Source organism: Crinia signifera, chromosome 2 (genome assembly GCF_055691185.1).
Source record: "Crinia signifera chromosome 2, ASM5569118v1, whole genome shotgun sequence".
In the NCBI taxonomy this organism is placed as follows: domain Eukaryota; kingdom Metazoa; phylum Chordata; class Amphibia; order Anura; family Myobatrachidae; genus Crinia; species Crinia signifera.
This window is the reverse complement of record NC_139218.1, coordinates 397,943,703-398,015,791: the sequence shown is the minus strand read 5'-3', so window position 1 is coordinate 398,015,791 and position 72,089 is coordinate 397,943,703. Positions and strand designations below refer to the sequence as shown.

General features: G+C 47.9%; 1 protein-coding gene and 3 pseudogenes across 1 annotated transcript; 3 read left to right on the top strand and 1 right to left on the bottom strand.

The window, feature by feature from the left end:
• Positions 1-19,237: 19,237 nt before the first annotated feature.
• Positions 19,238-19,355, bottom strand: LOC146060888 (5S ribosomal RNA; annotated as a pseudogene).
• Positions 19,356-24,572: 5,217 nt separating this feature from the next.
• LOC146060877 (5S ribosomal RNA) lies at positions 24,573-24,690 on the top strand (annotated as a pseudogene).
• A 6,474-nt stretch (positions 24,691-31,164) lies between these two features.
• Positions 31,165-31,282, top strand: LOC146061884 (5S ribosomal RNA; annotated as a pseudogene).
• Positions 31,283-67,985: 36,703 nt separating this feature from the next.
• LOC146058615 (olfactory receptor-like protein DTMT) lies at positions 67,986-68,930 on the top strand. The gene has a single exon (XM_083170889.1). It carries the CDS (start codon positions 67,986-67,988, stop codon positions 68,928-68,930), a length of 945 nt encoding a protein of 314 aa, XP_083027015.1.
• Positions 68,931-72,089: the final 3,159 nt, after the last annotated feature.

The window sequence follows — 72,089 nt, the reverse complement described above, 5'->3', positions numbered from 1 at the left end:
TTTGAAACCCATGAGAGGAAATAATGTAGCCTAAAAAAGAAACCTGTGTGACCTCGAACTCACACTTCTCTAATTTGGCAAATAATTGATTTTCTCTCAATCTTTGCAAGACCTGTCGAACCTGAGTTCTATGTATATTCACGTCTTGTGAAAAAATCAAAATGTCTTCCAGGTAAACGACTACAAAATGACCTAAAAAAACACGAAGGACATCATTGATAAAGTCCTGGAACACGGCAGGGGCATTAGAGAGCACAAAGGGCATGACCAAGTACTCATAATGCCCCGTATGAGTACTAAAAGCCGTCTTCCACTCATCGACCTTCCTTGATCCTGATGAGATTATAAGCGCCTCTCAAATCAATTTTGGTAAATATTGTTGCAGACCGCAACTGATCAAAAAGCACCGTGATCAAAGAAAGGGGATAGGTATTTTTTACCGTGATTTTATTTAAGGCCCGGAAATCAATACAAGGCCTTAAGGAACCATCCTTCTTGGCCACAAAAAAAAACCCCGCACTGAGAGGGGACTTTGACGGGCGGATGAACCCTTTCTTGAGACTCTCCTGTACATATTCATCCATTGCCTTAGTCTCTGGGATGGATAAGGCATACAATCTGCCCTTGGGCAAGGGAGCACTGGGGATAATCTGAATGGCACAATAGTATGGGCGATGGGGCGGAAGGCTGTCTGCTTTCCCCTTAGAAAACACATCCGCAAAGTCTTTGTAAGGGGGGGGGGGGTATCCCACAGAGGGAGACAGACGCCACTAAGACCGAGGTATTGAGACAATGCTGTGTACAGTAAGAGCCCCAATGGGCAATTTGCGCCGCGCTCCAGTCGATACTGGGATTCATTATACAAAAAAAAACCACGGCAACTCTAAGCAAAAGGTTGGTTATATAAAGACCTCTTTATATGACCCGTTAGGGCCAGTTATAATGTTATGGCTGCCGTTGAGCCCGGAGTGCAGATACAGGGAAACGGGGAATGGAGGTTCAGGCGTGAGCCCACAGCCGGGACCGCCGGTCAGGACGGCCACGGCGAAACCTACGCTGACTCTGTTGAGAACCCCGGGCAGATGACAAATCCCTGCGGGAACTAGGCTTCACCTGTGGCCGCCGCGTCCGAAGGAGCGAGTTATGCCCGCTCCAACCCCGATGCAGCTAGGTCTATGTGAGGACAAGGGATAGGGGATTGCCAGGGATAACTCAAAAGGATATTCTGACTACAGGGCCTAACTGAGAATAACCCCTATCTGCCGGCACCTGGCCAAAACCGGGAGGGCGACCCAGTCGCAAACACCTGGAACCAAGAAATGGGGAATCACCAAAATACTGAGAGACACCAAGGTACGAATCCCCAAAACAAACACACTGAGGAGAAAATGCAATGATCCCTGCCTATGAAGAAGACTAAAAGGAGGGAGGTGAATGAGAGAGAAAAAGGAGAGCAGGGTACAGGCAATGGGAATGACTGAAGCCCTCGGCGGGGCAAGTCCAGCGTTCCTAAGGGAACTGCACAGGTGTCAATGAGAGATGGTACAAAAGCAGGAACTCGGCAGTCCCAAAAGATAGACACCAGGCTCCACTGGAGCACTTACTTGGACCTGCGAGCACCAACACCAGGCAGACAGATATCCCACAAAGCAGGCTGGAGAAGGGAAACCACGAGCAGGGCTGACAAAGAAATCCAGGAACAGGTCCTTGGAGCAAGGGCAGCTGGCCAGCTCCAGGCCAGGAACACGCTGAGAGAAACGCTATAACCGGCGTCTGTGCCCAGCAGACGCCGGCTATTTATTCAAATAGCGCGCCGCCTGGATGAAGTGCGCGCGTATTGCGGCCAGGCAGAAGTCGGGGACGTTGCCTAGCAACGCCCCGACTCTCTGCCTCAGAAGGAGGCTTGTAATGCGGCTGACGTGTGTCAGCTGCTCTGCCGTCATTCGCCGCGTTGCGGCCGGGCGGAAGTCGGGGACGTTGCCTAGCAACGCCCCGACGCCTGGCCTCGGAAGGAGGCTTGGGACGTGGCTGACTCGCGTCAGCCGCGTTGTTGCTGCCCTCACTACTCGCCGTCCGTCCGGGCACTGGGAGCACCGGACGGTGGCGCGCAACAGAAAGATTGTGAACTTGAAAAATCAGCACTCAAGGTGACAATATGTAAATAATGAACAATACTTATGCTCAAAAGGGTACTGGTTAACTGATTTCACAGAGTGTAGTACCAAATTGCAGAGTTCTTTGGTTCTCCCCTAATGATGAAACAGGGGAGACACAATACAACAAAGCATAGTGCAGATCAATTGGATAAAAAGAATTTAATACAATAGTTGCACTTACAATAAAGTGACTTTGGTAAAAGCACAAGACAAGTGATCCTTTGGGGCAAAACAGCAGGCAGATGTTGTTCAGAGTCCTTTGGTCCTGGGTTCCCCGTTTCCGGAAACAGACAGCCACAGTCCTTAGGATCCACGCCGCAGAGCCCTTCAAGATACACCGGTCCAACAATTAAAAGCTGGGTAGCACGCTAGACGCGTTTCAGAACTACTGTAAGTCCTTCTTCAGAAGCAGGACTTCAGAAGAAGGACTTTGATAAAGCTGTACCTCGAGACAGCGAAACGCGTCAGGAGCAGGCATCTTGGCACCCCTCAAAGCTATCTTCGCTACTATTTGGCCCAGAACAGCCGCCACCAGAACCGATCGATGGTTGTATCAATCTCCGCATCAATATTCGGGAATTCCATCTAACCACCTGAAGACCTCAGCAATTTTGCTTTCCTCATCAAGGATTAATTATCTTCCATGTGGACATTTCCCTGCGGTAACTATATCCACTTTTGAATACCTTTTCAGCTCTGGACACTTTTACTGGAACAAATTACTTGGCGGTGTACTAGGAATGGACCATTATTAGCGCACTAGGTGCCCAGCCATTTGCATATGCATACTATTATTCATTTCTTGTGCTATTTTTAATTGTGTTCAATAAACCCTGCTAATTTTATATCTGATATTGTCTAGCGCTACTACCTTTCTTTTTGTATTTTTGTATTCCTTAAGGGGCTCTCACCCCCTTTCATAGTAGCAGCTCCACAAACCATCCCACCACAGGCGCCTAATAGGTTGCTACCACAACCACTTTTTTCCTGTCATTAATATGTGTCCTGGATGAAAGGGATGGTTTGCCCACCCTATCTAACCCCTAAGTGTGTCTGTTGCTACCCAGTTTTTTTTATCACTTTATAGTATTGAAAAACACAATTGAATCACCAGTGCTACATAGCAAATAGTAGATGACAAAAGGATAAATTAATCCTTATGTATACATACCAATTTTGGCCGCCTGGACGACCTCACAGGCCTCAACCTCCTCCTCTTCCTCTTCCTCAGGGGCCTCCACTGGTGGCACCTCCTCCTCTGGTGGGACCTCCTCCTCTGGTGGCAGCGCCTCCACAGCCCACCCCTCCTCCTCCTCCACTTCCTCTGCCACCTCCTCCGCCATCCCTTCCTCAGGAAGCACCTCCTCGGCCCTTGGTTGGGCAAGCTCCTCCTGGCCCACCTCTGCCTCCTCCTGGGCCTGTCTTGCTCGATCCCGTGCTGTGTTTGGGGAAAAACAAAAAAGTGCCAATTAGTGGTCATTTGTATTAAGCCTTATCAAGCTATAAATGCAAAGGTTATAAGTACAGATAATTGTACAGGCAAACAGCTCCTTAGTGGCCTTTACAAAACACAGCCTGTAACATGGCAGGTATGCTGTGACATTTGGGCCATTGTAAGCATCACAAGCATTAATCCTCACCAATAACATATTTTATGACCATTACAGGGTGTCAAACAGGAAGTAGCACACATATAGTGTATGCCATGTTTAACTCATGATCAGGCTGGTTACCTTATTGGCTTAAATAATATCATGTAAGCAATCATGTAAAAATGGCCATTTAATGTATAAACACTCACATCTCGCAATGCTGGCCCTGATTTGCTGGAGCAAATCCGGCTGGAGACGTCTCAAGTCTGACCACCGCCGCTCCAGCTGTGCGATGGTCCGCCGCACCTGCGTGCGGGCGTATATGCGCCGGCGGGCCACCGCATAGGCATTCCGCTTCTGGCGATTCGTTATGAAGGGCCCTGCACGGCCCAGCCTGGTCTCCATAACGGCGACCAGTGTCCTTAGCTCTGCAGGGGAAAAAGGGGCTGCTCTGCCATAGGCCGCCATCTTAGCAATGGCACAAATCAAGCGATCATGTCCTGTCATTGGTTGATCAGAGTGATATTTGGTATTAACTTTATTGTTCATTTTTACACTAACAGCGTGTATGCGCCCGAACAGACGGCTAACCCATTGCATCGCAAACCCACACTTGCTGTACCTTTGCATAGTTTAGCAGACCATGCCATTACTTACTATCTCCTAAACAGACAGTGTAAAATAAGATGGGAACCCATTATATATAATCTATAACATTCACCAAACATGGGTATAAGCAACAGGTGAAATAGTCTGCATCACTAGCCACTTACCCCTTACTCAACACGGTACTAAACAGCTATTTTATATTGAAAGCTATGCAGCAGAAACATAGCAAATAGTGCCAGACCTTTTCCCAATATTAGGCCATGCTGCCATGTGTACACTTACCTTCTACTGGCCCATACTAGAGAGGTGTAATAAAAAGAAGCTAGCATCAAGGCTGAATTTGGAGAGCTTTCACATGTGATTTGGATGCTAGCACTGATTACTTGTGCCTAAGTGGTGGACTGGATTTACATATGGAATGGGTATTGTCATTTGTACTACATACCAAACAAGTGCACAGTACAGATGTACATTCACATATACATTTCATGTCTGACCTCAGTTTTATTTGGTGATTGGTGTACAAATCTGCATTTACCTACTAAATCAGACTTACTCAGTTTGCCTGGTTTTTTTTAAATATTTTTCCGCAGCAAGGGGCGTGGCCTATGCGCCGCACGGTTGACGCTGCCGTACGGAACGCGGCCGTACGGAACGCAGGGTGTCGCTGATGTACGCCAATTACAGAAATAGTATATAAAGGTGTGTTTGCCAAATGCAATGTTGTTGCACACATGTCTGCATCTCTATCTGAGGAAGAGCAGGAGTTGCAGGACCTATTTGCTCAGATGGACTCCAGCACCACCTATGTCCCCATCAACCCAGAACAGCCATTGGGGGAAGAGCAGCCAGATGGGCCATCGACATCAGGCCAATCGGCAGCTGGCCCATCTTCAGCATCAGCAGAATCATTGGGAACACAGCAGGTGGCTTCCCAACAGAGTAGCCTGGCCAGCACTTCAAGTACAGCGACCGGTGGCCGTGGCCGTGCCAGTGGCCGTGGCGGTGCCAGTGGCCGTGGCGGTGCCAGTGGTCGTGGCCGAAATCAGGCAACAGAGGAACCAACCACCAGAAACATGGCATACGAACCGCAGGAGCTTGCCATCCTGGTGCCCCGGGCACGGGATTGGATCGAGTGCCCACAGGACAAGTTGACACACACAAGGAGATGGAAGATCTGGGAGGACATAACGGCGGAGATTAATACGGTGGCTCCACAAGTTCGTGAGACGGAGCACGTTAAGAAGAGGCAAGTTCATGTTTGTTACATTTGAGCAGTACAAGTCCAGTAATGTTTACATTAGATATTAGATGGAGTTGGTCAATGGGCGGTGACGTTGCTTGAAGCCACAGACATGTTTGCCATGTCATTGAATTGATAGTTATTGTAGGGTGAGTGTGATTGTATCTTTTAAGGGTTGTTTTTCAAAATTAATATAATATAAGTTTGGTGTCAGGAGGCACATGTTCTATTATGTTTCAGATTGCAATGGGTGCTACAGCAAACATGAGGAGTGACATGTATTAATATGTACACTTTGTTTGCAGGTGGCACGACTTCAAAACGAACCTCAAAAAGAAATTGACCCAGCTGTGGGAACACAGCCACACCTCTGGGGCTGGCCCCATGCCTTTAAAGCTGCAGCTCACCCCCTGGAAGAGATGGCCGAGTGCTGCATTGCAGTCTAGGAGGTCCGGGGGGTGAGCACCATGGACAGCGAGTCCCCAGCGGAACTCATGGCTTCTTTGCTTGAAGGTAATTATTTGCCATGCCATAAGTAGATGTTTCGAATTTTGCATGGAATGTGTGGTAATTGGAATTTTCTCTTTCACCAGCATCCCCACCGCTTGGTCAACAATCTCTTGAGGAGGTTGAGGAGTCTGTGCCACCTGGCCCCAGTAGCAGGCCCGTGCAGCAGCAGCAGCCAATGTCCGCGGCTGAATTGGCCACGTGGGGGCATGTGCTTGTCAATATTCAGCAGCAGGGAGAGTCGGCATCAGAGCGGGTGCGTAGGACCGTGGAGGTGTTGCAGGGTTTGATCAGCAGCCAGCAGAGTATCGCTGAGAGCCTGCAGGCTATGACTGCCAGCCAGCAATCTATTGCTGCTAGCCTGCAGGTGCTGGCTGATCAAGCCCTGCGGCAAAATGAACTCCTCCTCTGCCATAATGATCTTATGGTGGAGCTAGTTGCCAGCAATAGGGTCCTAATGTCACCCGTTTCTGGTGCATTCCCACCATCAGCACTCCCTGCTGCCAGAGGGGGAAGACCATCCACCCCCTCCCCAGCATGTGCTCCACCTGACCCACCATCTGACCGTGGCCGTGGCCGAAGAGCTGCTGCACGTGGCAAGGAGCCTGCCAGGGGCAAACGTGCCTGCAAATGAACTTGTGTCCGCATTAATCTCCACCCTTATGTCTTCCCAAATCTTTCATTGAGCTGTGTGTGTCAGCATCCTGTGTCCAATTCCGTGCCGAGGGTACCCACATTTGCCCTCGGTTCAAATGTCATGTTTGGTTCCCCTGTTGCCCTGTTTTGGCTACCATTACTGTCTGCTGTACTTGGAGTGTTGGTGCTATACTTTTGTTGTGAAGCCACCTGATGTGTTCCTAATGATTCTGCTGTGGCTATTTATGTCTATAATACATGTATTTATTATATATTATTTACTTTTATTGCTGGTATGCTACCTTTTATTTTGTGACGGTTTCTAATTTATTTTATACGGTCATTTAATAAATGTTTTTTTGTTTCCCCCAAATGTGTGGTTTAATTGATACATGTAGAAGTGACATGTGTATTTATATTATTAATATGAAGTTGTGTTCATTAGTTGCAGTGTAAAAGTGTGTGAAAAATGCAGCATATATGTGTGTGTTTAGTAATGGTCCATTTAAGCTGCAATGGTTCCAATTGAAGCAGTGACAAGCGTGTAATTAACAAGTAATGAGTAAAGTAGGTGATTGTATTGTGTTCAGCTGACATTGGTTGAGGTGCGTCCGTCCTGATTAGGCGTTCCGATTGCCTAGCGCATGACCGAGTGGTGTCCGCAAAGCAATACTTGCTTATGGACACTGCATATTTCTTCCCTTTTTGTTTGCGTGCATTCGGTGTGCTGTCCGAATGCACGCCCACCAAAATAAGTGCACTCCCCCATGTCCGCCCATGTTTCCGCCCAGTTTAGCCCACTTTGAAAGTACGCCCCTGTGTAGTTCCGAATGACACCCATAATACGCCCATATTTCCCGAGTGATTGCGGTGCACATTTCTGTACGGTATTAGTGAGAACAAGTACGGAGACCATGCGTGGCACATGTGCATGGCGTTCCCCACGCATGCGCAGACGGCTAAAAAACGCCATCCGAAAGTATACGGGAAAGTACGCACCAACCAGAATAAGGCCCACTGTAACGGAATCTGCTGCGCTATATAAGACGCTGTAACGGGATCTGCTGCGCTATATAGGATGCTGTAACGGAATCTGCTGCGCTATATAAGACACTGTAACGGAGTATGCTGCGCTATATAAGATACTGCAATGGAATCTGCTGCGCTATATAAGACGCTGTAACGGAATCTGCTGCGCTATATCAGACACTGTAACGGAATCTGCTGCGCTATATAAGACGCTGTAACGGGATCTGCTGCGCTATATGAGAACCTGTAACAGAATCTGCTGCGCTATATAAGATGCTGTAACGGAATCTGCTGCGCTATATCAGACACTGTAACGGAATCTGCTGCGCTATATAAGACGCTGTAACGGGATCTGCTGCGCTATATAAGATGCTGTAACGGAATCTGCTGCGCTATATAAGACACTGTAACGGAGTATGCTGCGCTATGTAGGAGCCGGACTGGAGGCAAAGCCTGGGGGTAGGCTCCCCTGACAGGGTTTGTAGGGAGCTGACTAGCAGTTTGTCATAGGAGGAGTGCTTAAGGAGAGGGTCATAGGGGGAGGGGCTTAACGGGGTGTTGGAGGGGTATATAAGCAGGGTTCAGGCAGGAAATAGTGGTCACTGGGAGATTTTGTCAACAGCTAAGCAGCACTGCATCTCCCATGGCTTCCCCAAACGCTGATGCTGAGGTATCTGCGGAGCTGGCTGCCCTCAGGGAGGCAGCAGGCACCAGAGGGGCTGAGTGGCTGCAGCAGCAGATGTCAGGTCTGCTGGGGGGACTGGGAGCAGCAACGCAGGAGGCTGCTCCAGCGGGCGCACGGCCTCGGAGGTCCAGGCCTCCGGAGCGCTTCAGCCCATCTGTGTCCCCCAGGGTTCAGCGCCGTTCAAGGAGCCCCGTCAGGGACCCTCCAGGCCAGGCTGCGGGCCGGGCACCTTCCGCCCGCAGGACCAGGTCTGGGAGGAATCCAACCAGCAGGCGGAACCCTCCGCGCGGGGGGGACCCCCCCCACGTGCAAGAAGATCCGGCGGTGCGTGGTACTGGACCTGGAGCGGCGGGGCATGCGGGGCATGCTGCTGCCCAGCGCGGGGTGAGTCGTGCCAGGGGGGCAGAAGTACAGGCTGAGGACCGCAGGCCTGGTACACGGAGCGAGAGACGCACAGCTGGCTCCGCCTCCAACGAGGTCACGCCGGCTGGTGCTATACCTGAGGGTCGGGAGGACAGGAGAAGAGAGATGACAGCGTCAGCAGATGATGGAGAAATACCTGGTCCCTCTTCATTGGCTGGGTCTCGTCAGGACACTGGACCTGCGGCTGCTGGGTTCACAGCCCCCAGGCAGCCTGGTGAGTCTGTCTCTATGTCTGTTAATGCTTTAGCACAGAGTCAGGGGGGGGGAGGGTTAGCCCTCCAAGGGGAAATGAGTAGGGGCTTTACTGAATTATTGAGTGGTTTTGCAGATTGGTTGGTGGGTTTGCGGCAGGGGGCGGGGCCGTCCCCGGCGGCAGCATGGGCGCCGCAGAATTCAGGCACACCAGCTACCATTAGTGTGCCAGTCAGTAATAGTGTGCCGGTTAGCAGTGGGGTGCCGGTTAGCAGTGGGGTGCCGGTGAGCAGCGGGGTGCCGGTATCCGGCGGTGAGCAAAGTAGCAGTAGTGCAGGGGCAGAAGGGGGCAGTGTTGGGACGCAGGAGGAGAGTGGTAGGCTCAGTGACACTGCAAAAGGGGAGGTGTATGTATGCTTTGAGGGGCCATTGGGGGCCCACCTGAAGCAGGAGGTGAGGGAGAAGATTTGGAAAGGGGAATACGTTGATATATTTTCATTGCTCCCTTTAGAGCGTTTTAATCTGGATAGGCCCCGTAAGGAGGAGAAGAAGGAGGAGGAGGAACGGCGGCGGTATCGGCTGATACCGCGGTCATTCACGAACTGGCTCCAAGCATTTGCTATTTTAGCCAGTGTGATTGGGGAGAAGGCACCTGACAATTGTTCAGGCTTGTTTTGTTACATAGATGCGATAGGAGAGGCATACCGTGTGTATGGGGGCTTGGCTTGGCTCAGGTACGATGAGCAGTTTAGGCAGAGGAAGGCTGTTCGCCCTAACATACGTTGGGACCATAAGGATATTGCTTTATGGTTAAAGGTGACGGCTCCCACAAAAAGTGGGCAGCCCTTTCGTGGGGACGGGGGGGGGGGGGCGAGGGAGGCCACAAATGGGACGGCTATGCAGAAGGGACTCTGCTTTGCCTTTAACGACGGGTCATGTCGTTTTGGGGCAAAATGCAAATTTAAACATGAATGTTCCTCGTGTGGAGGGACCCATGGTGCAAATAAATGCTTCAGAGGGAAGTCACGGGACGGTAATTCAAAAGGGGGAGACACCGGTTCGGCTGGAAAGGATGCTGGGCTATCTGCGTAGGTATCCTGACCAGCAGACAGCCGTGTTGTTGGAGGAGGGGTTTAGGGAAGGTTTTAAGATACCTTCCGACGTGCAGGTTTCAGGGGGCTTGAGGAGGAATTTGAAGTCTGCAAGGGAGCATCCAGAGGTGGTGCAGGATAAACTGCGTAAGGAGGTGCAGCTGGGTCGTATGGCTGGACCTTTTGGGTCGGCACCATGGCCAGATTTGATAGTCTCTCCATTGGGGGTGGTGCCAAAAAAGGAGGCGAACAAGTTTCGTCTTATACACCATTTATCTTTTCCAAAAGGGGCGTCAGTCAATGATGGCATTGACCCTGACATATGCTCGGTGGTTTATACATCGTTTGACGCGGCTGTTCAGTGGGTGAAGCGGTTTGGGAAAGGGGCCAGATTGGCAAAGACGGATATTGAATCGGCATTCCGTTTGCTGCCGGTTCACCCAACCAGTTTGCGTTTGTTGGGTTGTTGTTGGGACGGGGAATTTTTTGTTGATCGTTGTTTACCGATGGGTTGTTCTTTGTCATGTGCTTATTTTGAGGCCTTTAGTTCTTTTTTGGAGTGGGTGGTTAAGGATGTCTCTGGGTGTAGTTCAGTTATTCATTACCTAGATGACTTCTTATGTATCGGTCCTGGGGGGACCGGAGTATGTGACTTATTGTTGAGGACTGTTGAAAGGGTGTCGGCAGACTTTGGGGTCCCGCTTGCTCCAGGTAAGACGGAGGGCCCTGCGACTGTGATCAGTTTTTTGGGTATTGGCATTGATACCGAGAATATGGAGTGCCGCTTGCCCGAGGAGAAATTGCTGGGTTTGAAGGCCGAGGTAGGGAGGGCATTGCTGTTGAAGAAGATTAGATTGCGGGAATTGCAATCCTTGCTGGGCAAATTGAATTTTGCGTGTCGCATTATGCCTATGGGCCGCATTTTCAGCAGGAGGCTGGCAGCAGCGACAGCAGTGGTGGTTCTTCCTCATCATTTTGTAAGATTAGGGAGTGAGTTGAAAGGGGACTTGCGGGTGTGGGCAACCTTTTTGGAAGCTTTTAACGGCAGAGCTTTGTGGATGTCTGACACATGCGTCGCTACTGAGCTAGACCTTTTCACAGACGCGGCCGGGAGTGGTGGGTTCGGGGCATATTGCCAGGGACATTGGTGTGTAGGCCGGTGGCCGGAGTCTTGGGTGCAGAGAGGCATGGTTAAAAACTTGGCGTTGTTGGAGTTGTTTCCTATCTTGGTAGCAGTAGTGGTTTGGGGGGAGCTATTCCGCAATAGGAAGATTTGTTTTCACTGCGATAATTTGGGGGTTGTCATGGCTATTAACCAATTGTCGGCATCTTCACCGTCAGTGGTCACTATTTTGCAGCAGTTGGTATTGGAATGTCTGGCTTTGAATTTGTGGGTTGTGGCTAGGCACGTTCCCGGTGTCTCTAACGGCATTGCTGATGCTTTATCTCGTTCACAGTGGGAGCGTTTTCGGGAGTTGGCACCAGAGGCGGACGGGGAGGGGACCGGGTTCCCGAGTCGGCTCTGGGCTCTGCTGGACGGGTAGTCGATCAGCTCATCAGGGAATCCTTGGCCCCGAATACATGGTCGGCATACATCAGGAATGGCGGAGCTGGTTAGAATGGCGTGAGGTAGTAGGTCTGAAGGAGGATGATGACGAGTTGGCTGTCTTGCTATATATAGGCCATTGTAAGGAGATTGGTTGGTCAGTGGCAAAAATCACGCGCTGCATGGCGGGCTTGGCTTTTGGGTTTCGTGCAGGCGGCAGGCCTGACGTCACTAAGAATTTCCTGATCGCGCAGGCTTTAAAAGGTTGGAGGAGAGGTCATGTCGTACAGGATCAGAGAAGGCCGGTGTCTTTCCAGTTGTTACAGAATATGGGCATGAAGTTAGGGGAGGTCTGTAGTTCCAATTTCGAGGAAAGGTTGTTTGGGGTAGCTTTTTCGCTTGCCTTCTTCGGGGCACTGCGGATTGGGGAGCTCGTTAGTCCAAGCGTGTCCAGGCCGGGAGGTTTGTTAGGAGAGGATGTGGATTTATACTCGGATAGGGTGGAGCTAGTGGTGAGGAGGTCTAAGACGGATCAGTTAGGGAGGGGGAAGAAGGTAGTTCTCTTCTCTGTACCAGGCTCAGCTATGTGCCCGGTGGCACGGCTGAGGATATTTAAGGAGGTCAGAGTGGGCAGGGAAAGGGATCCTTTGCTGATGCATGCGAATGGATCCTTTTTATCACGGTTTCAGTTCACAAGTGTGTTTAGAGCAGTCCTGCGGACGTTGGGCCTCAAGGGGGAGGAATACGCGGGTCACTCTTTCCGCATTGGGGCCGCAACTGAGGCTGCTAGAATGGGATTTGGGGATGAGTTGATTAAGCGTATTGGGCGGTGGGAATCGTCTCGCTTTCGGTCTTATGTTCGTTAGGGGATTGTTGAGGTTGACCGTGTTTTTTCTGTTTTAGGGCAGCCTCCGTGCCTGATTTGGATTTTAGGACATTCATATGTCTTTTGGGGAGCTTTACGGGCTGATGTCAGACCGAACGGCCGCCAGCTGGGTTTGGATAGAGAGGAGGCAGTGGTTCGCTGGCTGGGAAAATGCGGTATGGTATGGAGTGGAGTGCTGCAGGAATTTCACCGTTTTGTTCGGCTCGATAGGGTTCCCGACATATTAGTTCTGCATGTGGGCGGGAATGACCTTGGGAGCAGACCATTTAGGGAGTTGATACGGGATATCAAGTTTGATCTCCTACGGTTATGGGCAATGTTTCCGGAATTAATCACGGTTTGGTCAGACATCGTGCCACGCCATTATTGGAGGGATGCGAGGTCAGCTGACAAGCTCAACAAGGCACGGATTAAAGTTAACAGGGCGATTGGGCGTTTTATGGCCAGGAACGGGGCTGTTGTGGTGAGGCACAGGGAACTTGAGTCTGGTGCCGGGGCATTTTGGAGAGGTGACGGTGTGCACCTGAATGCTGTGGGGATAGATGTTTGGTCTTGGGGACTACAAGAGGGAATAGAAACAGCGTTCCGGATGTGGGGGGGCGCACGGGGTTAAGGGTTTAACCTCGTGCTTTGTGGCGGAGGGGGGTCCTCGAGGTTGGTGGCATTGAGGCTTAATTATGCGGCGGGGAGGGCCCCATGAGGGGGCTGGACTCCCCTGGGTGAGGTTAATTAATGAGCACTGGGTGTGTACAATTGGTGCCCTCGAGCCAAACGCTATCGGCTGGGGGTAAGAGCTCCTGGAAGTGCTTAGAGGTGTGGATATATATTTATTGAGGGCCTCGGGGACCACCTTCCGTGGGAATGTTTTTGGATTATTGTTTAAAATTGTATTGTTTCAATAAAGATGGCTGCTGTGGCCAATTTTATCCAACAAGAGAGTTACGTCATTTGTGGGGGGATAGTTGGGCACAGCGATTAGACAATACCCTGTCATGTAGGAGCCGGACTGGAGGCAAAGCCTGGGGGTAGGCTCCCCTGACAGGGTTTGTAGGGAGCTGACTAGCAGTTTGTCATAGGAGGAGTGCTTAAGGAGAGGGTCATAGGGGGAGGGGCTTAACGGGGTGTTGGAGGGGTATATAAGCAGGGTTCAGGCAGGAAATAGGGGTCACTGGGAGATTTTCTCAACAGCTCCCACCCACCCTCCCTGTTTTTTATAGTTTAGGTGGAATATTTGATAGGATGTCTTTTTGTCACAGTGGCCTGTGCGGAGGGGGGTCCTCGAGGTTGGTGGCATTGAGGCTTAATTATGCGGCGGGGAGGGCCCCATGAGGGGGCTGGACTCCCCTGGGTGAGGTTAATTAATGAGCACTGGGTGTGTACAATTGGTGCCCTCGAGCCAATCGCTATCGGCTGGGGGTAAGAGCTCCTGGAAGTGCTTAGAGGTGTGGATATATATTTATTGAGGGCCTCGGGGACCACCTTCCGTGGGAATGTTTTTGGATTATTGTTTAAAATTGTATTGTTTCAATAAAGATGGCTGCTGTGGCCAATTTTATCCAACAAGAGAGTTACGTCATTTGTGGGGGGATAGTTGGGCACAGCGATTAGACAATACCCTGTCATGGCAAAACGAGGGCAGTCTAGGCCAGAGTGCAGTTAAGAGCCCGGGGATTTGGGGGTTAACTTCAAAGCAATGCAGCACAGAGCAGTGTGATGATTCATAGGCAGGTTATCATGTGGGGTAGCTGGGCCAATCAGTACCAAAAGGGGAGGCAGCTTAAGCAGGGTATTTAGGGTCAAGCTCTGGGGCAGGAACTTCCTCTTGGAATCCGAATCCACACAGTGAAGCAGCACGCGAAGCTAAGTACCTTTTGGTTTACTAGGCCTGTACCCCACGCGCAGCTTCACCATGTCTGGCCGCCCCAAGAGATCCGCACCACCTCCACGGTGGTTGGCAGACGCCTCCCGCCCGCTGGTCACAGTGCCAGCGGGCGGCGGCGGGAGGGGAGGTAGCGGGACGGCCGCGACCGCGTCATCGCGGGTGCGCGTGCCGTCTCTTGCAGTGTCAGTCACAGGGGGACAAGGTTCCCCCGTGCCCAGAGGCAGCTCCCCGGCTCAGCAGGGCTCTGCTGTGAGCGGGGAGCACGCAGCTTCCTCCGCACACACAGTGAGCAGCGCGGCTGGGGACGGCACTTTGGCACCATCTGCCGGCGTACTCCGGCAGTGCAGGCTGAGGATGCTGTGAACGTCACCCCGCGCGCATCAGGCATCGGGGTGAGTGCTAGGGCGTTCTTGCGCAGTGGGGGGGATGGGGGGGTGCCCCCCAGAACCAGTACCCCGCTGGCACAGGGGCAGGGTAGCCCGCTGCAGGTCATCACCGGGGGCCCCACATGGAGCCCTCTGCCGGTGAACTCAGCGGGTCAGCGCGGCGCAGGTCAGGGTGCTCTGGCATCCCTGGCAAACATCATGGCCCCGGTAAGGGGGTCGCTCCTCCCCTTGGGTTGGGACGGTGGCCGTGCGGGCGCTTTCGTTGGCGGCCGGGTAGATGGTGGTGCCGCCCCTTTTCAGGATTGGCAGGCCCCGCAGCAGCAATGGTATCAGGGCCAGCAGCCCTTCCATACGGCCCCTCAGGGTTTCGCCGGGGCTCCGGCGGGTCAGGGGGGACCCCAAGGGTTTGGCCATGCCGGGTTCGGGGCGGGCCCGCAAGCATATATGCACGCCCCCTTACAGCAGCAGCAGCAGCATTGGGCATTTTCCGCCCCAAATACAGGGGGGTACTCGGGGTATCCCATGCCTAACCCACAGTATGGGCCCTACGCAGGGAGCCAGCCGGCCCTTTCCCTTACTTCCCCCAAACAGCAGGGCCTGCTGGGGGGTTTCCCGGGGGGTATTTCGGGGGGGCATGGCAGGGTGCCGCTGCACCCAATCATCAGGTCCCGGTAGGGCAACAGCAGTCGTTCCAGGGGGGGCCTATATACACCCCAGCATGTACCCTCAGGCTCAACAGGTCAACCAGGTTTACGCGACTGGGGGCCCGGGGAGCCCTGGTACAGCAGCAGGGGGATCGGGCAGGATGACGGGTTCAGGATTTGGTCCTAACGTTGCCCATTTATCTCCCGAGGTATCCACAGTCGGTGGGGCGAGTGTTCGGAGGGTCGTCTCAAGAGGACGACGCAGACCGGTCCAGGAGGGCTCCTGAATCTCGGCCAGCAACCCCAGTGGCGGCTCCAACCCCAGCCAGGGGGTCAGCACCCGCTGCCCTGCGGATCGAGACCCCGGCTTCTACGTCCGGGCCAGAAGCATCTACTTCCGCAAGGCCGGTGGCCACACCGCGGGTAGACCCCGTGGTTCAAGGCGAGGCTTCTGGAGACGGTGAGCATGATGATACTTCTGAGTGTGCATCCTCCTCCTCCCACTCGTCGGCTAGCAGTGACGAGTCTGGGTCCCCTAAGCGCCCGCGCAAATTTGCAAAAATGGTTGCGCGCGCGGTGGCTAAGAAAGTGGGTGGCACTAAGCGGGCTAGGAAGGAGGCGGGGCAAGAAATAGTTCCCCCGGCAGGCGATATGGTCCATTGCACTAATACCGCTGTGTCCCGGGGCCTGCGTAAGGGGGTGAAAGACAAAATCAAGAGGGGAAAGTTTGTCGACTTTTTCACGCTTACAGTCGACATGAAAAAGGATTTTGAGGCAGCCAAGAAGGCGGGGAGCGGTAGTGAGGCGGCCTTCAAAGGCTTCCACAATTGGCTTAAGGGTTTCCTTATCTTCTCCTCCTGTTACTTAAGCACACAGCCAGGTGAGCACGTGAAAGTCTTGCGTTACCTGTTTCTGGTGAACGAGACGTTCATGGACTATAAGGGTCAAGCATGGCGGAATTACGATGAGAAATTCCGCCTCGCCCATGCTGGGTCCAGGGTCATGCCCATGGGCTGTAAGCACGTGGAGATCTGGCTCGAGGTCATCGGGAAGGGGCAGCATAGCTCAGATAGCTCAGGCAGGAAGCCATTTCCAGCGGCAAAACCCGGTTCCAAGGCCAGCGGCAAAGGGAAGTGCTTTGCATTTAATGAGGGCAAATGTGACAGGGGCGCCAAGTGCCGCTTCCGTCACGAATGCAGTAACTGCGGGGGGGGGGCACCCTTCCAAATCTTGCAGGTCAACAGGCAAGGGCGGTGACCAGGGTGACGCCGGCACTGGCGGAAAGTAAGGCCCCGTACCCAATTGTGGTAGAAGCCCTGGCCCGCAGGTTAATGGGTTACCCCAACAGGGCAGACGCACAGTTTTTATTAGACGGTTTCAGTTTCGGTTTCCCCCTCCCTATACCCGAAGGTGTCAGAGTTTCCTCCATCAGGAATCTCAAGTCCGCCAGGGATTTCCCCGACGTGGTCCGCCAGAAGGTTCAGGCTGCAGTGGCCCTGGGCAGGATGGCGGGCCCCTTCCAGGGGGACCCCCTTCCGGACATGTGTTTTTCCCCCCTCGGGGTGGTCCCTAAGAAGGCCCTGGGAAAATACAGGTTGATACAGCACCTGTCACACCCCCACGGCGCGTCAATAAATGACGCCATCCCAGACGAGTTTTGTAGTGTACAATACCAACTATTTGATGAGGTGCTAGGCATAGTCCGGGGTTTCGGCCAGGGAGCCCTTATGGCCAAACTGGACATCGAGTCCGTGTTTAGGCTCCTACCCTTGCACCCCAGTTCCTTCAGGTTCATGGGTTTCAGGTTGGATGGGGGCTCTTACATTGACAAGTGCCTACTGATGGGCTGTTCTGTCTCCTGCTCCTACTTCGAGAAATTCAGTACGTTTCTGCACTGGTGCATCCAGAGTAATACTGGATGTATGGGCGTAGCCCACTACTTGGACGATTTTCTCTTTGTGGGGCCAGGAGACGATGGCACATGCGCAAATATATTGGCCCGGGCGGTTTCCCTGCTGGGGGAGTTGGGGGTCCCCATAGCAGCGGACAAGACGGAGGGCCCCACCAGGGTACTATCTTACTTAGGTATAGAAATAGACTCAGCCGCGGGGTGCTGCCGCCTCCCTGTGGATAAGGTGACAAAGCTCCAGGGGTTAATTGCTGAGTGCTTGCAAAGGAAGAGGATACAGCTGAGACTATTGCAGTCCATGCTAGGATCCTTCAATTTTGCCTGCCGCATAATTCCCAGGGGTAGGGTCTTCTGCCGCAAGCTTGAGAGGGCCAGGGCGGGGGTGCGGGACCCTCACCACACGGTCAGGCTGTCGCGGGAAATGTGGGACGACCTGAAAGTGTGGTCTACATTTCTGGGGCAATTCAATAGAGAGCTGATATGGCCCACAGAACCAGAATCCAGCAAAGAGCTACAGCTCTTCACAGATGCCGCTGGCTTCACGGGATTCGGGGCTTATTTCCAAGGGGAGTGGTGCGTTTCGCGGTGGCTGCAGTCATGGATTGACAGGGGTTTCACAGTCAATCTTTTACTGTTAGAGCTGTTTCCCATTATAGTATCGGTAGAGCTATGGGCCACACGCCTGGCGAATCGGAACATCGTGTTCTGGTGCGACAACCTGGGGGTGGTTCACGCCATTAACAATCAGAGGGCGTCTTCCCCGGAGGCACTTAGCCTTCTGCGTTACCTCGTGCTCCATTGCCTGAGGAACAACATTCATTTCCAAGCTAGACATGTCCCCGGCGTAGAAAACACCATAGCGGACGCCCTGTCTAGGTTTCAGTTCACAAAGTTTCGGGAGCTTGCTCCTGAAGCGTCACCCCTGGGGCTTAGGTGTCCAAATCTTGTATAGCAGATCATAGAATCGGCATGACGGGTTTGGCACTGCTGTCACTGGCGCCCTCCACCCGTAGGGCTTATACGGCGGCCTGGAGGGACTGGGAGGAGTTTCAGTCGGCACCGGACGTGTGCGGTAAGTCGGTCGAGGACCGGTTGCTCGCATTTGTCTGGGGCCATTACATAAGGATTTCTTTTGAGGTTGAGTTGGATTGGCACAGGTAAAGTTTTAATGTTAATTTGAAATGTAAACCAACATGTGTGCCGTTGCTCGGTAGTAGAATTCAATGGCAAGGGCTGACGGTTGGTGGTGCTCCCAAATGGAGTTCAAAAGTTGAACTGAAAAGGAAAGTCAGAGGTGACTTGAAGGGAACCCGACAAGGTTTTTTGGGGCACGCTTGTAAGTAATGGTATAAGTTTGATATGGTGTCTATTAGTTAAAACATAACTTTTAATTATCGAAACACTTAAAAATCAGGGTTAGCATAAGAGGGGTTGCACATTTGCTGAAGAAATTCAGTTTGTTGAATTAATTCGTCCTCATAGCAATAAGTCAAAGTAGTGCTGACAAGGTCAGGTATTTAATTAAAGGTAAGCTTAGCGAAAATTAGTCACACATATAGCTATTTCGTATTCTAGCAGTCATAACAGAAAATTAGTCTGTTTATCATCTAAGATTGAAATAGCAATTCAGATGGCGCAGGACACACCACCCCTCAGTAATCAATTGAAATTGTCAAATGTGAAATAAGACAAAAAAGTATAATAATATAAGACAAAAAATTGGGGTTTAGAGTCTCAGATTGACAGAAGAAAATCAGGATAGCAGTAAAGAGGTGTGAATGAAGCGTCACTCTCACAGCTTTTGGCTTCTGCTGTTATGGTGAATTACGGCACCGACTATTCCCTGTTAGTTCCCCAGACAGGTACTTGGCCGGCCCTTCACTGCTTAGCTTCTGGGTTCGGATGGTACCAGGCGATTCAGTGAGGTATGGCCGTATGTTTGAAGTGTGAGGGCCCTGCTGGTGGAAAATGAGCTCAAGCGTGCTTCTGCTGTTGGTCCTGCAGTAATGGAATCCTCCCTGTTACCATCGAGGCCTTGCAGGGTGAATAATTAGCAGGAGGGCCAATGAGAGAGTCACTAGGAGGTGAGATATAGGGTAGTAAGAAAGAGGGGGAATCTTGTGTCTGAGCCCAGACTTCTGCTGTCCCCAATCTTACAATGTATAGGATTGGGGATGAGAGAGACGGGGTGAGACGATCCTCCCTGGAGTGGGAACCACGAAAATTTGGATGGAGTAAAAAGGTGAATGTACCCTCAGTCCAGGAAATCGGCTAGTGTTCCAGGTGTCAGAATAGGGTTTGTCTGATCACCCAGTTCACCCAGGGGTTTGTTTAGTACTGTTTAGTGAGCAAAGAAAACAGTGACAAATACTGACATTTAGCCAAATTGGCAGATTTTTGTTGCTGTAGTATTACAAGATAACAAATCTTGTGGTTGGACACAGTTAATGGCGTCTTACAGTCAATAAACAAAAAAAGCAAAAAAGCAGGGTGGTTTGATAGCCACAAAGAGGAGTATAATCTGTCTATTTACAAGGCAGGTTGGTAAATTGGGTCTGACAGATCCTGGCCCTTTGTCAAATCTGCAGATCCCGGTGTGTATATAGCACAAATTGTATGTCACAATCACCTATAAATCCTCTAAGTACATGAAACAATTAGGAGATCCTGTGAGGGTAAAGTTATTTAGATCTTGGTGTGTGTACAACACAGATTATGAAAAAATCACCTAAACGTCCTCTAAGCACATAGAGTAATATTACAGTCAGGAGATCCTTTGAAGGTGAAGAAACTTAGATGTACATATGAACCTCCTGTGCTTTATAAGGTAAAAGGGCTCAGGTGACTGTGCGCCGCAGTTTAATATGCCGCGCAGTCTGCAGTGAGAGATCACCTCTAGTTTACCCAGGTATAATATAACATTTAGCGTGATGCTGTTACACAAGCGCGTCCGTCCTATAGACGGAGCAGCGCTAAGTGGAGCGGCTCTGGAGTGTGAGTGCTGCCGGTTAAATTGTTTGCAGGCACAGCCTGCTTTACCTTGCTGCCCAGACGCAGCGATGGCGGCGGGAGGTAGTCGGACGCCGGAGCGGGGTGTCCGTAGAGATCACTGTGGAGGGTGTCCTGAGGGGGGTGTGTCCTGCGCGTCAGAGGACACGTGTTTCGCAGAGAAGCTTGTTCACTGACGCATGAAGGACAAGGGGGGGATTCCCCTCTTATGACGGAAATGTCAGCCAACCAGAAGAGGCACCGCTGATTGACAAAAAGGAGTAGCCAATCAGGCGGGCCAGTGACGTACCTCGCAGCTGTAAAGACTAGCTGGAGTGTCAGTCCCGTGAACCATAGCAAGAGGCGTCAGAACGTTCTGACGTTAGTGTGATTGAAGTGATCTATTGCGCAAACAGCCAGGGAGGTGATGCCGCTAATATACGGCATAATAGAATATCATATATTGAAATATATAACGCTTGATAGTTAAGCGCCCATTGTGTAATGTTTAATCAATCTGCCAGGCTGTCTGTTACATGAAGTGGTTTCCACACCACTGCATTAGATAGTGGAGGTTAGAATCCTATTGTTTATTCAGGTGCCAGTGACAGTGACGCTTTGAAATAGTACAGCTGCAATATTGACAAAATATATATAAATATAATAGATATAGTGGGGGGGGAGGGGGGGGGGAAAGCAAGAAGAAAATATTAAATGATAATAATAATGCCGAAATACTATGATAATAATAATAATAGAGTGATAAGTGTGTAATTGATAAGTATCAATTAATGGTTGATAATTAATGATTAATGAGACGAAATGATTTAGGGAAAGGTATAGTGATGTAGATATAGCACCTTCTATTGTTGATACGTGTATGGGGGAAAGGCAGTGGAGGGAGGCATGTCGGTACGGATATTTTTGATTTATTTATTAAAATATTTATTATTTTTTATTTTATTTTATTTTATTTATTTATTTTATTTTATTTTTTTCTCTTGTTCTTATTCTTATTTTTTAGTCCCACGTCACTGGGACATATCATCCTGCTGGGGATAGAAGATAAAATTGGTATTAGAAACAGTGTGAAAATGACATAATAACTGCTGCTGTAAACATCAACCATTTGTAAGCGGTACACAGGATGGTGATAGTAGTTGCCGCATATACTGTACAGGCATGATTGGACTGATTTTGCAAAAGAAGTGTCGAAGTCACCTGCAGTCAGGACATACATAATGGTGTTTGAGGGAGACAGCCAATTATACATAGGATTAGAGGGGCGCTGGTAGTTATTCCTAATCATATAGGGCGCCATTGGAACTGATATGGTGCTATGAGCGTTGTCTCAAAAAACCTTGATATGAGGCGTGATCATAAAGCATATAGTATATGGACTTGGGGTATTTGGGAGAAAAATGTGGGAATATGGAGATTCAATGCAGGAAAGCACTGAAGTTGATACCCTCATTGAGGCCGTTTGGTGCCAGGGTCATGAGTTGAAAGATCCACCAACTCTCTCTTCTTAGAAGGGCATTATTAATATCTCCACCTCTTCTGCCTAGGTGGATTTGTTCCAGTCCAAAGAAAGAGAGGGTGTCCGTATTCGAGTTATGAGCTTGTAAAAAATGGCGGGCAACAGTAGTGATGGTTTTGAATTTCTTCAGGTCATTAGCAGCATTCCTTACATTGCTTATATGCTCCAAAATTCTCTGCTTCAGGGGTCTTGATGTCATCCCTACGTATCTGATTTGGCAGGGGCAGGTGATGCAGTAAATCATGTTGGGGCATTTGCAATTGTAGAATCCCCGTATGTTTATGGTATCCCCATATCTGTTTTTCATGGTGGTGATGTTAGTGACGTGAGTGCATGCTTTGCACCCTCCACACGGGTAACTGCCTGTGGTCGTGGGTTTACTTGGCTGTCTGGCTACATAGTGACTGTGAACCAGGTTGTCTCTGAGGTTTGGAGCCCGTCGCCAACTCATGTCTACTCTTTTGTTAAGAGTGGTTGCTAGGTCGTCATCTGATAGTAACACATGCCAGTGTCTTTGGATGATATTGGTGATATCTTTCCACTCATTACAGAAGTCGCCCACCATCCTTATGGTTTTCGTATCTTCAGGGTTGGATTTGGTGCGGAACAGCATCTCATCTCTTTCCATGGATTGGGTGTCCCTTTTGGCTTTCTTGATGGTCCTTTTTGAATAGCCCCGTTCTTGTAATCTGATGGAAAGGTCTTTACACTTGTCTTCGTACACTGCATCATCTGAGCAGTTGCGGCGTAATCGCAAGAATTCTCCTTTTGGGAGATTGGTCTTCGTGGGAGGAAAGTGGGCACTGGTGTTATGCAACAAACTGTTCGTTGAGGTCGATTTCCTGTATATTTCTGTTGAGAGAACATTATTGGTTCCACGATAGATGCGAAGGTCAAGGAAAGTGATGCTGTTCTTGCTCCATTCATAGGTGAATTTAAGATTCAGGTAGTTGGTATTAAGTTTTTGGATGAAATCTGTCAAGTGTTGATGAGTACCCTTCCAAATGATCAGAATGTCATCAATATAACGCATCCAGCTGTGTATACAATCAGTGTCCATCTCTTCTTGGAAAACGAATTCTCGTTCCCACCAGCCAAGGAAGAGGTTTGCGTAAGTTGGGGCACAAGCTGCCCCCATCGCTGTCCCTCTTCCCTGGATGTAGTAATGATTATTGAAGACAAAGTAATTTTTGCGCAGGACAAAGTCTAAAAGATCGAGGAGAAAGACGTGAAATTCTGTGATGCCTTCCATTTCCATGAAATATTTGACAGCCTGTATTCCAAGATCGTGTTTTATGCAGTTATACAGGGATTCCACATCTAGGGATACCAAGAGATGGTCATCCTCCAATTGGACATCGTGGATTTTTCTTAGGACATCGGCTGTGTCCTTCGTGTAGGACGGTAGGCTTGTGACATGATGTCTGAGGTGAACATCTAGGAAAGTGCATGCATTTTCAATCAACGATCCATTCCCGGAAACAATCGGTCTCCCAGGTGGTTCTTTGAGATTTTTATGCACCTTGGGTAGTAAATAGAAGGTGGCTATTCTGGGGTTCGGGTTTTTGAGAAACTGATGTTCAGATTTTGTGATGATCCCTTTTGCAAAGGCTCCATTGATTATTCTATCGTATGTCGTTTGAAAATTGGTTGTGGGGTCAAATAGAGTTTTGGAGTAACATGATTTGTCATCCAATTGTTTATGTACCTCTTTCAGATACATTTGGGTCGGCCATAGCACGATGTTGCCACCCTTATCAGAAGGTTTGATTAGTACGTCCTGCCATTTTTGGATTTCCTTTAAGGCTTCGGTTTCAGAATGAGTGAGGTTGGTGTTGGATCTGTATCTCTTCTTTTTTTGGTGAAGATTGTCCAGGTCACGGGATACCAGTTTCGTGAAGATCTTAACCTCGGGACAGATGGTATCATTCGGGAAAAATGTTGATTTTTTCTTGCATATAAATCTATTGGAGGGTGTCAGGTCATCAGTATTTTGCAATTCTTCTAGGTCTTGGATGGCCTGTAGTTCCCTTGTTGACCATTCGGTGGAGGTGCCCTCGGTCCGGTCCTTGTCACGTTGAGCATGGAACTTGGCAAGTAGTAATTTTCTTCCGAAAAGATTTATGTTGGTTTCCCATTTGAAACGGTTAAAAGTCTTAGATGGAGAGAAAGAGAGGCCAATTTGGCTAAATGTCAGTATTTGTCACTGTTTTCTTTGCTCACTAAACAGTACTAAACAAACCCCTGGGTGAACTGGGTGATCAGACAAACCCTATTCTGACACCTGGAACACTAGCCGATTTCCTGGACTGAGGGTACATTCACCTTTTTACTCCATCCAAATTTTCGTGGTTCCCACTCCAGGGAGGATCGTCTCACCCCGTCTCTCTCATCCCCAATCCTATACATTGTAAGATTGGGGACAGCAGAAGTCTGGGCTCAGACACAAGATTCCCCCTCTTTTTTACTACCCTATATCTCACCTCCTAGTGACTCTCTCATTGGCCCTCCTGCTAATTATTCACCCTGCAAGGCCTCGATGGTAACAGGGAGGATTCCATTACTGCAGGACCAACAGCAGAAGCACGCTTGAGCTCATTTTCCACCAGCAGGGCCCTCGCACTTCAAACATACGGCCATACCTCACTGAATCGCCTGGTACCATCCGAACCCAGAAGCTAAGCAGTGAAGGGCCGGCCAAGTACCTGTCTGGGGAACTAACAGGGAATAGTCGGTGCCGTAATTCACCATAACAGCAGAAGCCAAAAGCTGTGAGAGTGACGCTTCATTCACACCTCTTTACTGCTATCCTGATTTTCTTCTGTCAATCTGAGACTCTAAACCCCAATTTTTTGTCTTATATTATTATACTTTTTTGTCTTATTTCACATTTGACAATTTCAATTGATTACTGAGGGGTGGTGTGTCCTGCGCCATCTGAATTGCTATTTCAATCTTAGATGATAAACAGACTAATTTTCTGTTATGACTGCTAGAATACGAAATAGCTATATGTGTGACTAATTTTCGCTAAGCTTACCTTTAATTAAATACCTGACCTTGTCAGCACTACTTTGACTTATTGCTATGAGGACGAATTAATTCAACAAACTGAATTTCTTCAGCAAATGTGCAACCCCTCTTATGCTAACCCTGATTTTTAAGTGTTTCGATAATTAAAAGTTATGTTTTAACTAATAGACACCATATCAAACTTATACCATTACTTACAAGCGTGCCCCAAAAAACCTTGTCGGGTTCCCTTCAAGTCACCTCTGACTTTCCTTTTCAGTTCAACTTTTGAACTCCATTTGGGAGCACCACCAACCGTCAGCCCTTGCCATTGAATTCTACTACCGAGCAACGGCACACATGTTGGTTTACATTTCAAATTAACATTAAAACTTTACCTGTGCCAATCCAACTCAACCCCAAAAGAAGTTGATATCCCACTGAGGTCTGTCTCAGATTCTGGGATTGAGCACGGTAACATCACCAATAATTAATTTACTTGACCGAAACACCACTTACAGACCACCAGTCAACCGGAGCCAAGAAAACCTCACCGTGAACAGAAATCACCAACGAATAATGTCAACATTTAACTTGCGAAATGAACTAATCAGCAAACACAAAAACAGCAACTTTGATTCAGTTTTCCCCACTCAAACAACCCGGATTGAAGGAGACCAAGGCTGGGATGACGACCTAACTACCCTCAAAAAAATCTTACAGAAACAAACCAGGTCAAGCTGGGACCTCTCGAGTCTCGAGAACTATTGTAAGCAAAAGATAACACCAAGAGGCCTCAGACCTAAAACCTTTCCGGCATTTGACCTACACACTGAAAACTTGAGGAAAGAATGGGAAGCGAGCTTACTCAAATGCTCACAGGACTTAATGTCAATTCTAATACGCCATAACCACCTCATATTGGAAGAGTGTACCCAGAAAATCGAGGCATTGGGGAAAAAATTGGAAAAGTGGGAGACTGATCCAGCTTTCCAGAACAACTTTGAAAAAAACAAAAAAGACCTAGAAAAATACGAAGAAACCATAATAGAGCGCAAACGAAGTAAATTTCTCAGGGACCAACAGGACTTCGCATCTGGCAGAATCTTCAATTGGGCAAGATTCCAAAGAACACAGAGGAAAGACACCAATTACGGGCCAAGAGGCACACCATCGCCCTCAGAATCTGAATATTCTAGCGCTGACAAAAACAGTGACAGCACGTACGCCAATACCAACATCAGAGGTTCGGAAGATTTTTTAGATTTCGGAAACGGGAGAGGCCAATACAGAGGAAGAGGAAGACGAGAAGAGGGAGGAAGAAACAGAAGAAGGGATTGGTCGAGATGGGAGCTCAGGCAACCGAGCAGACAATCCCAAAGGAACAGACAACCACAGACTTACAGACAATGAAACTGCAGATCATCAATCTTTCGGAACACAACCTAACCCCCACTCAAATTGGAGTCCTGGAAAAGGGCCTCTCTTTCTCTCCATCTAAGACTTTTAACCGTTTCAAATGGGAAACCAACATAAATCTTTTCGGAAGAAAATTACTACTTGCCAAGTTCCATGCTCAACGTGACAAGGACCGGACCGAGGGCACCTCCACCGAATGGTCAACAAGGGAACTACAGGCCATCCAAGACCTAGAAGAATTGCAAAATACTGATGACCTGACACCCTCCAATAGATTTATATGCAAGAAAAAATCAACATTTTTCCCGAATGATACCATCTGTCCCGAGGTTAAGATCTTCACGAAACTGGTATCCCGTGACCTGGACAATCTTCACCAAAAAAAGAAGAGATACAGATCCAACACCAACCTCACTCATTCTGAAACCGAAGCCTTAAAGGAAATCCAAAAATGGCAGGACGTACTAATCAAACCTTCTGATAAGGGTGGCAACATCGTGCTATGGCCGACCCAAATGTATCTGAAAGAGGTACATAAACAATTGGATGACAAATCATGTTACTCCAAAACTCTATTTGACCCCACAACCAATTTTCAAACGACATACGATAGAATAATCAATGGAGCCCTTACAAAAGGGATCATCACAAAATCTGAACATCAGTTTCTCAAAAACCCGAACCCCAGAATAGCCACCTTCTATTTACTACCCAAGGTGCATAAAAATCTCAAAGAACCACCTGGAAGACCGATTGTTTCCGGGAATGGATCGTTGATTGAAAATGCATGCACTTTCCTAGATGTTCACCTCAGACATCATGTCACAAGCCTACCGTCCTACACGAAGGACACAGCCGATGTCCTAAGAAAAATCCACGATGTCCAATTGGAGGATGACCATCTCTTGGTATCCCTAGATGTGGAATCCCTGTATAACTGCATAAAACACGATCTTGGAATACAGGCTGTCAAATATTTCATGGAAATGGAAGGCATCACAGAATTTCACGTCTTTCTCCTCGATCTTTTAGACTTTGTCCTGCGCAAAAATTACTTTGTCTTCAATAATCATTACTACATCCAGGGAAGAGGGACAGCGATGGGGGCAGCTTGTGCCCCAACTTACGCAAACCTCTTCCTTGGCTGGTGGGAACGAGAATTCGTTTTCCAAGAAGAGATGGACACTGATTGTATACACAGCTGGATGCGTTATATTGATGACATTCTGATCATTTGGAAGGGTACTCATCAACACTTGACAGATTTCATCCAAAAACTTAATACCAACTACCTGAATCTTAAATTCACATATGAATGGAGCAAGAACAGCATCACTTTCCTTGTCCTTCGCATCTATCGTGGAACCAATAATGTTCTCTCAACAGAAATATACAGAAAATCGACCTCAACGAACAGTTTGTTGCATAACACCAGTGCCCACTTTCCTCCCACGAAGACCAATCTCCCAAAAGGAGAATTCTTGCGATTACGCCGCAACTGCTCAGATGATGCAGTGTACGAAGACAAGTGTAAAGACCTTTCCATCAGATTACAAGAACGGGGCTATTCAAAAAGGACCATCAAGAAAGCCAAAAGGGACACCCAATCCATGGAAAGAGATGAGATGCTGTTCCGCACCAAATCCAACCCTGAAGATACGAAAACCATAAGGATGGTGGGCGACTTCTGTAATGAGTGGAAAGATATCACCAATATCATCCAAAGACACTGGCATGTGTTACTATCAGATGACGACCTAGCAACCACTCTTAACAAAAGAGTAGACATGAGTTGGCGACGGGCTCCAAACCTCAGAGACAACCTGGTTCACAGTCACTATGTAGCCAGACAGCCAAGTAAACCCACGACCACAGGCAGTTACCCGTGTGGAGGGTGCAAAGCATGCACTCACGTCACTAACATCACCACCATGAAAAACAGATATGGGGATACCATAAACATACGGGGATTCTACAATTGCAAATGCCCCAACATGATTTACTGCATCACCTGCCCCTGCCAAATCAGATACGTAGGGATGACATCAAGACCCCTGAAGCAGAGAATTTTGGAGCATATAAGCAATGTAAGGAATGCTGCAAATGACCGGAAGAAATTCAAAACCATCACTACTGTTGCCCGCCATTTTTTATAAGCTCATAACTCGAATACGGACACCCTCTCTTTCTTTGGACTGGAACAAATCCACCTAGGCAGAAGAGGTGGAGATATTAATAATGCCCTTCTAAGAAGAGAGAGTTGGTGGATCTTTCAACTCATGACCCTGGCACCAAACGGCCTCAATGAGGGTATCAACTTCAGTGCTTTCCTGCATTGAATCTCCATATTCCCACATTTTTCTCCCAAATACCCCAAGTCCATATACTATATGCTTTATGATCACGCCTCATATCAAGGTTTTTTGAGACAACGCTCATAGCACCATATCAGTTCCAATGGCGCCCTATATGATTAGGAATAACTACCAGCGCCCCTCTAATCCTATGTATAATTGGCTGTCTCCCTCAAACACCATTATGTATGTCCTGACTGCAGGTGACTTCGACACTTCTTTTGCAATATCAGTCCAATCATGCCTGTATATGCGGCAACTACTATCACCATCCTGTGTACCGCTTACAAATGGTTGAAGTTTACAGCAGCAGTTATTATGTCATTTTCACACTGTTTCTAATACCAATTTTATCTTCTATCCCCAGCAGGATGATATGTCCCAGTGACGTGGGACTAAAAAATAAGAATAAGAACAAGAGAAAAAAAAAAAAAAAAAAAATTTTAATAAATAAATCAAAAATATCCGTACCGACATGCCTCCCTCCACTGCCTTTCCCCCATACACGTATCAACAATAGAAGGTGCTATATCTACATCACTATACCTTTCCCTAAATCATTTCGTCTCATTAATCATTAATTATCAACCATTAATTCATACTTATCAATTACACACTTATCACTCTATTATTATTATTATCATAGTATTTCGGCATTATTATTATCATTTAATATTTTCTTCTTGCTTTCCCCCCCCCCCCCTCCCCCCCCCCTATATCTATTATATTTATATATATTTTGTCAATATTGCAGCTGTACTATTTCAAAGCGTCACTGTCACTGGCACCTGAATAAACAATAGGATTCTAACCTCCACTATCTAATGCAGTGGTGTGGAAACCACTTCATGTAACAGACAGCCTGGCAGATTGATTAAACATTACACAATGGGCGCTTAACTATCAAGCGTTATATATTTCAATGTATGATATTCTATTATGCCGTATATTAGCGGCATCACCTCCCTGGCTGTTTGCGCAATAGATCACTTCAATCACACTAACGTCAGAACGTTCTGACGCCTCTTGCTATGGTTCACGGGACTGACTCTCCAGCTAGTCTTTACAGCTGCGAGGTACGTCACTGGCCCGCCTGATTGGCTACTCCTTTTTGTCAATCAGCGGTGCCTCTTCTGGTTGGCTGACATTTCCGTCATAAGAGGGGAATCCCCCCCTTGTCCTTCACGCGTCAGTGAACAAGCTTCTCTGCGAAACACGTGTCCTCTGACGCGCAGGACACACCCCCCTCAGGACACCCTCCACAGTGATCTCTACGGACACCCCGCTCCGGCGTCCGACTACCTCCCGCCGCCATCGCTGCGTCTGGGCAGCAAGGTAAAGCAGGCTGTGCCTGCAAACAATTTAACCGGCAGCACTCACACTCCAGAGCCGCTCCACTTAGCGCTGCTCCGTCTATAGGACGGACGCGCTTGTGTAACAGCATCACGCTAAATGTTATATTATACCTGGGTAAACTAGAGGTGATCTCTCACTGCAGACTGCGCGGCATATTAAACTGCGGCGCACAGTCACCTGAGCCCTTTTACCTTATAAAGCACAGGAGGTTCATATGTACATCTAAGTTTCTTCACCTTCAAAGGATCTCCTGACTGTAATATTACTCTATGTGCTTAGAGGACGTTTAGGTGATTTTTTCATAATCTGTGTTGTACACACACCAAGATCTAAATAACTTTACCCTCACAGGATCTCCTAATTGTTTCATGTACTTAGAGGATTTATAGGTGATTGTGACATACAATTTGTGCTATATACACACCGGGATCTGCAGATTTGACAAAGGGCCAGGATCTGTCAGACCCTATTTACCAACCTGCCTTGTAAATAGACAGATTATACTCCTCTTTGTGGCTATCAAACCACCCTGCTTTTTTGCTTTTTTTGTTTATTGACTGTAAGACGCCATTAACTGTGTCCAACCACAAGATTTGTTATCTTGTAATACTACAGCGACAAAAATCTGCCAATTTGGCTAAATGTCAGTATTTGTCACTGTTTTCTTTGCTCACTAAACAGTACTAAACAAACCCCTGGGTGAACTGGGTGATCAGACAAACCCTATTCTGACACCTGGAACACTAGCCGATTTCCTGGACTGAGGGTACATTCACCTTTTTACTCCATCCAAATTTTCGTGGTTCCCACTCCAGGGAGGATCGTCTCACCCCGTCTCTCTCATCCCCAATCCTATACATTGTAAGATTGGGGACAGCAGAAGTCTGGGCTCAGACACAAGATTCCCCCTCTTTCTTACTACCCTATATCTCACCTCCTAGTGACTCTCTCATTGGCCCTCCTGCTAATTATTCACCCTGCAAGGCCTCGATGGTAACAGGGAGGATTCCATTACTGCAGGACCAACAGCAGAAGCACGCTTGAGCTCATTTTCCACCAGCAGGGCCCTCGCACTTCAAACATACGGCCATACCTCACTGAATCGCCTGGTACCATCCGAACCCAGAAGCTAAGCAGTGAAGGGCCGGCCAAGTACCTGTCTGGGGAACTAACAGGGAATAGTCAGTGCCGTAATTCACCATAACAGCAGAAGCCAAAAGCTGTGAGAGTGACGCTTCATTCACACCTCTTTACTGCTATCCTGATTTTCTTCTGTCAATCTGAGACTCTAAACCCCAATTTTTTGTCTTATATTATTATACTTTTTTGTCTTATTTCACATTTGACAATTTCAATTGATTACTGAGGGGTGGTGTGTCCTGCGCCATCTGAATTGCTATTTCAATCTTAGATGATAAACAGACTAATTTTCTGTTATGACTGCTAGAATACGAAATAGCTATATGTGTGACTAATTTTCGCTAAGCTTACCTTTAATTAAATACCTGACCTTGTCAGCACTACTTTGACTTATTGCTATGAGGACGAATTAATTCAACAAACTGAATTTCTTCAGCAAATGTGCAACCCCTCTTATGCTAACCCTGATTTTTAAGTGTTTCGATAATTAAAAGTTATGTTTTAACTAATAGACACCATATCAAACTTATACCATTACTTACAAGCGTGCCCCAAAAAACCTTGTCGGGTTCCCTTCAAGTCACCTCTGACTTTCCTTTTCAGCCATTACATAAGGGGCAGGTCAAAGTCGGCTATGGCGGCGGCTTTGGCAGGTATCGCTTTCCACGCCCGTCTGAGGGGCGAGCGCGATCCAACAGGGTCATTTATTCTGGCAAAAGCCTTAAGGGGCTGGGCAAAGCAACGGCCAGTGCCTCCTGACACTCGTCGGCCGATAGATGAGCGCATGCTGGGGGAGTTAGTGGCCTGTCTAGAAAAAGTGGCCAATAGCGCTTTCGAGGCCGCGCTGCTGAGGGTGGCTTTTTCATTTGCCTTCTTTGGGGCATTCAGGATTGGCAAATTAGTAGCTGCTAGTAAAACTGCCCAGTCAGGTCTGCGGTCTGAGGATGTGGTTTTGCATGAGGACCATGTTATGTGTAGGATTCAAAGATCCAAAACCGACCAATTGGGGAGGGGCAGTTGGGCCACGCTGCGAGCCAGTGTGGACCAAGCCATATGTCCCGTAGCATTAAGCAGGGACTATGTGTCCCGCAGGCCGGTTTCAGCCATGCAGTTTTTGGTTCACGCAGATGGCGTGCCCCTCACCCGGTTTCAGTTCGGGGCTGTATTTCGGCGGTGTTTAACCGACTTAGGCCTGCGGGCGCAAGACTACTGGACACACTCTTTTCGCATAGGGGCTGCAACATGCGCAGCGGAGGCGGGGCTTCCACCTTCTGCCATACAGAGGGTCGGGAGGTGGAAGTCCTCGGCTTATAAAAAATATGTAAGATTAGATAAGATAGATAAAGTAGATAAGTTGTAGTATGCGCCTGTTGCGCCAGCCCAAAAACGTAAGTTTACAATTGGTTCTGGACTGGCTAGCGTTCTGGAATCGACGGTGTGGAGTGAATTTTTTACTTTTTCCTTCGAGGTAGAACTAATTCAATTCGGCTGTCACCAAAGTTCACCGGAGGTTTTTTAAGTTTTTCACCTTCACTTGGGCTGTATCTTGCATTCTGGTTGTGTTACAGTATAGTTTATATTGATGTTAACGTTAGGTTTCTTCTTTTTCAGCCCCTTCCCTTTCCTCACCACCTCGGGGGATAGTTTGGTTCGTGGGTCACTCCTATATTTTTTGGGCGGCCAGGCATCCCATGGCCACCAAGGCTTCAGGCCTTCTACGAGACGACTCAGTTCAGTGGTTTGGGGTTAGGGGACTCCAGTGGGGTGGGCTTTACAACCTCCTGGTCACCAAGGCCCGCAGCTCAGGGCGCCCCGACACACTAATCATACACTTAGGGGGCAACGACCTGGTTAAGAGTACGGGGCTCTCCCTCATTTGCAGCATAACTACAGACCTAGAGCGCATTGCGGCCCTTTGGCCAGGGTTGCTGATAGTGTGGTCTGACATTGTACCCCGTTTTCATTGGCGGGGCTGCAGGAATGCAGTTGCCATGGATAGGGCAAGGCGAAAGGTTAATCATGCCGTTTCCCATAGGGTACACGCCATGGGGGGTAGAGCAGTACGGCACCCCACGATAGTCAGGGAGTCGGCCCATCTGTTCAGGCCAGACGGAGTTCACCTGTCTTACGCGGGCATGGAGGTTTTCCTGGAGGACATCTTTTCTCGTCTAACTCAGCAATAGGGCAGGCATGTAGGTCTAGTTTGAGGGGTGGCGGGCCTGGTCCCGGGCGACCTTGTGTTATGTCTTGGGAACCTCGGCAGTGGCGAGAAGGCGCTCTCGACCAGCAGTCGGGTGAGGTGTCAGGTGGTCACCGTGCGGTATTACCCCCCCTTGCCAGGATGGTGGGCGAGTCCCGAATTGATCGGGGACGGTGGGCACTTCCTGGAGGTGTCCGCGCCCTACCTTAGAGGGGGCGGGGAGCCGTCACGGTGCAGGCTGTACCTTACGTAAGGGGTGTGTTTGTTAGATTGGAGCGATGCAGTCGCTGCCATTGGCATACACCTCTGACTGGTGCTGGTCTCAAGTGCTTTCTGGGCCATCCCTTTGATAGACAAACAAGGGTCATACCACCTAAATAAATAACTTGACCATTTTAAACTTATGCCATGGTTGTCTGAGTCTTATTTTTAGATAAGGTGTCCGCGTGAATTATTTCTAGGTATAAGGTAAAGGTAAATACACAAGGCAACCAACATAATCCCTTGGGCGCCTTAGGCAAAACGAGGGCAGCATAGGCCAGAGTGCAGTTAAGAGCCCGGGGATTTGGGGGTTAACTTCAAAGCAATGCAGCACAGAGCAGTGTGATGATTCATAGGCAGGTTATCATGTGGGGTAGCTGGGCCAATCAGTACCAAAAGGGGAGGCAGCTTAAGCAGGGTATTTAGGGTCCAGCTCTGGGGCAGGAACTTCCTCTTGGAATCCGGATCCCCACCCTCCCATCCCTTCTTTTTTCTTCTTCTCTTGTGCTCATTGCCTTCGGGCTGTCCAAACAATTGGCAAATTTAATTTTAGTTTAAAAATCGGCGAGAAGGCGCTCTCGACCAGCAGTCGGGTGAGGTGTCAGGTGGTCACCGTGCGGTATTACCCCCCCTTGCCAGGACGGTGGGCGAGTCCCGAATTGAGCGGGGACGGTGGGCACTTCCTGGAGGTGTCCGCGCCCTACCTTAGAGGGGGCGGGGAGCCGTCACGGTGCAGGCTGTACCTTACGTAAGGGGTGTGTTTGTTAGATTGGAGCGATGCAGTCGCTGCCATTGGCATACACCTCTGACTGGTGCTGGTCTCAAGTGCTTTCTGGGCCATCCCTTTGATAGACAAACAAGGGTCATACCACCTAAATAAATAACTTGACCATTTTAAACTTATGCCGTGGTTGTCTGAGTCTTATTTTTAGATAAGGTGTCCGCGTGAATTATTTCTAGGTATAAGGTAAAGGTAAATACACAAGGCAACCAACATAATCCCTTGGGCGCCTTAATAAGACACTGTAACGGAATCTGCTGCACTATATACGACACTGTAACGGAATCTGCTGCGCTATATAAGACTCTAACGGAATCTGCTGCGCTATATAAGACACTGTAACAGAATCTGCTGCGCTGTATAAGACACTGTAACGGAATCTGCTGCACCATATAAGACACTGTAAATAAATAAAGTAGGTGTGTCCTCTGCAGTTCTGCAGCGGTATTGGCTTAGTACATTGGCAGATTGGAGAACCACAAAACCTGCCATGGTTTACATCCCTGTACCCTTAGATGTATACACCGGTAAATAACACTGACCATTTGCCCTTCTATGGACAATCAGGCCCAAATGTCCCATGTTGAGTTAAATGATTACAGCGCAGTATATAAATATAGAAAACCCGTATTTCCAAAGTTCTTTCAGCCTCAACTTTAATAAAAAAAAAAGAAAACTTCCGAGGGAAATAATTGAACCATAAAAAGGAGAAATCCTGAGTTGAGCCGATAACATTGTGGTTCCTGCCGGTCAGCACGCCATAAATCCTGGTGCTGGTGTAAGAGGGAAATGTTGATATGTGTTTGCCTTATTGAGCAAATCATTTCACTGGAGTCCTGGCGGGAGGGAGAGGGATGGACGCTGGACGCTGGATGCGATTCAATGTTCAAAGGAGGAATGTTCTGTCCTGCATATGGGTTTAGTTTAGAAAAATATTAGTTTGCAGAATACAGTATTACCAATTATATATATAGTTCTCCTTAATATTCTCCATCATAGTGCCCTCTTACATGGCAGGGCTCTAGACAGGGGCTGGCTGGCAACTTTCATCCTGGGGGACAGACACAAGCAAGTGGCCCAGCTTTTCAAGGGGAATAGCCATGTCAATAATGTTGAGGGAGTGGCTTGTGTAATGTTGGTGTGGTTTGAATAGGTACATGTGGGGGTTACCGGCATGTGCAAAAAGTTTGATATTCAGTTTTTTTTAAGCCCAATTAAAATCCATATTTAAAAAACAAACAAATGTCAGCACTTGCTCTGGCCTCTGTGGAGACGCAATTATGCAATTAAAAGTTTCCACTTAAGCTTAATTAGTTCTTCCCATGCATTGCAGACAGCTTATATGTCCCGAGCACAAACTATACTACCACTAACCCCAGATCCCTCACACACACACACACTACCCAAACTAACCCTCACCCACACCAGCTGTCCACACACACACACACTACCCAAACTAACCCTCACCCACACCAGCTGTCCACACACACACACACTTCCCAAACTAACCCTCACCCACACCAGCTGTCCACACACACACACACTTCCCAAACTAACCCTCACCCACACCAGCTGTCCACACACACAACACTAGCCCTAACCCTGCTTCCAGGATACACTACACTACCCCTAATCCATCACTTGCTCATGCTATACCACCCCTAACCCTGCATCTGCTCCCTGCGCGCACTACCCCCCCCCCCCCCCTGCTACCTGCACCTGCTCGATTTACACACTACCCCTAATCATGCACCTACTTCATTATTGCCTACCTGACCCTCTCCTTCAGGGAGAAAATGCTCTGTTCCTGCACTTCCCTGGTAGTTTATGATTGCCATCACCTGTGGGGAGCTAGGTAACTGATAAGAAAGGTGTCACCACAGGTGCTGGCAATCATACATTACCAGGGAAGTCCAGGAGCAGAGCATTGTGTCCTCCTGGAGAGGGGCATGCTGGGAGGTATGGATAATGTATGATTGTCAGCACCTGTGGGGAGCTAGGTAACTGATAAGAAAGGTGTCACCACAGGTGCTGACAATCCTACATTACCAGGGAAGCTCAGGAACAGAGCATTGTGTCCTCCTGGAGAGGAATGCAATATTTTAAGCTGTGTGAATGCGCAATTAAACCACAGTGCAGCTACCATACAGGACCACAGAGAAGATACACCTCTGACTACTCAAAAAGAACAAATGTGATAGACAATAGAGTGGAACTGACAGGTGGCGCTCAATGATAACTAGGTATAGAGGGTGATTGACCTCAGATGAAAAACATATATACAATAAAAGGTTTATACAAAACCAAATACGACTTCTCAATGTCGCACAGAGTTGGAATATGCTGGATGGTTTCAATTTTCATCCAATAGAATTCTCCCCTATTAAGCATAAATGGGAGACACAATAGGGAGAGACATGGTGCAGATCATAATGATAAAAAGAATTTAATACGGTGGATACACTTACAAAGTGTTGTAGATTACAAGGCATGTAACAATGAATCCAAGGCTATGCAGCAGGCACAATGATGTTCTCGGGGAAGAACTACTGTCCAGGGTCCCTTGGTCCGGAATCAAGGGGTTCTCAGTCCAGGGTCTTCCTTTGCCGTGAATACTGCTACCCGGCGATCCACTGTCCACACGCAAGTGGGACACGCTTAACGCGTTTCGGAAATCGAGGTTCCTTCTTCAGAAGCGTGTTTGTAAAGTCCCCAAGCAGGCATTAAAACACATACAATACAGCTGCCGCTATTCGGCGTACAATATCCGGGTTCCGTGTGAAAGAAGATGGCGGTGCGTTCCGTCTACCGGAACTACGTCACTCTATGCGGTCCAATTACCGGAAGTGATCGCGCTGTTATGAGATAGACGTGGCTGTGCGTTCCAACGTACTGAGGCTTGCGTTCCACTTCTTTACTAAAAGCGTTCTCACAATTAAGATCAATAAATGTGTATGCGGTAAATATTCACAGGGAAACCGGACATTGTGTACAATAATCGACATTGAATATTGAATCTTCTCTCCGTGTAGTAGCAGACATCTCAGTCTCACCGTGAGACTGAGATGTCTGCTACTACACGGAGAGAAGATACAATATTCAATGTCGATTATTGTACACAATGTCCGGTTTCCCTGTGAATATTTACCGCATACACATTTATTGATCTTAATTGTGTGAAAGTTTCAAGTCAAGAAGTGGAACGCAAGCCTTAGTACGTTGGAACGCACAGCCACGTCTATCTCATAACAGCGCGATCACTTCCGGTAATTGGACCGCATAGAGTGAAGTAGTTCCGGTAGACTGAACGCACCGCCATCTTCTTTCACACGGAACCCGGATATTGTATGCCGAATAGCGGCAGCTGTATTGTATGTGTTTTAATGACAAGGGGTATATATATGCCTGCTTTGGGACTTTACAAACACGCTTCTGAAGAAGGAACCTCGATTTCCGAAACGCGTTAAGCGTGTCCCACTTGCGTGTGGACAGTGGATCGCCGGGTAGCAGTATTCACGGCAAAGGAAGACCCTGGACTGAGCCCCCCTTGATTCCGGACCAAGGGACCCTGGACAGTAGTTCTTCCCCAAGAACATCATTGTGCCTGCTGCATAGCCTTGGATTCATTGTTACATGCCTTTTAATCTACAACACTTTGTAAGTGTATCCACCGTATTAAATTCTTTTTATCATTATGATCTGCACCATGTCTCTCCCTATTGTGTCTCCCATTTATGCTTAATAGGGGAGAATTCTATTGGATGAAAATTGAAACCATCCAGCATATTCCAACTCTAGGCGACATTGAGAAGTCGTATTTGGTTTTGTATAAACCTTTTATTGTATATATGTTTTTCACCTGAGGTCAATCACCCTCTATACCTAGTTATCATTGAGCGCCACCTGTCAGTTCCACTCTATCCTCCTGGAGAGGGGCATGCTGGGAGGTATGGATAATGTATGATTGCAATCACTTGTGGGGATCTAGGTAACTGATAAGAAAGGTGTCACCACAGGTGCTGGCAATCATACATTACCAGGGAAGCCCAGGAACAGAGCATTGTGTCCTCCTGGAGAGGGGCATGCTGGGAGGTATGGATAATGTAGGATTGCCAGCACCTGTGGGGAGCTAGGTAACTGATAAGAAAGGTGTCACCACAGGTGCTGGCAATCATACATTACCAGGGAAGCCCAGGAACAAAGCATTGTGTCCTCCTGGAGAGGGGCATGCTGGTAGGTATGGATAATGTATGATTGCAATCACTTGTGGGGAGCTAGGTAACTGATAAGAAAGGTGTCACCTTAGGTGCTGGCAATCATACATTACCAGGGAAGCCCAGGATCAGAGCATTGTGTCCTCCTGGAGAGGGGCATGCTGGTAGGTATGGATAATGTATGATTGCAATCACTTGTGGGGAGCTAGGTAACTGATAAGAAAGGTGTCACCTTAGGTGCTGGCAATCCTACATTACCAGGGAAGCCCAAAAACAGAGCATTGTGTCCCTGATGGAGAGGGGCATGCTGGGAGGTATGGATAATGTAGGACTGCCAGCACCAGTGGGGAGCTGGGTAACTGATAAGAAAGGTGACACCACAGGTGCTGGCAATCATACATTACCAGTTAAGCCCAGGAACAGAGCATTGTGTCCTCCTGGAGAGGGGCATGCTGGGAGGTATGGATAATGTATGATTGCCAGCACCTGTGGGGAGCTAGGTAACTGATAAGAAAGGTGTCACCACAGGTGCTGGCAATCATACATTACCAGGGAAGCCCAGGAACAGAGCATTGTGTCCTCCTGGAGAGGGGCATGCTGGGAGGTATGGATAATGTATGTTTGCCAGCACCTGTGGGAATCTAGGTAACTGATAAGAAAGGTGTCACCACAAGTGATGGCAATTGTACATTACCAGGGAAGCTCAGGATCAGAGCATTGTGTCCCTGATGGAGAGGGTCAGGTAGGCAACCCTGACCTGCTTACACTACACCACCCCTGCACCCACTCCATGCACATACACCACCCCTAACCCTACACCTGCTCCCTGCACACACAACACCACCCCTAACCATGGTCCTGCTCTGTTCACACACTACACTACCCTACCCTGCACCCACTCCCCGCAGACATTACACCACCCCTAACCCTGCACTTGCAGAAACACTACCCCTAACTACACCACTCCCCTGTCCATTCTTCCCTAGTACACCATACTACCACCCCGCACAAGCACACACCACAGGCTGCTGGCTGACTATAAAAAGGAGCGAACGGCGAATAGCCAGGAGAGACCATAAACTATAAGTCTGGGCTACCAAGGCCATGAAGTGCTCCCATTGTCTAGTTGTTATCAGGATGGGGCAGGGAGGTAGCAGGAACAGTATAGGGGGAAGGAAAGAGAGAAGCAGGTAGTAGGCGCCTCCCCATGTGAGTAGACCCATACTTAAGGACAGGACAGGTATGGGGGAGGATCAGAGAGAGCAAGAGGGCACGCAGTAAGGATTGTCTTTATCCAGCAAGAACATCCAGAATCCCAGATAGCAGCAGAGGTTCAATGAACCAGAAATATTAGGATAAGTGTAAAGGCGCCCATAGATGGTCCGTTCCCGGACCGCCCGTTTAGTACTATGCTAAGCGCGCTCCCGCGTATCACATAGTACGGTACAAAAAGTATGTGCTGCACATACTTTTTGTACTAGCTATACATCGCATCGGATGGCATTGCATGCACACCGCATGCACTAGGCATGCGATCCGATGCGATGCATGCTAATTAAGACCCAAACGGATCCGTTTAACGGACCGTGTATGGGCCCCTTTACATATACATGCCTGTATGAGTATATGTTAGAGTGTAAGGAGAAGAGTTATAAACTGTTTTGCTGTAAAAGTTTATATTGTGTGATGGACTTTCATCAATATATGGCAACACTGACTGAGCAACCCAAATGCACTTAGTGTTTTTACAAATTGCTTAAAACTATCAGGCCTGGACTTGTACTCCTAAAGCAACTAAGGCTGATGAAAAACTTTATCATATACATGTACTGTTATTGATTTATTAGGTGAGGAAACATTGGTGGCAGTGAAAGTGCTGTTTTTCACATAAACTTTGGGTAAGCAGCGCTTGTAATGGTGCTGCCCCCTCGGTGAACTTACAATAAGCTGCCAATCAATTACACTCAGTGAGTGTCCCCGAGGACACTATATGTGCGGGAAAACAGCTGTTCTCGAGGCCTGGGCGGGAGAACAGCTGTTCTTGAGGCACATCAGCTGACCTCCTAGCCGGTGTATAAAAGAGCTGTCAGCACAGCAAGGGTCAGACTGCCGTCCCCTCTTTTGTGTGCTCGCCTCCCTGCCGGCGGCTCTAGGCTGTAAACTGAGCTGTAAGGTCTAGGTCATGAGCCAGGGAAGAGTCCTAAGGTTTTGTTGCCCAAGAGACTAAGAGGACCAGCGGACATGCACTGCTCCTGACTACAAGCACAACAGCCGGAGGGAAGTGCCGCTGAGTACTGGTGCCGGACTGACTCTGGGGATAGCGCTCCCTGCCCGCTACCCATTGCCTCACAGAAGCCGACACAGTGAAGCATCCAGCACACCCCCCTCCACACCCTGGGACTGCCTGTGCCAGCAGCGGTACCTAGCGGGAGACGGGAGGGGAAGCGCCCTGTGAGGGAAACACCGCTGCCAGACCACCGCACGCAGCAACAAGCCAGAGAGAAGTGCGCTCACCTGCTACCCGATGCAGCCGCTGCAGAGAGGAGCCATCGGGAGACAGCCGTATCCCTGAGGTCAGAGACGCCGCTACGTGAATCCGGAAGACGCCGCCCAGCATAAGGAGAGAGCTGCCCCTGTCCCGCCCCCTCTACACCCTGGTGCTGCCCGTATCATAGGCAGTCACCAGCGGGAGACAGGAGGAGAGGCGCTGACAGGTGGAGAAAGGAGCCGCCCACCGGCTCATCAGCTGCTGGAGGAAAGCGCCGCCCGACAGCCAAAGCCGCCGCCCACCGGCTCATCAGCCATAAGTGGGAAGCGCCGCCTTCAAGGGAAGACACCGCCCACTGCCAACAGCACCGCGCAAGTTAGGAGAAGAGGCGCCGACAAGAGGGGAAGGGAGCCGCCTCTTTGCAGCCGCCCACAAGCCAGCTGAGACGCTAGGAGAGTGAGACGCCCCATCCACGCCCCTCTACACCTGGGCTCCGCCTGCCTCACTAGCAGCGCAGCCTGCGGGAGACGGGAGGAGGCGTGGGGAAGGTAATCTGCTGGAGGTGAAGCCACAGCCCACCTGCCTGGGAAGCCCTGTCGCACACCAGCCACCGCTGACAAGTAAACAGTGCTCATCACCCTGCTAAGGAAGGGAACAATCCCCTGCCGCCCAGCAAGCACATACTGCTTCCCTACCTACCGTCCCGGAATTAGAGCCTGTGCCCCTCTACACCCAGGTACTGCCTGCGGGAGACGGGAGGAGGCACCTTCAGGCTTAAAGCCAAGCAAGAAATAGAATTACAGACATCATCCCAATAACAGCTGCCAGATCGGGTGAACTAATGTTCCTTATGCACTATAACACCATAGGATCCCCAGACACTTATATCAGCTCCACCTTAAGACAGTAACTTTAATAGAAATACCTTAAGCTTCCTACTTCACAGAATAGGAGACTTTTGTATCTAAACTCAGTGATTCTAATACTTTGTGTGACTAATATCACACATCAAAAGGACAGAGACATAGACTTCTACAGTGCTAGGAACACCTAGTGAAGATCAGTGGAGAGACTCATATTTAGACAGGTTACTTATTAACCCATTCACACCTTCAGCAGTCCAAGGGCCCCAACGCGCGCCAACAAATGTATTTATATGCAGTGTTTTTATGCTGGCCAGCGCATGGTAATTTTTTGTGTAAATGCATGCATTACTATATGTATAGGAAATGTAGAGAGTGTAGTTGTTTATTGAATTTATATATGTCATGCAAGGTTACTGTGTAAAGTTATGTTCTGCTTGTTCTATAAGGTTATCGAAGTATTATGTTAAAGTCAATTATTGAAGCCGTATGTTATGAAAAAGTTATTTATTGAATTCAAATGTTTTACATTGTAATGTTATATTCATCACTTTAAGAAAGTAAACTTACCCTTTTTTTATATAAACACGCTGTACCTCTGTTCATTTGAGAGCCCTAAAAGGAAATAAGCATTATATCAGTATTGTTTATGTGGTAGCCACATATCTGTAATTAAAAGATGGTTACATAAGTATCTGGGGATAGTTATTTGGGGTATATCTGTGGATATGTATTTGCAATTGTATTCCTTCTTATTATTTTACTTAATTCCATATTAGGCACCCTGCTACCCTGCTACAAACTCCCAATGTCTCTGTAATTTTATGAATTCAATCTTTAATGCAGCAAGAATTTTATCACATGTTTATATTATGCCGGGTAACTTTCCCCTAAGGAATAAACGCACCTAAGTCAATGCACAGTAGTTTAAGGCCAAACAATTAGTACTTATGGATTTATTATTATACTTGCTGCAGCCTTTAGAAAAACAGCAAAGAATTAGGCCCAAAGAATTCAGGCAAGTTGCAAACAATGTCCCCTTTCCCCCTCCCCCTAATTAAATTACTGAGGGCATGTTTACATAGCATAGCATGCAGAGATCATGACAATACCTTAATCTACCCCGCCCACCAGGCAGAGCATACATTGGCTGCCCAGCAATGTAAAACATATTATTATTATTATTATTATAGTATTATTTATAAGGCGCCACAAGTGTTTTGCAGCGCCGTATAAACATGAAATGTATGATTACAGATGAGCGTTTGCAGAGCTGAGTTATTTCAGATCACATGTATAGGGGAATTACATAGTTTTAAGTAACATAATATAATATTGTGCAGCACTGTTATTAGGATATGGCAAAGCATAAGTTTAGATAGGCAGAATGCAAATATGGGAACACATGGTTTTGTTTTTGAAGTTAATATAATGCAATATAAGGCAAGAAAATTCATTATGTGGTGCAATTTTCAGCGTGCAAGGCATCATAGGGGTATAATAGACAGTATGATAAAGATATAATGACAAAAATCCCCAAAATTGCGCTATTAAAATACAATATTAGGTGGTCGCTGTTGACACTCTATCCCCTACTAGTTGGGATAGAATAAACCTAACTATACCAACAATAGTGTCCTCAGCGCCCCAACTCAGTAATGTCCATCCAATATTTCAATAAAAAATTGACAAATACAGTTGTAGTGGTTCTTTTTATGAGAAGCTTTTCTCTTTTTATTTTCAGTACATCTGACCAACACCCAACGCGTTTCGTCTCGTTAGAGACTTCATCAGGGGTTCATGATCTAAAACGTAACATACATTTTATAAGAAACATAACTTTTTTGGACATTACATTTACATAAAATAAGAAAGGAAATTCATTATAAAAAGTACATATAAAGTACATAAAAGGTACATACATAGTACATAAAGGTACATAAAATAGGATAGGAAAGGGGAGACTAGGATGAAGGAGGACAAGGAGGATCAATTATTTTACATATGTATAGATTAGAGAGGAATATTCTGTTTTAGAGGTACATACCTTAAAATAAACAAGATTTATTTGACCCTTCTGGGTCAGAAGGCAAGGATAGCACGATTTGAAAAGAGAACCGTAATTAGGGTCCAATTGCGACACCTCAGGAGACGATTGGTGTAGTAGAAGCCTAATGATATTGTAAACATGGGGGATTTATTTTAAACCACATAATAATTTTCTATTCTTTAATTATATTATATTATTTCCTTTTAACCTTTCAATTTATTTTGTGGTACATACCTTCTTATAATCTTAGGATGTTTATATATTCAGATGTCTTTGACAATATTTATATATCTAAAAGCTTGAGTGGAGAACCTAATAAGGAAGACATATATGTATATATATGTACCATCATTTGATGCCCTTGTTTGGGCATAAAAAGTTTCAATAATAATGGCTACATAAGTACAAAAAAAGCATACCTATTAGGGCAAATTCACCTCTTGTCCCAATGTGTCCAAGAAAACAGGATTTTTTTCTTTTCTATTAAACCAACAATTTTACAAAATTTCAGTATAAAAACCAAAGCCATCTTTTAAAAATTAGAGGACAAAAAGATATCCATCAAAATCAACATGGAAGTTCAATACTATCACTGCTAATAAGGAAGCCTTACCCTGTGTCTGTAGATGATGTGTGCTCATTGGGATCCAGACTGCAAGTGATTAGAAAGTGAACCCGGCCTCCCTATATATAGGGGCCTGTCTGTGATGTCACTTCCTTTTAGAAAAATTATTTTATTTTTTTAATTTTGTATATATGTGATGATATAATCTACTATATACTACTATGGGTTAATGACTTACTTAGTTTTATTTTTCTTTTTCATCTTTATTATAATCTATTACATTTTTTTCGTTTTTCAATTTTTTTTTTTTTTAAGTAGTGAAATCATGTTGGTTTCCCTTAATTCCCAATAGTGATCACATATTTGGTTTGTGCGCAGGATACATGTTATCCTTCTAAAGTGCCGTAATGTTTAGAACTAGATGAGTCCGTTTTTATCATTAAATAGGTCGTTTGCGATCCACCTAAGAAGAGGTGGAATGCACCGCCATATTGTTTTTTAGTGCTCGTGCTGATTGCGGAAGTAGGCAATATTATAACCTGCGTTCCACTAATAATATAGTTGGAGCGCACCGTTACGCTTCTCCCAGAAGTGGGTATATTCTACTATGTGTTCAGCGTTCCCTATGGGGCGCTCTACCTATTTATTTTACGTGTATTTGTGTATAATAACCTACGTTTATTACAATATAAGTGGTGCATAATTATTAATCTAAATGTGAATGTTTTCTGTTATGTTTTGCGTTCCATTCCGCGAAGAATGGAACGCATAGCCATATTGATCTTAGATTTACATATGTGCGGTTCAAATGCTATGAAACGCACATTCATATTGATTTTTACACCTCTCACAATATATAGACATTGATATCACCCTAATTAAGGAGTTTAAGTGTTATAATCTCACTTTTTAATACTATAGAAAAAATCCCATTTTTATTACTATAGGTGCTTCCATTTGAAAAAAAGGGCTTTGATTTTACAGTTGACCATAAAAACATTTCATTTGTCATTTTAAATTTTAAAGATATATTCATTTTATACAGTAGCAGAGCAGACATATCAAAATATTTTAAGAGTACATTTCTTTTACATATCATGTAGGATATATTATACAGAACAACATTATGGCAGATACAGCAAGTAACTAACTAATACTCTACAGTCAGAATGTTACGTTTATACTTCCTACCGACAGTAAAAACTTGGAAAAACTATCTATAGGAAAGCCGTAATCTCTATGCTTTCGTTCAGTCCCCTTGGGGCCAGGGTATCTAGTGTATATATCCAATATGATTCACGCATGATCAAATTACGATCCCTATCCCCCCCTCGGGGGTCTACGTTTACATGTTCAAGTACTTTTTTGGTGAAGTCGTATATTCGTTTCATTATATCCTCTTTGTAGAAATCTATTAACCAACATTTCGGATTGTTCCCAAAAGATTTTATCATCGCTACAGTTTTTTCGAACTCTTAAAAACTGTGCAAAAGGCACATTATTTTTCCACATATGTAAGTGGCAACTGTCTGCAGGGATATAACTGTTGGCATCAGTTTTCTTAAAAAAAGTCTTAGTAGATAAGATATTAGCTGAAGGGTGTGCACTAATGACAATATCTAGGAAGTCAATCTGAAATTCATCCTCTTTATAAGTCAACCTCAGATTGTACTCATTCTCCTGTAAGTCTGAAATGAATTCATCAATACTCTGTTTATCACCATCCCAGACAACTAGTAAATCATTGATGTATCTTTTGTAAAATTGTATCCTTTTATCCTTAAAACCATCTTCCTCATACAAAGTGTTAGTTTCCCAGTTGTTCATATAAATATTCGCATATGAGGGGGCAAACTTCGTGCCCATTGCTGTTCTTTGTTTTTGAACATAATGTGCTCCATCAAATTCAAAGTGGTTATGGTTAAGGTTAAAATCTACACTGCTCAATAGGAAATTTCTTTCCTTTTGATCTACATTGACGTCAAACAAAAGAATCTCTTTTACTGCTTCTAAACCTTTATGATGAGGTATAGATGTGTATAACGCTTGTGCGTCTATTGTAACCCATGTAAAGGTGGGTTCCCAGTCTATATCCTGGATTTCTCGTAGAACCTGTGTAGAGTCCTTCAGGTAAGATTTTTGTTTTTTAACATAGGCCTGTACTTTAAGATCTACAAAATGAGATAGATTAGCAGTTAGGGATTCTACACCTGCAACAATAGGTCTTCCTGGTGGAAGATCTCTATTTTTATGCACCTTGGGGATGTGAAAAAATATTGGAATTTTTGGCTTCTCCACATACATATAGCTCATTTCTTTTTTACAAATCACCCCTTCGATATTAGCTTTAAGGAGTAATGAATATAATTCTTCCTTATATGCTTCCATCGGGTTTTCTTTTAGTTTTTCATAAGTAGTTTGATCATTAATTAATTTGTAGGCTTCTGCTAAATAAGTGGACCGGTCTTGTAGGACCACCGCGCCCCCTTTATCTGACACTTTTATTACCAACTCCTCATCCTTTTTGAGGTCTTTCAAAGCATTTTTCTCTTGTGAGGTCAAATTTGTATATCTCTTGTTATCTAGTTTTAATGTTTTAAAATCCTCATTAACTAGTTCAAAAAAGATTTCTAGGTGGCTTCCTTTAGATTCCACTGGAAAAAATTTTGAGGGTGGAGCTACCAAGGGTTTGGGTGCATTTGTTTCTTTACTGGGGTTTTTTAGAAAATGTCTCTCCAAGGTCAAACGTCTTATAAATTTATTGAGATCAACAAAAAGATCAAATTTATCCGAATGCTGATCAGGCGCAAACTTAAGGCCTTTATCTAATAATTGGACTTCGGATTGTGATAGTACCTTCTTGGAAAGGTTAATGACTCCTGTAGGACAGGGTCCTTCAGGAAGTGGGCTGATCTTTTCTTTTTTGGGGAGTTTTCTCCCTCCTCTTTTTCCCTTTTTCCTAGGTACCTCTTTTTCCCTACGGGAGACTCTGTGTCTGTAGAATAAGTGCTTTTCCTTGTTATATTTGGGGGAGTGGTCTTTCTCTTCCCATCTAAAAAATTCCCAGACAGTGGGGATCTAAGGACCTCAAATCTATTTGAGACCACTGGATAATGAGATCTTCTAGGTGACATCATTCTTCTATTAGAGGGTCTTCTGTTATCCCTATATACCGGGGAACCAAAAGACCTTCTACCATATCCTCGATAGGAGTTTCTCCCTTGATAGGAATCCCGCCTCTGATAGGACTCTCTCCTTTCAGGTTGGTGATAATAGGGTCGTCTTTTCATAAAGACTTCATCATCCTCAGTATTTTTATAATGAGTACGTGATCTGGGACCTTGGTTTTCTGCATGTACCCAGTTGTAAACTTTCCCATTCTCATAATCAAGTTTATCCCTTAAGAATTTATTTTGCTTTCTAGATATAATTTCAGTTTCTAGGGAATCTTTTTTACTTTGCATATCTGCCATGTCTTTTTTGAAGCCATCATCCCCCTCAAATTTAGATAGGGCCGCTTCTAATTTCTTAATATCCTCTTCATATCGACCTATTTCCTTTCTTCGGTCGTTTACAATAAGATCTATAAGTTTTAGAGAGCTATCATTTAGTATTTTATTCCAATTGGACATAAATTCATCATTTGTCTGTCCTATGGTTTTTTTTTTTTTTAGAATTCTTAGCCCCCTAGGAACTCTTCCAACCTCTATATATTTCTCAAGAGTAATCAACTCATACCACCCTTTTAGTTCTTTGGTGGCAAATTTCTCCATTTGATTTAATAGACCATAATAATCCTCCGTAGTCTCCCCTTTCCTTTCCTATCCTATTTTATGTACCTTTATGTACTATGTATGTACCTTTTATGTACTTTATATGTACTTTTTATAATGAATTTCATTTCTTATTTTATGTAAATGTAATGTCCAAAAAAGTTATGTTTCTTATAAAATGTATGTTACGTTTTAGATCATGAACCCCTGATGAAGTCTCTAACGAGACGAAACGCGTTGGCTGTTGGTCAGATGTACTGAAAATAAAAAGAGAAAAGCTTCTCATAAAAAGAACCACTACAACTGTATTTGTCAATTTTTTATTGAAATATTGGATGGACATTACTGAGTTGGGGCGCTGAAGGACACTATTGTTGGTATAGTATGATAAAGATATTGATGATTGGGGGAATGATAAATGGTAACAGGTTACATTAAGCTGCAGTCAGTAATATAATATGGTGTCACATACAAATGAGTAAATTCATTGTTACATGCGTGTATGTACAATAAGCAGGGCTATTTTTGTGCAGGCTCTAGCAGGAACTGTGGCCCTTATTCTAGTTCACTCTTTCAGACAAAATATTTCTTAGATGGACAAAACCATGTGCACTGCAGGTGAGGCAGGTGTAAAACCCCACCCAAACCTAATTATCTCTGCACAAGTAACACCTGCCTCACCTGCAGTGCACATGGTTTTGTCCATCTAAGAAATATTTTGTCAGAAAGAGTGAACTAGAATAAGGGCCACAGTTCCTGCTGGAGCCTGCACAAAAATAGCCCTGACAATAAGTATAGTACTACAGGAGATCAATAAGTGAATTCATTAGGGTTGTGCATAAGCATTTTACTTCATATTAGACTTTTATATCTTTGGCAGATCCAAACTTACCGTTATTCATGAAAAGCGCTGGGTTAATCTCCTGCTGTATACAAAATCTGTTGCTGTTAGAATTTTGTTAAGTCAATTCATGTATAAGAAGTAATGAATATAATTAGGGCACAGGGGTGGAACCATAGTTCTCACAGCAACTAAGTTTGTAAGTTAAGTTTTTAAGGGGTACATGCTTGGCCTTAGCAGGGAAGTAATACTGCTGACGCTGGGTGCAAAGTAGATGGGCCCTTTAACAGATTATGCATTAAAAAAAAAAAAAAATGGGTGCACACATAACTGCACAGTACAGGTAACCGCTCAGTGCACGTTAGCTTGCCAATTAGGCGGAATGTGCTGGAAATTTGGAAAAGGAATAAGCAAAGCAAAATAATCACAGTAAAATGAAAGTCATTTGTGTAACTTGGGTGGTAAACAGCTTAGTGAAATGTCCAATGCCAACGGGGCTTCATGGGATGTTACAAATTTCCATGGGGGTAGCTATTCTGTCACTTGTATACGGATAGAGGCAGGGTAGGAAAGGGAAAAAGGAGAATGCATGGAGGTGGCATTATAGGATTATTGCTCAGGTTTGGGAGACTGCATGATGCAAAGTATTTACACACAGAACAAACTAACATGCTTTATGTCACCTCGCAGTGCAACCCTTCCTTTTCCACATGCAGATGCCTAATGATCGGAGGAGGTGGGCAGGCTGATGACCCTGACGGAGCTACGGCAATACCGAAAGCGTAGTATGCAAACGGACTCTTTCTTGACAGGAATGAGTTCTAGTGTGGTGGCAAAATGATGGTCTAACCAGGTTCCAATGGCCCATACATTGTATGTGCATAAAGTAGCAAGAGCCTTACATTTGCCATAGTGAAGAAAGCAACAGTGCAGCGTCGCTTACCAGTCTTTTCAAGAGGCGCTCAGAATAGTGCGCAGCTGCGGGGTACGGGCCCAATTGGGGAAGATATCGAATCAGCATTTAGGCTCCTCCCCCTTCACCCACATAGTCACGGATTCATGGGACTAAAGTTCAAGGGCAGTTATTATGTGGCTCTATGCTTACCCATGGATGGCGCCATTTTTGAAAAATTCAGCATGTTCCTGCACTGGTGCGTTGAGGTGGGGACAGGCTGCAGGACAATTGCGCACTATCTGGATGGCTTTCTAATGGTCAGCCAGGTGAACACTATCACATGCAAGCGTCTGTTAAATTCCACGTAGGCGCTGTTCCACACTTTTGGGGTTCCCATAGCAACAGAGAAAACAGAGGGGTCTATGAACAAATTGTTGTATGTGGGAATAGAAATAGATACCACCGACAGGCTGTGTAGGTTACCAGAGGACAAGTTGCTGGCATTATGAGGCAGATTGGGGAGCATGCCAGAGCAGACAAGATTACACTAAAACATCTCCAATCATTGCTGGGGTCACTGAATTTCACATGCAGGGTTATCCCAATGAGCAGAATCTTCTGCCAACCAGGGCTGGCAACAGAAAACTTGGGGCCTGGTACACTGATATATCTAGGGGGCCCAATACCCCGCCCCCTTGAGCAGAACATTGTTAGTATTATGCATATTAAACATGTTTTTTATTGTTACAAAGGAAATAGAATTAATATTCACTAATATCGGAGGGAGGTTCCAGTCAAGTACCCAGGAATCCGAGCAGGTGCCTTTTAAACCATTGCTAGGCACTGCACTGACACAGCCATGCTTATAGCCCCCGAGTCCCTCAGAACCTTGGGGTCCCTCACAAGCTTGGGACCCGGGACATGTGACCCCCTTGACCCCCCCTGTCACCTGCCCTTCTGCCGACAACTGGAAAGGGCCACAGCAGGGGTAAGAAAGCCGCATCATCCGATTAAGCTGACAACAGAAATCAGAGAAGGCATGTTGATGTGGGAAACATTTCTAAGGGAATTTAATGGTATTCGCATCTCTCCGGCACCGCCTGTGGCGAGCAAGAGGCTGCAGCTGTACACCGATGCAGCAGGGTCTTGTGGTTTTGGGGCATATCTCGTGGGAGAATGGTGCGCATCCCAGTGGTCGCAGAGCTGGGTCGGAGCAGGGCTGACCAGGAACATGCTGCTGCTAGAGCTGTTCCCGATCATAGTAGTGTTGGAGTTGTGGGGTAACAGGTTAGCCAACAAGGAAATAACCTTCTGGTGTGACAACATGGGGGTGGTTCAGGCAGTCAACAGGCAGAGCGCCTTCTCCCCACCAGCGATCAACCTGATAAGGCATTTGGTATTGGTTGCCTGCGGCACAACATTAACTTTCACGCCAAGCACGTCCCAGGGGTAGATAACATCAGAGCGGATGCCTACTCAAGGGGAAAGTTGGAAGCCTTTAGGGAAGCGGCACCACATGCGCAGCCGCAAGGTTTAACATGTCCACCTCATTTATGGAAGGTTGTCAAGATGGCGTGAACAAGCTGGTGAAAGACTCGTTAGCGCCTGTGGCAGGGAGAAGCTGCAGCTCATGGCAGCAGTAAAGGGCGCATGCAAAGAGCTTGTTAAGGCAGCGATGCTCAGAGAGGCATTCGCAACACCCTTCAGGAACTGGGGTCTCCAGCGGTCTGTTTTCTTTACAGGAGGAAAATGGGGACTCCCAGAACAGGGTCCAAGGGTGAGATACGGTGGGGAAGCATTTCAGTTCAGGAGCAGAGAAGAGCGTGCAGAGGGTTACATGTAGGTTCTAGATTAATAGGGCGAGGGAAGGTCACGGTGAGGTGGCGGGCTATGGTTCTAGGAACCTAGCGTTGGCGGAAGTACTGCGGGCCAGCCAAAGTTTGGCGCCAGGAAACGGAGGCACCCCAGAAGAGAGGGTGCAAGATCCAAGGCCTAGCGTCTAGGGGGGCAATTGGGGGGCCCCGGGTGGGTACAGGTTTCAGTTGCGAGAAGGGGCCCTCCTCCCCGGGCGGCTTGATTCAGTTACGTTGGAGGGCTGGTGGACCGCAGTGCTATCTTTGCCACCTAAGCGAGTAAGATTATATTTGTAATCTGATTAATAAATGTGACCTTTAATTCGCCAAAATAAATGACTCAGTTTGATTATTCCAGGTGAAGGGAAAAGGGGGGGCGGTTTCAAGGGTGGGTTTCTTAGTCTGTTAGGGTTAAAAGAATGGCGGGAGCATCAGACGCTCAGAGGTTTAAAAGGAGCGAATGGCGAATAGCCAGGAGAGACCATAAACTATAAGTCTGGACTACCAAGGCCATGAAGTGCTCCCATTGTCTAGCTGTTATCAGGATGGGGGGCAGGGAGGTAGCAGGAACAGTATAGGGGGAAGGAAAGAGAGAAGCAGGTAGTAGGCGCCTCCCCATGGGAGTAGACCCATACTTAAGGACAGGACAGGTATGGGGGAGGATCAGAGAGAGCAAGAGGGCACGCAGTAAGGATTGTCCCACCCACCCACCCTTGGACGAAGAAGGAGCAACATCCAAACAGCATCTAGTTACAGCAGAGATAGTCTTAACAGAAACGGAAGTACTGCGGGCCAGCCAAAGTTTTGCGCCAGGAAACGGAGGCACCCCAGAAGAGGGGGTGCAAGATCCAAGGCCTGGCGTCGAGGGGGGCAATTGGGGGGCCCGGGCGGGTACAGGTTTCAGTTGCGAGAAGGGGCCCCCCTCCCAGGGCGGCTTGATTCAGTTACGTTGGAGGGCTGGTGGACCGCAGTGCTATCTTTGCCACCTAAGCGAGTAAGATTATATTTGTAATCTGATTAATAAATGTGACCTTTAATTCGCCAAAATAAACGACTCAGTTTGATTATTCCAGGTGAAGGGAAAAGGGAGGGGCGGTTTCAAGGGTGGGTTTCTTAGTCTGTTAGGGTTAAAAGAATGGCGGGAGCATCAGACGCTCAGAGGTTTAAAAAAAAAATCCCTCGTCCACAGGATTTAGGGGCCAGATTCTCTAAGATACCTTCTCGGGTTGCAACCGGCTTGAAGAGGGGATCAAAAACCTGTGTGCGACCCGGCGTTTTTGGTGCAAAAGGGGTATAAGTGAGAAGTACTGGGGAGGGGGACCTTAATTAAAATTCAATGTCTAATCTTAACCCCACCTCCCCCAGCTGGGAATGGGTCATAAGGTCGACTTAATTAAGGTCCACATACATTGGGACGATCACTGAAGGTTGAAAGGCTTAGGTCGACACCTAAGTCCCCCCACCCCTCCCCTACATGCAGTCTCTTTAATTTCCTATTGGGCGGGGAGAGAGGAGGAGGAGGACTTTCCTCGTCATCTGAAGCTGCACCACTAGTCATGAAGTTAGGCCATGGCCTTAGCCGTTCCTTGCCACTCCGTGTCGTAAATGGCATATTGCCATGTTTAAGTTTCTCTTCCAACGATTTACATTTCATATTTTTATTCTTTATACGGAAGTTTGGCTTCGATTGTACATACCCTCTGCTTTCACACTGGGCATCGGCTGTGGCAAACGACGTTGTTGGCATTTCATCATCTGTCATGACTAGTGGCAGCAGCTTCAGAACTATGACGAAGTGGATCTTCATCTTTCCTTTGTTTGTTATCCTCCATATTTTGGATCTCCATCATTTTTGTGGAGTTATGTCACAGGACAGCGCCACTGGAGTGCAATTAATATGTCAGTGAGTATGCACCAGCAGGCAGTTATACAGATACGGTAGTATTAGGCAGTGAGCCCCAGACCAGACAGGTACGGCAGTATTAGGCAGTGAGCCCAAGACCACACAGGTACGGCAGTATTAGGCAGTGAGCCCCAGACTGCCGTATCTACCGTCTGGTCTGAGGCTCACTGCCTAACACTGCCGTACCTGTGTGGTCTTGGGCTCACTGCCTAATACTGCCGTACCTGTCTGGTCTGGGGCTCACTGCCTAATACTACCGTATCTGTATAACTGCCTGCTGGTGCATACTCACTGACATATTAATTGCACTCCAGTGGCGCTGTCCTGTGACATAACTCCACAAAAATGATGGAGATCCAAAATATGGAGGATAACAAACAAAGGAAAGATGAAGATCCACTTCCTCATAGTTCTAAAGCTGCTGCCACTAGTCACGTCTGGTCTGGGGCTCACTGCCTAATACTGCCGTATCTACCTGTCTGGTTTGGGGCTCACTGCCTAATACTGCCGTATCTACCTGTCTGGTCTGGGGCTCACTGCCTAATACTGCCGTACCTGTGTGGTCTGGGGCTCACTGCCTAATACTGCCGTATCTACCTGTCTGGTTTGGGGCTCACTGCCTAATACTGCCGTATCTACCTGTCTGGTCTGGGGCTCACTGCCTAATACTGCCGTACCTGTCTGGACTGGGGCTCACTGCCTAATACTACCGTACCTGTCTGGTCTGGGGCTCACTGCCTAATACTGCCGTATCTACCTGTCTGGTCTGGGGCTCACTACCTAATACTGCCGTATTGTCTATGCCTGTGTCTATTGGTTGGATTGGTTGTTATCCAATCTATGGTTATGATACGCTTCGCTCCGTATTGGAGGCTACTGATCTCATGGGAGGTAGTATCAAATGTGCCTCGCACAAACTGATACAATGAGGAATTGAGTGTCAACTGTATCCCCCCAAAAAATGGGTTAGAAGTGTACAATAAAGTTTTTAAAAGAGGTTCATAGTTTGTGTCTTATTATTTGCACACAGGTCGAGCTGTATCGATTCAGCAGGCAGATGAAATTCTGTATCCTGCGTGGATGGAGGTTTGGCAGGCTTTTCCTGCGCACCAAACTGACTGAGATTTGTGAGGATTGCGTGGGCGATCCGGCAGTGTATATACCGATGGATCCCTCTATTCAATTATAATCACACTAGTGTGTGTTGTGTTCTACATAAAACAAATTTTTTCATAAATCAGGTTTTTTCCATAGAACATGTAGAGTCAGTAGGTGCAGCAGACAGGTGAAATTATATGTCCTGCACAAATGTTACTTGGCATATCATGCACATTATAAATCATTCATTTATTGCTATTTGCAAATATAAGTTTTGAGAAAGAATTGCATGGGCGATCTGGCAGTGTGTATACTGTCCAGGTCCCTCTATAGTATTGCAATTGAGCCTTCACAGACAGACAGAGTGACTACGTCTGTATATTGTACACCTCTATCCGATTATGATGATAGAACACACACAATCAGCCGGTATAGCAGGCAGACCGCGTTACTGAATTGATCCTATATGGCAAACTGGTTTTACTGCCTTATTGCGGCGGAAATTGTACGAGTGGTCTGGCAGTATGTATGCCGTCTGATCACTCTGTTTTCTCACACTTGTCCGTTCACGTATTGGTTGTCAATCAATCTGACAATTGTCTATGCAATATCGCTTGGGTAATCTGACAGTGTGTAGGGTTAGGCAGATTCCACTATTAAAGTAGCAGTATTTTCATAAGAATATACAGAGCGCGTTCGGCATTTATTTAACAACATTAGTACCAACTTGTGAATAAGATATATCAGTAGGGAATAGCTCACAGAGTTAATGTGTTGGGGTTTCTATCGTAATAGTAAGTCTGCTAGGTCTAAGACTACAAGTATACAGAGAGCGGATTACTACATATATTAGAGGGTCACTCACTGGATTTAGTATGCAATCTCTCCTATCCAGTGTTTAGTAAATCTCAACACTCGTCGTATTGGGCTGTTTCTGGATAGAGAGATATATACTCGTCCTCCTTGTTGTATAAGCGTGATTTGGTGTTAGAGAAAAAAAAGCTCTTGTATTCAGGCAGATCGGGCGGTGTGTATACCGCCGCAATCTGTCAGACCCCGCTCACAATGCCCGCTAAATAATGTTAAATTGGCTGAATATACACTTAACACATTACTATTTTATGTGGGCAAAAAGCGTTTGCTGATCATTCAGTATTCAGGACCAACTGGTGGGTGAAAAGTGGCGAGAGGTCACCAACAGAATAGATGTGTTATGATTCTAGCCGCAATGCAGAGTCTGCCAGGTTACAGACTAAGACTATGCGGAGAGCGGGTTTCCTTCATATATTTGGAGGTCAAACACCGGCATAATGTACTGTTTCTCCTATCTGGTGCTCCTATCTCAGCACATAATTAAACTGGTTACAGATAGAGAGGTGTACTCTCCAATACCCACTACGCAGTATCCTATTTACTGCATGTACGCTAACACATCATTATTATAACACATTTCATTTAAATAAACAATATAATTTTAAGACACACATTCAAACTGCACATGCATGCGGCGCACGCGCGTTTCACATAGGCTTTTTCCCTGCACCTTTGCCAACCCAAGCCCCGGTATATGAGGCCCCTGTCACCCCAGCGACACTTATGCCAAGAGCAAGCCTGCTGCTAAAGGCCTGTCTCTTGGAGCACTGCCTTCCCTGCCACCCCGTGCTGTGCCATACATTAACAGACAGGGTTGCCACAGTGCTTTGAGGTGCTAGGACTCTCGCATAACCTGACTACCCAGCAGTCCTGTTGCCCCATCTAAGGGAAACCTCCCCAGTACTTCCAGTTACGAGGGCCACTGACCCCATCGCTCCTACTAGCCATCAGCAGGGCGACACACCCCATTGCCCTGGTATCGTTCTAACAAGACTACCCCTTGTTGTATTTTCAACAGGGAGTTGCCCTAGGTAACGGGAGCTCGCCTGTCCCTCTCGAAGAGGATTTTTAACCTTTATGGATATATCTAAAAGTAGTGTGCACACTGAAAATAGGGCCCTAATTCACTATTGAGGACTTGTTCTTCGTGGGACCTTAATTCACCCTCAGGGACTGTGTTGCATCTGGGACTACATAATAGCATGCATATGTATAAGGTGTAGCGCCACCTGGCAGACATTTGGTGGTAAAGCAGTTTAGTTACAGTAGAGTGTTTAAGTGACAGTCTTATATTTCTGAAGTCATTATGTTAAGTCATTATGTTATGTCATTCCATATGCAACATGTTGTTATTGTCTTTTGGTAAGAGATGGTAAATGACCACTGCAAACTGGCCATTGACTTTTTCTGATGTGGTCATTGGCTACTAAATTCTGACAGGAATATTTATATGTCTTTTTCTTGTTTGATATTTGCACAAATACTTGAAAAGTATCTCAGCAATTGCACTACATCTCCTATTAATAAATATTCATTGCTGCTAGCCATGGTTGCCCTCTTTTCTTTGTGGGTCCTCCACGGAGCGTCCTATCTCCAGCCTTCAGTGTCTGTCTTCAGCTAACAAGGGCCGTGAGGAAACCCAGAATCCACTGCCGTCACCTGATCCAGGTACGTCATCGTTCAGTCCATCGTTTCTGGCGCTCCTGTCACAACTACATGCCAAATGTCGATATGGAAAAGGGCGACAGTATACAATATAACAATGTACTTCTCTGCAGTCCTGACCCAAAATGGCTGCCACCAGTTGCTATGGATGCTAGAAGAGTGCGGCAGCCATTTTGGGAGGGATATTTTTAGCGGGGACAGAGACAACAGACCTTGGGGGTAGCAGGATGCCAGAGGAATCCCCCTGACAACGAGCAGGTACCATGAAAGTGGTAGGGGGGGTTGGGTGGGGGAAGGGTGTCAGGAGGACACTGAAGGAGGGGGTGACAAAAACTATGTCTGGTGAGTGGGCACAATAATTATAGTGAGGCTACTGAGTGCAGTCCCCTCCCCCCGAAAAAATGGTTACATGGTGGATCACTGGAAGTTTCCAATCAGCTTAATTCGTTTTATAATTACATGTCATTTTTGGGGTGGTTAAATGGCCTCAAATTACCTTTTTTCAGCACTTTATGCACCCAAAATTTAACCCCTTGAGTGGTGGGTTTTCCTGGAGCAGGACAAACCTACCAGGGCAGATTAGTCCTGCCCCAGAAATACCCACCACTGAATCTGCAGCCGCTGCTGCCCTGGGGCTGCTTCTGCCAGCTTCAGCTGTTTGAGGGCACTTGGGGAAGTTCAGGGCAGCGGGGGGGCCTCAGGCATTCCAACGTTTGGGAATTTATTTGTTTGCCCGAATGCCTGAGCACTCTTGAGAGGCCCCGAACTTCTATGAGCAGCGGGGGAGATTGCTCAGTTGGGAGTACTCGGGCAATGTTTGCTGTTCTCACATGCGGGAATATGCACATGCGCAACCACCGGAGTGAACGCCGTTGGCAAGTTTCACACTCGCCGGGTGGGTTAGCTCCAGGAAGGGCGGGCAGGGGCGGTTCGCAGAGGATCATCCATGGGTGCGCCCACAAAAACGGTGGGTGCACCCAAGTTTATACTGACTTTTTTATTAGCGAAGGGAAAAAAAATCCTTCAATGGTGAATGTCCTTTGAAAAACCATTGATGATGATGACGAGAGGCTTTTGAACACAGCAGATTGCGACATGCCGGTGATTGTTCTGAAAGTCTCCCACAAATCCCATCTGGCTAAATGCTGCGCTCACACAATGGCTTCCTAATGTCACATATACAGCCATAATGAGGCCGCGCGCTGCTGCTGTACAGTCAGTAGGGACGTCATTATGGAACGATACATCTGACTTTGGTTAATGGAGTCACTGAGGGCACCATTAGCGGTGTCACTGTGTCACTGTGTGATCTCTCAGCGCCTCTTTCTTATCATTACGCTCTCGCTGGGGAACGTTTTTGCCAAGTCAGTTTTGCAACTACTTTAAGCGTATGGTTAGACCCAGCGGGATGCATATAGTGCACATACGTTACATTATGTCATGTTATTATCAGTGTTATCCAGAACATGATTACTAGATCACATACAAAGGACACAAACTTTTTAAGTTACAATAGTTAAAGCTTATTTAAGAATTACACAACTAAAATGTTGAAATACAGTATAAACCTTTTGAATAAAGGATGAACTTAAAGTAACATTACTAACGCAGATTTGTGGTGCAATCCAAAAGCCAAATACGGGAGCTGCACCAACCGCCAGTGAGCCCCGGCCCGCGATGTTGGGCAACACTTGGGGTGGCAGTGGGTGTGGCTCCCTAAATTGAATGTTGTACTGCCCTGCACCACTTCGACAGCTGCCACTCTTTGCAGCCGCTGCCCAGCTGAGTAAGCCTAAGCCAGTGCCGTTTTTGCCGGCAACCGCTTGGGGCTCCCAGTGACTTCTAACAGTGGTAGTTAGTGGGGCACCGCCCACACTCTCCAGCAGCTACTCTTCAGAGGAGTCCAGGCTTCTGCCTGCCCACAGCCATTTGAGGTACCAGCAACCACAGTTTCCATGTCGCGAGCTCTGATTGGCTCATGAAATGGCTGAGGACCACAGGACAGGTGGGAGAAGCCTGCACTCTACTCTCTTCTCAGGGGCGACAACAGCAGTGGCAGAGGCTGGCCCAGGCTGTGAGACTGCACTACTGGGGGCAATATGAAATGGGACTAAAGGGGTCATTATGAATTGGCACTACAGCAGGCATTTTGTATAACTGGTACAACAGGAGGCATTAGGTATAATCCGCACTGCAGGAGGCCAGGAAAAGCTGCGGGGGTATGTACAGACCCTGTCTAGGCAGCCGCGGGGGTATGTACAGACCCTGTCTAGGCAGCTGCGGGAGTAAGTACAGACCCTGTCTATGCAACTGCGGGGGTATGTAAAGACCCTGTCTAGGCAGCTGCGGGGGTATGTAAAGACCCTGTCTAGGCAGCTGTGGGGGTATGTAAAGACCCTGTCTAGGCAGCTGCGGGGAGTATGTACAGACCCTGTCTAGGCAGCTGCGGGGGTATGTACAGACCCTGTCTAGGCAGCCGCGGGGTTATGTAAAGACCCTGTCTAGGCAGCCGCGGGGGTATGTACAGACCCTGTCTAGGCAGCTGCGGGGGTATGTACAGACCCTGTCTAGGCAGCCGCGGGGGTATGTACAGACCCTGTCTAGGCAGCCGCGGGGGTATGTACAGACCCTGTCTAGGCAGCTGCGGGGGTATGTACAGACCCTGTCTAGGCAGCTGCGGGGGTATGTACAGACCCTGTCTAGGCAGCTGCGGGGGTATGTACAGACCCTGTCTAGGCAGCCGCGGGGGTATGTACAGACCCTGTCTAGGCAGCCGCGGGGGTATGTAAAGACTCTGTCTAGGCAGCTGCGGGGGTATGTACAGACCCTGTCTAGGCAGCCGCGGGGGTATGTTACAGACCCTGTCTAGGCAGCCGCGGGGGTATGTACAGACCCTGTCTAGGCAGCTGCGGGGGTATGTACAGACCCTGTCTAGGCAGCTGCGGGGGTACGTACAGACCCTGTCTAGGCAGCTGCGGGGGTACGTACAGACCCTGTCTAGGCAGCTGCGGGGGTACGTACAGACCCTGTCTAGGCAGCCGTGGGGGTATGTACAGACCCTGTCTAGGCAGCCGCGGGAGTATGTACAGACCATGTCTAGGCAGCTGCGGGGGTATGTACAGACCCTGTCTAGGCAGCCGCGGGAGTATGTACAGACCCTGTCTAGGCAGCCGCGGTGGTATGTACAGACCCTGTCTAGGCAGCTGCGGGGGTATGTACAGACCCTGTCTAGGCAGCTGCGGGGGTATGTACAGACCCTGTCTAGGCAGCCGCGGGAGTATGTACAGACCCTTTCTAGGCAGCCGCGGTGGTATGTACAGACCCTGTCTAGGCAGCTGAGGGGGTATGTACAGACCCTGTCTATGCAGCTGCGGGGGTATGTCCAGGCCCTGTCTAGGCAGCTGCGGTGGTATGTACAGACCCTGTCTAGGCAGCTGCGGGGGTATGTACAGACCCTGTCTAGGTAGCTGCGGGGGTATGTACAGACCCTGTCTAGGCAGCTGCGGGGGTATGTACAGACCCTGTCTAGGTAACTGCGGGGGTATGTACAGACCCTGTCTAGGCAGCTGCGGGGGTATGTACAGACCCTGTCTAGGCAGCTGCGGGGGTATGTACAGACTCTGTCAAGGCAGCTGCGGGGGTACGTACAGACCCTGTCTAGGCAGCCGCGGGAGTATGTACAGACCCTGTCTAGGCAGCCGCGGGGGTATGTACAGACCCTGTCTAGGCAGCTGCGGGGGTATGTACAGACCCTGTCTAGGCAGCTGCGGGGGTATGTACAGACCCTGTCTAGGCAGCTGCGGGGGTATGTACAGACCCTGTCTAGGCAGCCGCGGGAGTATGTACAGACCCTGTCTAGGCAGCTGCGGGGGTATGTACAGACCCTGTCTAGGTAACTGCGGGGGTATGTACAGACCCTGTCTAGGCAGCCGCGGGGGTATGTACAGACCCTGTCTAGGCAGCTGCGGGGGTATGTACAGACCCTGTCTAGGCAGCCGCGGGGGTATGTACAGACCCTGTCTAGGCAGCTGCGGGGGTATGTACAGACCCTGTCTAGGCAGCGGCGGGAGTATGTACAGACCCTGTCTAGGCAGCGGCGGGGGTATGTCCAGACCTTGTCTAGGCAGCTACGGGGGTATGTACAGACCCTGTCTAGGCAGCTGCGGGGGTATGTCCAGACCTTGTCTAGGCAGCTGCGGGGGTATGTACAGACCCTGTCTAGGCAGCTGCGGGGGTATGTACAGACCCTGTCTAGGCAGCTGCGGGGGTATGTACAGACCCTGTCTAGGCAGCTGCGGGGGTATGTAAAGACCCTGTCTAGGCAGCTGCGGGGGTATGTACAGACCCTGTCTAGGCAGCTGCGGGGGTATGTAAAGACCCTGTCTAGGCAGCTGCGGGGGTATGTACAGACCCTGTCTAGGCAGCTGCGGGGGTATGTAAAGACCCTGTCTAGGCAGCTGCGGGGGTATGTACAGACCCTGTCTAGGCAGCTGTGGGGGTATGTACAGACCCTGTCTAGGCAGCTGCGGGGGTATGTACAGACCATGTCTAGGCAGCTGCGGGGGTATGTACAGACCCTGTCTAGGCAGCCGCGGGAGTATGTCCAGACCTTGTCTAGGCAGCTACGGGGGTATGTACAGACCCTGTCTAGGCAGCTGCGGGGGTATGTCCAGACCTTGTCTAGGCAGCTGCGGGGGTATGTACAGACCCTGTCTAGGCAGCTGCGGGGGTATGTACAGACCCTGTCTAGGCAGCTGCGGGGGTATGTACAGACCCTGTCTAGGCAGCTGCGGGGGTATGTAAAGACCCTGTCTAGGCAGCTGCGGGGGTATGTACAGACCCTGTCTAGGCAGCTGCGGGGGTATGTAAAGACCCTGTCTAGGCAGCTGCGGGGGTATGTACAGACCCTGTCTAGGCAGCTGCGGGGGTATGTAAAGACCCTGTCTAGGCAGCTGCGGGGGTATGTACAGACCCTGTCTAGGCAGCTGTGGGGGTATGTACAGACCCTGTCTAGGCAGCTGCGGGGGTATGTACAGACCATGTCTAGGCAGCTGCGGGGGTATGTACAGACCCTGTCTAGGCAGCTGCGGGGCATGTACAGACCCTGTCTAGGCAGCTGCGGGGGCATGTACAGACCATGTCTAGGCAGCTGCGGGGGTATGTACAGACCCTGTCTATGCAGCTGTGGGGGTATGTACAGACCTTGTCTAGGCAGCTGCGGGGGTATGTCCAGACCCTGTCTAGGCAGCTGCGGTGGTATGTACAGACTCTGTCTAGGCAGCTGCGGGGGTATGTACAGACCCTGTCTAGGCAGCTGCGGGGGTATGTACAGACCCTGTCTAGGCAGCTGCGGGGGTATGTACAGACCCTGTCTAGGCCTGCCTACAAAACAGAGGCGACATATCCGCATTTAGCAGAAAGAGTCCCTACTTTTAGTGGAAAGCGGTTGAGAGGTCTACAGTGTGTAGTCCATAGGTCGACCCCTAAAGGTTGAAATGGAAGTGGTCGACATGGTCAAAGGGTCGACATGAAAAGGGTCAGCATGAGTTTTTTCAGTTTTTTTTCCACGTTTTTTCATACTTAATTATCCACGAGGACATAGGGGGAGAATATAATAGTGTGCCCAGAGCTGCATGGTGCCCATGTAGACATATGTCGACATATGCACCAAAACCACAAAAAACCTATGCCGGCCTTTTTCGCGTTGACTTTTTAAATGTCGATATATTGCTTGTGTCGACCTTTTGACCATATTGTCAAAATCACGTCAACATTTTTCATATGTCGAACATTTGCCTGTCAACCAATAGTGGTTGATTTATTGATTGTCGACCTAATTACTGTATACTGTATACAATATATTGCTGAGCAATATATCGCCCCCGTGTGTACACAGCTTAAAACTAGCAGGTACCCTCATCAAACCCTACATCAGTCTGCACATTTAAAATGCCCCCATCGGCTCCACGCTATGGTTAGCCATTTCTCAACTCCTCCAAGATGCAGGTCAGCCTCCTAAAAGGCAGTATCTCAGGTATTCCTTTTCTTACCTTCTTTTTCAACCCTTGTCAGGAATCCTTGGCTATTAGCAGTTTATTCTTTTACTAGGTGATTCATCGCGCCCTACGGGCGCTCTTCACACCAGCGTAAGGGGCTACGCCCCCTTCATTTGTGAACATTTGTATTGTGAGAAATATGGTTAGAATTGTATGAAAGATGCCCTGTATTGCAGCTTCTGGCAGTGGGTGAGGGTCCAGCGTGGCAGCACAGGAGTACCGGACGGTGGTCTCCTCCTACTGGGTGGGAGTTAGGGTGCATGAGAGCAGGAGGCTGGGATATGAGGCATAATAGGGGTATGTGGGCAACACAGCGTCAGCGATTACCCAGTGGTGGAAGTTACGGTTCAGGAGAGCAGGAAGCTGGGTAGTGATAGGGGTGTGTGGGCATACGGGGGACTAAAGAGGGTGGTGGACACTGTGCAGCTTCTGCCAGTGGGTGAGGGTCCAGCGTGGCAGCACAGAAATACAGGAGTCAGTGTCTCCTCCGACTGGGTGGGAGTTAGGGTGCATGAGAGCAGGAGGCTGGGCGGTAAAGCATGATAGGGGAATGTGGGCAACACAGGGTGAGCGGGTCTCCACTGGCGGAAGTTACGGGGCAGGAGAACAGGAGGCAGGGCAGTGTCCTCCCACATTGATGGCAAAAGTATTCAACATCGGCCATAAACCATCGATTATTTGAAAATCATGATGGTGGTCGATGGACATCCCTAGAACTGGAGGAGGGTGGGGGACAGTATGCAGCTCCCGGCAGTGGGTGAGCGTCTCCTCCCACTGGGAGGGAGTGAGCGTGCATGAGAGCAGGAGGCTGTATAATAGTTGTATGTGGGCAAGACATTGATAAAAGTTGTGGCGCTGGTGCAGAGGGCAGTGGGGAAACCTGCAGTGCGGCAGCCAGGGCCGGATTTCCCACCTAGGGGCGGTACCTGCTTGTGGTGGTACAGGATCCCCCATTGTCACGGGGGTACGTGAAATGCGGGAGCGGGGGCCGCGGTGGTCCGCTGGGGGGTGGAATTGCCGGAAGGGGGTCAGGGGGGTCTGCAAATTGTGGTGTGTGGGGATCCGCGATTAGCGGGAGGGGGCGGGGGTCCGCAAATCGTGGGCGGGGGCACGGGGGGGCTTGAATCGTGGGAAGGGGGGTCCGCAAATTGCGGGAGGGGGGTTGTCGGGGTTAGTGAATTGCGGGAGGGGGGGTTGCGGAGGTCCGTGAATTGCGGGAGGGGCGCGTGGGGTGCCGTGAGTCAAGGGGGGGTGGTGCGGGGGTCCGTGAATCACGGGAGGGGTCATGAATCGCAGGAGGCGGGGGTCGTGGGGGGGCTGTGAATCGCAGGAGGGGGGGTGTGGGGGGTTGCCGTGAATTGCATGAGGGGGCGTGAATCAAGGGAGGGTGGGCGCAGGGGGGTGGTGCGGGGGTCCGTGAATCGCGGGAGGGGGCATGAATCGCAGGAGGGGGGGTCGTGGGGGGTTCTGAATCGCAGGAAGGGGGGTGTGGGGGGTGCCGTGAATTGCGTGAGGGGGGCATGAATCGCGGGAGGGGGGGTCCCCGAATGTGTGAATTATGGGGCGGTCGCAAATCGCGAGAGGTGCCGAGGGGGCCCGCAAATCGCGGGAGGGGGGCGCTACGGGGGGTTTCGTGAATCGCGGGAGGGGGCGGGGCGAATTGCGGGAGGGGGGGTCGCAAATCGCAGTAGGGGGGGGTGCCGTGAATCGCGTGAGGGGGGGTCGCGGGGGGTCCAAAAGGGGGGGTCGCAGGGGTCCCGCGAATCGCGGGAGGGGAGGATGCAGGGGTCCTGCGAATCGCGGGAGGGGGCTCGCGGGAGGGAGGGGTCGCTGGGGTCCCGCGATTCGCGGGAGGGTCGCGGGAGGTGGTGGACGCGGAGGTCCAGCGAATCGCGGGAGGGGGTGGTCGCGGGTGTCCCGCAAATCGCGGGAGGGGTGTCGCGGGGGTCCCGCGAATCGCGGGAGGGGGGGTCGCGGGGGGTCCTTGCAGAGGGTAGGGATGTGCAGGAGTAATGGTGGATGGTGGCTGTGGAGTAATGGTGGATGGTGGGCGTGTACTGTAGCCCTGGCTGGGCGGGGGGAGGTGATGTTAAGGGGGTGGAACGTTAGACACATGAAACTGTTCTACACAGGAACGTTCTCCACAGGGGTTGAGTGACAGATCTGGCTAAATATATAAGAGATGGCCTTTTCTCTTCTCAGTTGCCGGAAAACAGATACTGTAGTTGTCATTTTCATTCAAATTTTCTAATTTAATCCATTTTTAATCAATCAATCAATCAATCAATGTTTTATCAGTCTTACTCCACCTCCATTTCCCGGTATTGCCATGGGCCCACTTCTTTTAAAGACATTCCTTCTATGGATTTGTATAGTTTATTAAACTGTCATCGTCTGCTGGGATATATGGCCATTAAGAAGACCATATTTGGGACGACCACTGAAGGTCGACATGGTTTAGGATGACACATTAAATAGGTTGACATGGGTAAGGTTGACAGCATTGGAAGATCGACACAAGCATTAGGTTAACAATGGGAAGGTCGACAGTCAAAAAGGTCAATTTGACTTTTTCACTTTTTTTAAGCCACCATGTGCTGACAGGTGGTGTTACATGCCTTTCCATCCACTACGGCATGGTGGGAGAATAAAATAGTGCCCGAGTGGTCGCAGTGCACTTTGACGGTATCCATGTCGACAAATAAACATGATAAACTCAATGCATTTCAAAATAATGTGACCCATACCCACTAGTGCAAGGTTTCACACTGAATATGTGCCGTGTGTTTGTGCCGCTGCTCCGTAGCTTTGTTTAGCCAACCAGCCTTTGCATAATGTTGGTGAACAATATTGTGAGTTGTAAGATGGTCAATATTGTCTGGAAATGAGCATAAACAAGCACAAAGTGTGGATACTGTAAGGGAGCTTGATATGGAGAGAAGATGAGTTTCAGAATAGCGGGGCAGCACAGGAGAAGTCTTGTATGTGGGAGTGACACGAGGTGACCAGAGCCGAGCAGAGGGTAATGGTCAGTGGAGGAGCAGAGAGAACGTCAACAAAGCAACATAATAGGTCAATGGGACAGGCAGTAACATTTGTAGACAGTAGCTTGAGGTGGTTCAGAGCAGTGTGGTATAATAGATGTACAGGTTTGGGATAGACAGTCAACAGATCAACCCATATGGTCGGTATGCAATTGGTCGACTAAAACAAAAGGTTCACATGGTCAAAAGGACAACATGGGAAAGGTAAAAAGCAGAAAAGGTTGAAATGGAAATGGTTGACGGAACAATCAGTGGAAGTCTGTGTCCTCATGGTGTTGCTTTGCTTGCCATGCTCTAGGGCAGGTTACTATTCCCAACTATAGTTAAGGAGACTGGAAGCAAAAGTCGGGAAAAAAACAACCTGTGTCAACCATTGCCATGTGGAACTTTTGTACCTGTCAAACTTAGACACTGTCGACCTTTGACATATCGATCTCTTTGACCATGTTGAACTCTTGTATGTCCCACCCTCATTTTCCATCATTATGGAGGCATACCCAGTGCCCAGTGGGCTGATGGCATTACCCCTGTCCTTCTGTTTCTGCAGCATCTCGTCACTGTTCCTCTGCTGAGTAGAACAAGTGACAGGTGTTCTCCCCACAACCCCTCCACCGAGAGACTCTGCTGCTCATGGGTGGGACAGTCCCCAAAAAACTGTTCTACGAAAATCAGGACAGTGGGGAGGTATGCAGTGTGGACTCCGGGGCCAAATTATATTTGTACCCAATGGGTGATGTTCATGGAGAAGTGATTGAGAGGAAGTGACAATATCAAGGGGTTAATGGGAAGTGGTTGTAAAAACTCAGGCGTCATAGTCGTTTTTGGGGCACGTATCCGCCATCAGCTGCAAGGGCTAGATTTATCCTCATTGTTCCTCATACTTGCATACAAGCTACTTATGTCTATGCAATTGCGAATGAGTTGGCGACGGGTTTCACTTTTCGTATTTGGGTGATATTAGCAATTCGGTAGACTTTACAATTGCATATATAGCGCAGCTTGTCTTATACATAACAGGAATTCATGTAAGAAACTTCCTGCTTGGCAATTAGCAATTAATGAATCCTATGAGATTTATGAGATCTGCTTTGCCTTATGCCAGCTGTTTGCCCCTAGGGGCAATTCCTATGGGGCATCGCTCTATATAACTGTGGGAATCTCACACCACGTTCCCGCTCTGAGGTTCTGATGAAGCAGATTGTCCGTGTGTGGTGTAAGTTACATCAACATACTGTTACCATCATCGTAATGAGGTCGGTGACACTGATACTGCTGAGATATGAAATAACCAGCTAGTCCCCATGTGTCACTCGATGTACTAAAACCAGAAGAAGATGATGTCTAATCAAACTGGAAGTCCAGAGATCGTATTGGTCGGATTCCCAGGGATTACAGAAGACTACAACGCCTTCATATCCGCCATGATGTTCCTGGTGTATGTGATGTCACTGACTGCCAATGGGAGCGTCATGTGTCTGGTCATCCTGAATACGCACCTGCACCAGCCCATGTACCTGATCATAGCAAATCTGGCTGCATCAGACCTTTTATTTGACACGGTGACTCTACCGAAACTAATCGCCAAGTACTGGTTCGGAGCCTCCTCCATGCCCTTCCCTGTGTGCGTCTTCCAGATGTTTTGCGTCCATTACTTAGGGAGCGTGGATTCCTACCTTCTGATGGTGATGGCGGTAGATCGTTATATGTCTATATGCCAGCCCCTGAGATACGCCACCGTTATCACCAATAAAACCGTTGTCATTGCTTGCGGCATCTGCTGGGTTTTTACTGCAACCTCTACCAATGCGACCATTGCTTCTCAGGCCTCACAAATTAACCGATGTGGCGTTAACAAGATCTATACCTTATTCTGTACCCATGCAACAATCTCAGCCTTAGCGTGTTCCGACACAACATATATGAGAAGAGTGGCCTTTGTGTGCGCCATGGTGGGGCTGCTGGTGCCCTTGGTGGTGATATTGTTGTCATATGCCCTGATAATAGCCGTGATCTCCTCCCGACCCGATAGCTGGCGCAGAGCGTTCTACACCTGTACCACCCACCTGCTAGTCGTAGGGTTATATTATATTCCCCGGATCTTTGTCTACATAGTAACGAACATTCCTTTATTAGTAATAATTACACCTAGTGTCAACGCTTTGCTTCTCTTCCTGTACTCCGTGGTGCCCCATGTAGCCAACCCCATTATATACTTTCTTAGGACAAAGGAAATCAGACAGACGTTACGGAAAGTTCTAAAGAAAACCAGGATCAGGACTTAACCTTGCGTTTCGTTAGGAGACTGGGGAATGTTTCCGTCGGCAGTACATCCTCATGGATGTAGGAGAACGGAGACCGTTTCCGTCGGCAGTACGTCATCACAAACATCTGATGTAACTTTCCTGCAGTGTTTTTACATAATGAAGGAAACGTCTTAATAACTGTAGCAAAATGTAACAAATTTGTGTATAAAATTATTATATTTTCTTAATTCCAATTTGTACTGTATATCATTTTATACAGTAGCTGTGACGGTGGAGTATCTATAACGGATGCACGGCCAGGGCAGGATTTAGGGCCTCACGGGCCTGGAAATGTTCCGGAGCCTATTATGGGAAAGAGGTGAGGCCAATGCCATGTAGGCAGGTAGAACCCGTACACTATACATCCATGTGGCAGTATGGTGTCTGTCTGGTGATCGCCATGCTGTCAGGGTGACGGGCCTAGTCTTATGTTAAGTCCTGTAGCTGCAGCTCCATCTGCCCCATCGTTAATCTGGCCTTGTACAAGGTGTGCCCACCCTGCACCCATGTCGTTATACTCACCTATCCGCCGATTGGGCACTGGCGGTGCAGCAGCAAATATCACTGGGGAAATGGGCGCCGCAGCCGTTTTCTGGTGATTCATGCCTGGGCAATAGAGGTGTCTCAGGGAACGCGTCGCAGGAGCCATGTTGCTGGATACCCAAGGCCGGCGCCACCACTAGGCATTTGCCTATGGGAGCTGGCCAATGGAAGGCAGCACCACATGCTGCAATGTACCACCCCCCTCGTGAGTACCAACCGACGCGCGATTGCTAAATTCATATTACCCCCCACCGAAAACCCTGGCAGTTCAACAGAGCCATGGCCGCGCCGGGCTGGAGATCCCTCATGTTCCCAGCAGCATCTATGCCTCTATGGACTCGGAGTGCTGTAAACAAGCGCCCTCATTTGACATCCTGTCTTCGGGAAACGAGTAAGAAAACATCAATGCTGGCACCCCGCTGCTGCAGCTGACATCCGGCTGACAGGAGACTGTTAGCCCTGCACAGCGGAGGGGTTAGTGCGCTGCTGTCACATAGGACACTGCCAATAGCCAGAGACTGTAATTAATTCCTGCAACTTTGCCACATGATGCTTCTCTGACCCACTTTGGACCTTATTCAGGTAGTCCCCTTTTACACTAGAGATGAGCAGGTTCGGATCCTAGAGATAAGAACCCCCAGAACTGACCTAATCCGAGGCCGGTTCTGCGGAGTTTGATTGATCCCGCCATCTTTCTGATTCCAAAACTAGGTCATCGTTCCGCATTGGATTCTCGCGAGACTGGATCGCTATATAAGTCCCAGATCCAGCGCCATCTTCATTCGACAAGTGAAAGTCAGACAGCACGGATGTGTCCATGCTGTCTGCAGAGGGGGCTGCGGAGGGGGAGGTCTGATTTGGGGGCTGCCAGTGGCAAACGCAGGATTTTTAGAGGGGGGTTTCCAAATGTAATCCAAAGTCTCCCTCTCTGCAGCACATTGGAGTAAGTACAGGAGTCTGGGGGAGCGGTAAATTAGTATTTGTATACACTGGATAGTGTATGGAATACAGTATTAATATATAACAGTACAGATGGTCTATATTACATGCTGTTTCAAACATTTAAATAAGATAAGTGGTCAGGTAAAGGTTAAACATATCATAATAAATAAAAAAATACAAAGACATAATAGAACCAGGTACTGCATTATCTAAGCTCACATTCTCCCACCTCATGTGTTAATGCTCCTGTCTCTTCTCCTGGCAGCTACTCTCTGGTCTATTGCAATGTTTGAGGGCTCAGATCAACACAGACACACGCACACACACAGCAAACTTGGTAGAAGAAGCTGTCATAATTTAAGGCACTTGCCAAGAGGAGAGGGATTTCTGTGCACCCCCCCCCCCCCCCGCGTTGGCCTATGGCTGCAGGGGGCTTACAGGTCACTCTGATATGGGGGCTGCAGGGAGGGACAAACTCAAGGGGGAACTACTGAGCGGCCAGAGTCCCACTATTAAGGGGTAACTACTGAGCTGCCAGGTACAACTACCAAGGGGGAACTACTGAGCGGCCAGGGTCCCACTATTAAGGGGGAACTACTAAGCTGCCAGGTACAACTACCAAGGGGGAACTACTGAGCGGCCAGGGTCCCACTATTAAGGGGGAACTACTAACCTGCCAGGTACAACTACCAAGGGGGAACTACTGAGCGGCCAGGGTCCCACGATTAAGGGGGAACTACTGAGCTGCCAGGTAAAACTACCAAGGGGGAACTACTGTGGAAAGAACTAAGGGGGAACTACTAAGGGTACGATTCTGTGGCACTACTAGGGGGGCTGCTATATGGGACTGCTGTGGGAGACAAGGGGATTATTATTTTTACTGTATCAGTCCAGCTGTGCTGCCCAGTGTCCCGTATCAGTCCAGGGGAGCTGCCCCCATATTTTACTTAAAATAAAATATGTGTTTTAATTTTCTTTTTAACTGCAAGGGGTGTTAAGTGTCCCGTATCAGTCCAGGGGTGCCCAAATGTGTGCCATATAATTCCAGGGGTGCCCCCAAGTGTCCCGTATAAGACCAGGGGTGCCCACATGTGTCCCATATCAGTTCAGGGGTGCCCACATGTGTGCCGTATAATTCCATGGGTGCCCCCAGGTGTGCTGTATAATTCCATGGTGTCCCGTATCAGACCAGGGGTGACCGCATGTGTCCCATACCAGTACAGGGGTGCTCGCATGTGTCCCATATCAGTCCAGAGGTGCCTGCATGTGTTCCATATCAGTCCAGGGGTGCCCGCATGTGTCCTATATCAGTCCAGGGGTGCCCGCATGTGTGCCGTATAAATCCATGGGTGCCGCCATATTTTACTTAAAATAAAAAATGTGCTTTTGTTTTCTTTAACTGCAAGGGGTGTTAAGTGTCTCGTATCAGTCCAGGGGTGCCCACATATGTACCATATTGCAAGGACCACAGGCGCTCTCTAAGTTCACAAATGTACAAAGAAATTTATTAAGAGTATAACACTGTGTCCAAATTGGACTTGTAGACAAAATACATTAAAATGACAATAAAATCACAACAAGTAATGTGAATACTTGTTGTGAGTTTCTCTTACCCAAACCTGGTGGTGGAGCCACAGGTGACAACATGCAGAG

Excerpts from the sequence above, each read along its gene's own strand:
- LOC146058615 (XM_083170889.1), top strand. The coding sequence starts at position 67,986 with ATGTCTAATCAAACTGGAAGTCCAGAGATCGTATTGGTCGGATTCCCA.